This window comes from Ips typographus, unplaced genomic scaffold (genome assembly GCF_016097725.1).
Source record: "Ips typographus isolate SLU unplaced genomic scaffold, UJ_Ityp_2.0 IpsContig171, whole genome shotgun sequence".
Classification (NCBI taxonomy): Eukaryota; Metazoa; Arthropoda; class Insecta; order Coleoptera; family Curculionidae; genus Ips; species Ips typographus.
The window spans coordinates 2,777-74,865 of NW_028098549.1; the positions used below are offsets into that span (position 1 = coordinate 2,777).

Consider the following 72,089-nt stretch of genomic DNA (forward strand, 5'->3'; position numbering starts at 1 on the left):
GATCATTGAGTTGCTTCTTACGCAGGTCTTCAAGTGGCATTTTAGGCAGGTCGATGGTAACTGAGCAAATACCACAAAATTCAGCTTCCTCGGTGCATGGCGGCCTAGATAATGTATCAGCAACCACATTACATCGTCCTGGTGTATATTCAATATCTAAGTCAAATCCTTGTAGCAATAAGGCCCATCGTGCTAAACGTCCACTTGGAGATTTAAGTGTCATCAACCAACGTAGTGGCTGATGATCTGTGAGTATGCGGATTTTACATCCTTCGATGTATCCTCGAAACTTTTGAACAGCAAACACGACTGCTAGGGCTTCACGCTCCGTTGTAGAGTAATTCCTTTCGGCTTGCGTGAGAAGGCGGCTTGCATATTCAACAGGGCGTTCGTTAGGTCCCTCCCCCTGGAGCAGACATGCTCCGATTGCGTATGAACTTGCATCCGTTCGTAGCACATAAGGTTGAGTTGGATCGGCCTGACGCAGTATTGGGGCACTAGTAAGTAGTCGTTTCAAAGTGTCAAACGAGTTTTGTTGAGTCTGTCCCCATCTCCACACAGCGTTCTTCTTAGTCAATTCCGTAAGTGGCTTTGCTGTTCCAGCAAACTCTGGAATAAAGCGTCGAAACCAGGAGGCAGTTTGTATGAAGCTAAGTAAGTGCTTTACATTTCTTGGCGGTGGTAGGTCAGCTATGGCAGTAACTTTATCTGGATCCGCTGCAATGCCTTCACGTGTAAGTCTGTGTCCAAGGTACTTTACATTTGCACATAAAAACGAACACTTCTCGCGATTAGCAGTAAGTTTAAATTGCCTCAGTCTTGCAAACACTTTGTTTAGGTCCTCAATATGCTTCTGAAAAGATGGCGATAATATAATAATATCGTCGAGATAAGCAAGTATTGTAATATCAGGTAATCCTGTTCGAAATTTGTCAATTAACCTCTGAAAGATCGCTGGTGCTGTCTTAAGCCCGAAAGGCATGCGCTTGAAACGAAAAGTGCCAAATGGAGAGACAAAAGCAGTTTTGTCTCTATCGGAGGGTTTCACTGACACTTGCCAATATCCTGACCGCAGGTCTATAGTAGACATAAACGGAGTAGATCCGGTGGCATGAAGAAGATCGTCCATTCGTGGTATTGGATAACAGTCAGAAATAGTAATGCGATTTAAAGCACGGTAGTCCACGCAAACGCGCAGTTTGCCGTTCTTTTTGGGTACTAAAACCACTGGCGCTGAATATGGAGACTCACACTCTTCGATTACTCCTTCCTGAATCATTTTATCGAGCTCCTCTTTCAGGTATTCCTTCTTCATAGGTGACATGCGATAGGGCGGCGATGACGTTGGTTCAGTCGAAGTTAGATTTATGGAGTGCTCTGCGTACGGAGTCGGTTCTGAAAAAACTTCAAAAACATCATTGTTGAGTAATATTAAATTTTCTAGCTGCAGGCGTTGTTCATCCTCGATTATGTCTCCACTAGCTTCATCATCTCGAAGGTGTAGGTGTTGATTTAAAATATTAATTTCACAATCGTGATTCGACTGAGATGGTGGTGTACAAAATTTGTGAAAATTTCCAGGTTCTTCTGCAAAGGCCCATCTCATTCGAGGTATATCCAAAATAATATTTGACATTTGTATGAAGTCACATCCTAGTAATGTTTTTGAGTTTGTATACTCAGGCATTGCAATAAAGAACATTCTCAAAAGTTTGCTCTGCACTTGTACTTGACATTCGAAGCGAACAGCATGTACATTACGAGGTTCCCCATCTGCAAAAGAAACTGTCAAACTTATTTTCGTAGAGGGACAGCTAACTTGTTTTAGATGTTGATACAGCTTTTCACCGGCAATACTGTACTTTGCTCCAGTATCGACAGTAGCAAGGCCTCGCAATCCTGCAATTTCAATCTCAAGAAGGGGTTTTTCATTTGAATATGAACTTGAGCAAATTTCAAGGTTTAAAACATCCACAGAATTGGTCTCAGATGGACTGGGTCTTTGAGTTCTTCGGCACTGTGGACAGTTACTGCGAAGGTAACCAGCAAGTCCACATCCATAGCAAGAAAAACTGGGTTTCGCTGTGGAACTCGAGGTGGAAGTATTGACAACTTCCGTAGGTTTTGTAGACGCATATTTACGACATGCTTCAATAGTGTGACCAAAATTATGGCAAAATGTGCATTTCGGACGTGAAAGTTTAAATTTCTCCTCATCTTTCACTTTGGGCGAAGAGTTACTGAGATTACTGTCAAAGTTTTCTGAGAAGTTAGCTTCAACAGCTCTAGCTTTTGTAATTAACGTTTCAAAAGAATTAATGGAATCACGTGGGACATTTCGTCTAATACGACTATGTAATAGGCCATATATCATGTCAATTTGACTCTTTAAAGGTATAGGCTCATCAGCTGATGGTAATTTGGACAAAAGGGCTCTTGCTTTATTCACAAATATATCTGTAGGCTCCTTACCTTGTTCTGTGGAGAACAGTTCACGGTAAATTTGATATGGAGGCTGGTTTCTTCCAAAAGCATGTTGCAAAGCTTCCATGGCATCTTTCCATGTTGTCACAGTTGTTTTTGCACCTTGCCACCAGGTTGCAGCATCACTGTCTAATAGCATGGATAAACCGAGAAGTGCATTTGCATCAGATACATTTGCACACTGTTTGTACACTGAAATGCCATCGATAAAGGCATCAACACTGTCTGTACGTTTGCCCGAAAAGCGCGATTTGCAGTCCACAAAGTTTCCTTCTGGTATGAGTGCAGGCACCGGTTCCACGTTACGGGGAACGTTTGTCATTACTCCAGCAAGCAGTTGTTGTAACAATTCCTGTGTCATTACGATGTTGGTTGCCATGGTGGATAATTCAACGTTGGGTTGTTGGCTTTTTGCAGATTCACGTCTGAGGTATCGCTGAGTTCGGGAACTGTCTTTTTCCATTAACAGGGCACCAAAACGTTGGTGATTGGCGGCAAACTAAGCCGAAAAGCAGACGCAGAGAATCAACAAGATTGCTCCGAAAAGTCTGAGAAAAAACACTAATACACGAAAAAGGATTTACCGGCACCACGTTGGGCAGCCACTTTGTAGCCGGTTTACGTTTTAAATCCTTTATTTCTAATTTTAAAGTATTAAAAACTAACTACAACAACATTCGTCCACCACAACCTTCTTAATCCTCTCTTGTCACACGTCAGTTCTGTCAATTCTTCCGAAAAGGCACTGTCAAACGTCAGTCTGTCACTTTAAAGTCCCTGCAACCCGCCTTACACCGGCTTGTACGGTGGGCTGCATACCTGGTCGCTACACAGTGTTATTTCGAAAGCTTTTTTTAGGAACAACTACGTATTTTCATAAATGGACAGGAACCGTCCCTTGAGTGAAAAGGAGCTGCATGCGCTTCTTATGAACGACGATTAACCGAACATTTCTGAATATAATATGCAAACAGCTGAAGAAACCGATCAGCAAGAAAGTGATTCGGAAACATCAGACGTTGAACCCTATCAGGATTCGGGAAGCGAGTATGAGCCGTCAGAGTCTTCAAGCGAAGAGGAAGCGATGAAGCTGCAAACAACGTAGATTAAAGTAGTGCTACCAACAGAAATTCGGGAAATGAGAACGACGGTGACTGGACGGACACGGAGGATGACCCTTTCATTTTTCCTTTTGCTGGAGTAGCAGGTTTGAAAAAGAATTTTCCATCGGGTGAATTTCTTGATGTATTTTTGCAAATATTTGACGAAAATCTGATCGCAAAAATTGTGAATTGGACAAACGAAAGGGCCAATAAATTCAAACAAGCATGTCAACGTAGAAAATCTTCTCTGAGTAAATGAGAAGACACTGATATAGGAGAAATGAAGTGTTTTTTAGCTTTATGTATTTTGATGGGTAACGTCCATATGCCTAGTATAAAGTCTTACTGGCGACAGAATCCGCTTTATCTTCATCCCATATTTGGTAAACAAATGAGTAGGAATCGATTTGAGCTACTCATGAGGTGTGTCTGCTTTTATAGCGATGTTGACGATCAATCAAGCAAACTACATAAAATTGATCAGGTTCTTGACCACTTATTGAAAAATATAAAAAATATATACGCTCCATCAGAAAACTTATCTCTGGATGAAGCTCTTTTGCTTTGGCGTGGCAGATTGTCTTTTCGCCAATATATCCCCAATAAAGGTACGCGTCCACTAATCGGTATCGGAACGGACGGTACGCATCGTCGGGATCGGATTTTGATTTCGTCTTTGGAATCCCGATCAGAAATGCCAAAGTGCGATGACGATAGGTGAACGCAGTCGTATTTGATTCTATTTAGTTGATTGGAAATGCGATTCGTGCGATGCGTACCGTCCGTGCCGATACCGATTAGTGGACGCGTACCTTAAAGCTGCAAAGTACGGGATAAAATTTTATGACCTGTGTACTACAGACGGTTTTGTATTGAATACAATGATATATTGTGGAAAACTCACAGTAGACAATTCAGTTGGCCATGCAAATGCAGTTGGCCATGCAAATGCAGTTGTCAGTAAATTCATGGAAGACTACTTGGGAAAAGGCCATACACTTTTTGTTGATAATTTTTATACCAGCATTCAATTATGCTCCTATTTATTAGATAGAAAAACTCATCTAGTAGGGACGCTGAGAGCTAACAGGAAAAAGCTACCTACTAAAGTTATCAAAACAAAACTACAACGTGGAGGGTATATTTGGCAAAGACGTGGCAATATCTTAGTCTTGAAATGCAAGGATAAGAGGGATGTTTTAGCAATATCCACAAAACACAAAGCAAATATAAAGAAAATAACAAATAAACGCGGGGTCGAGAAGGAAAAGCCTGAGCTACTTCATGATTATAACCAGAATATGTCCGGAATTGACAGAACCGACCAAATGGTCTCCTATTATGTAACTGCCAGGAAATCTATTCGGTGGTATATGAAGGTGTTTTTTCATCTTCTTGATGTTTCAATATGGAACTCATGTTGGCTTTATAATAATTATGTAAAATCTCGCAACACAAGAAAATTAACGTATTTGGAGGCTAGAGAAAAAATAATTGAATCATTCTTGGTAAATAGGACTCCGAAAAAGAAGAAAACTGGACCAGAACAATTGCATTTTACGAAAAGGGTTTCGAAAAGAAAGCGCTGCAGAGAATCTTATAAAAACAATAAGAAACGGCAAATGACTTGGTATGTATGTTCCATTTGTATGGATGATAACCAAAATGAAGTTGGCCTTTGCGCTGATCAATGTTTCAAGAAATTCCACTGCAATTAGGTAGTAGTTAGTAAGTTTTATTTTTATTTTTGATTTTCCTTGTAGATACTTTTCCGTGTTTGCTTACTAATTTACTGACTGGAATAAAGCTCGTTTGTTTCGTATTTGAATTTAGATACTACATTGACACATTCAGAAGAAAATCAAACAAAAAAATCATGTCACAGTTGTGTGACATGCATTGTGGACATGTCACACCAGTGTGACTCTCCGACATGTGAATCAAAATCGTACTGTGGGCCCAGTGTCACAGGTGTAACACAGTGTTTTCTCGGTATTATCACAGTATAGCCAGTATACAGTAGGGACACTCGCGTCGGCATCGAAACGTGACCATTCCTTGCCCCGCGCCCATGTCAGGCCAGTTTCAGGCTGAGCCAAGTACACGGTGAATCGGCGACGTGCCGCTGCGTTTCGTAGCGTATATTTAACCTATTGATATCGGGTGGCTTGGTTTTGTGTTTGTCATAACTTTTAACAAATACCACTAATACTAAGATTTTTATTATAAATAATAATGCCTGGTGACTACTGTTCAGTACCAATTTGTCATTCCCATTGTGGAAAAGAAAAAAAGAAAAAGAATTTATAACACAGTGGTTATTATATTATATATTTAATATACCTATTATTTATTTATTGGCTTGTACTTACTATTTTAATCATTCAACTGAACATTTTTTTAACACGCATATTAATTCAACAACAACAGCCGAACAAAAACCGTAAAATGTGCATTAAGCAAAATAGTTTTTGAACCGGCCTTGTATACACAGTTCAAGTGTGCGCTTCAGCGACTCGCAGCGCGCGACAAATTTTGACCCTCGTAAACCAAGAGATAATTGGTAGGCGGAGCAAACGGCGGCAAGCTATTGAGGGCCCGACTTCAAAGGAAAATCCGAGAGTGTCTTTACTGTATACTGGCTATACTGTGGTATTATCGTGTTCACCATGTGTGACTTGGTATACAGATTTTTAAAAAAATTTTTTGTTAAGAAATTAAGTGAGATACTGCATTGGGCTGTCAGTAACTCTTCTCGAAAATACAGTGGTAGTGAACGTGTTAAGAATAAAGGAAGTGAATGATTTCTATGAAGCTCCAGTTGACAAGCGAGTCCAAAATATTACTCGAGTTGTTAATCAACGCGATAAGGATTGGTGGTTATGGAATCGTGCTGTACGACACCATGAATCAATAGTGTTTTGTAATTTCCATTATGTTCTTCAGATAAGATCTATAAATTTAATTTTGAATATTTGCATTGAATGTCATGAAGGTTTTGTTGATGAGTTTTACAAAAAAGTTGCTTATCACTACAAGGGAGTGTCTTTTTTTCTAGTGCATGAACATGACTTTTTTCATATGAATTGCGATGTGTTGTAAAGGTACAAACGCTTATAATTTAAATTTTTCTTGTTATAGGGAGAAGAAAACCAAAATAATAACGACGGCGCCTTAGAAGACGAAATAGGAGAAGATGTCGTAAGTGAGACGTATAGCTGTTGCACTTATAATCCAAATATTGACGTGACATTAAGAATAAAGGAAGTGAATGATTTCTATGAAGCTCCAGTTGACAAGCGTGTCCAAAATATTACTGGAGTTGTTAATCAACGCGATAAGGATTGGTGGTTATGGAATCGTGCTGTACGACACCATGAATCAATAGTGTTTTGTAATCTTCATTATGTTCTTCAGATAAGATCTATAAATTTAATTATGAATATTTGCATTGAATGTCTTGAAGGTTTTGTTGATGAGTTTTACAAAAAAGTTGCTTATCACTACAAGGGAGTGTTATTTTTGCTAGTGCATGAACATGACTTTTTCATATGAATTGCGATGTGTGTTGTAAAGCTACAAACGCTTATAATTTAAATTTTTCTTGTTATTGGGAGAAGAAAACCAAAATAATAACGACAACGCCTTAGAAGACGAAGTAGGAGAAGATGTCGTAAGTGAGACGTATAGCTGTTGCACTTATAATCCAAATATTGACGTGACATTAAGAATAAAGGAAGTGAATGATTTCTATGAAGCTCCAGTTGACAAGCGTGTCCAAAATATTACTGGAGTTGTTAATCAACGCGATAAGGATTGGTGGTTATGGAATCGTGCTGTACGACACCATGAATCAATAGTGTTTTGTAATTTCCATTATGTTCTTCAGATAAGATCTATAAATTTAATTATGAATATTTGCATTGAATGTCATGAAGGTTTTGTTGATGAGTTTTACAAAAAAGTTGCTTATCACTACAAGGGAGTGTGTTGTAAAGCTACAAACGCTTATAATTTAAATTTTTCTTGTTATTGGGAGAAGAAAACCAAAATAATAACGAACAGTGCCTTAGGCCTCTTTCACACGGTCAGGGTGTTTGTCCGTCCGAGTTTTCCTCCGTCAGCCGGACAAGTAGCAGTACACAGTTTAGCATAGGTTCTTTCACATCTTCCGGACACGGGTAAATCGCCGTCCGAGCATACAAAATGCCCGGATGTACCCGCTAGAACTCACGGAGCTCGGACGGGCGATTGCCCGAACAGCGCTCTAGCCGACCACAGAGTACAATGAATACGTTTACATGATCCGGGTGTTTAATCGTTCCATTGGTCTATATTGTGTTGTTTGCAAGTAGTAGCGTGTAGTCTGTTGACGAGCGACGACGGTGTGTATACTCTGCAGTGTAGCTACGAGAATTTGAATATGTCAAAAGAAATAGAAGAAATAGATTCTGAAATTCTGATTAGTTTAGTTCAAGATAAACCAGAAATCTGGGACAAAGCTATCGAGGATTATAGAAATCGCAATAAAAAAACAGAAGCGTGGAGGAGTATTTGTGCCCAGTTGAAGGAAAATTTTGAAAATTTGAGTGACGAGGAAAGAAAAGAATTCGGTAAGTTTAAAATTATTTTATCATTTGCCTCTTTTATTTATTTTCAGACATAGTGTATGTAGTAAATGTATAACTTATAAATACTGAACTAAACATAATGTTACGATTTTCCCGTGGGTTCACACAAAGTCAGTTTAACTTAACAATTAATAAATTTATTTACACTTCAAAACACTCCGTACAATAATTAAACACAGCTACTAAAAACACTACTACAATTCCACAATTACTCCGCTATTTAAACTTAACCGCGTTCCCAAATTCACTAATCCCGCGGTTTACACCGCGTCTTTTATATTCGCAAACCACGTTCTAGAATGACCGCGAAACGCTTCGCGATTTGCGTCGAATATTAACGATTGTTCCAGGTCCGGCGCTTCCTAACTGTGGCCTACTTTAATACGCGCCCGGCCAGATATTACGGCGCATCGGTTTCATCCCGAAGCGAGCGCTTGTTAAGAAGTATCGAGCATAGTAGGCCCAGACCGTAACACTGCCCCCCTCTTAAAGCTGATCGTCCCGATCCGCTTCATCTAATCCGTGGTATTTCTTGAGTCTGTCCAGATGGACAATTTTCATCTTGGCTTTGGGGCTGCGTTGGACTCTGTACACGACGTCGTTTAACCTTTTTACCACATTGTAAGGTCCCTCCCAAACAGGTGTTAATTTCGGTGATTTGCCTTTCTTTCTCTGAGGGTTAAACAACCAAACTTTATCATCCTTCTGGAACCCTCCCGAATTGGCCCTCAGATCATAACGAGCTTTCATCTTATCGCTAGCTAGATTCAAACTTTCCCTGACCAGATCATGGATGTTCAGTAATCTGTCTTGCAACTTGTCAACGTAGTTCTCAATGTTCGTGCTTTGGCCTGTTGGAGATCCGAACACCACATCACATGGAAGTCGCAGTTCTCGACCAAACAGAACTTTAGATGGTGACTGTCCCGTTGAGTTGTGGACTGCTGCTCTATAAGCCATCAAGAAGAGCGGAATATGCTGGTCCCAATCTTTCTCATGCTGATCAACCACCTTTGAGGGATGTTGCTCTATGGTCTTATTAAATCTCTCGACCATTCCATCCGACTGAGGATGAAGCGGCGTTGTTCGGGTCTTCCTAATGCCTAGCAGGTCACAGAGCCTCTGAAAGAGCTTGGACTCAAAGTTTCGCCCCTGATCAGAGTGTAACTCCAACGGCACACCAAATCTACTGAAGACATTTTCGACGAGAATATCAGCGACTGTGCTGGCTTCCTGATTTGGAATCGCAAACACCTCAGGCCATTTGCTAAAGTAATCCATGGCAACAAGAATGTACTTGTTGCCTCTGTTGGTCTCAGGAAAAGGCCCAGCGACGTCTATGGCTAAACGTTCGAACGGCAATCCTACCTTGTACTGCTTCATAGGTCCCCGGGATCTCGTCTGTGGTCCGTGGCTAGCTGCACAAATGGAACATTGTCGACACCATGATTTCACGTCTTGGCAGTAGTTCACCCAGTAAAAGCGTTGCCGGATTTTGTCCAAAGTCTTATTTACTCCCAAATGAGCACCAGTCTTTCCATTATGCATTTCCTCCAGTACGTGGTCGACCCTTCCTCTGGGAACTACCAGCTGCTTCCTTATCTCTTTTCCATCGGCACTCTCCCAAGCTCTTTTTAGCAAGCTGCCTTCAACCACAAGCGAGTCCCACTGAGCCCAAAGTGCTTTGAACGTCAGGCCTTTGCTAGAGATTTCTTGCCATGTTGGTCTTGGCTCGCTTTGTTCCTTTCTCAACAACAATGGGCCTATGTCGCTGTCTTCTAGTTGATCCTTCCTAATCTCATCGGGACTCCATTCGTCATCGGTCTTCAGCTGAACCATTCTGATGGACACAACGCCTTCACGTTGTTCCGCTTTCTGGCAATGTTTGCATCCTTCGGCGCAAGGTCTTCTTGATAGAGCATCTGCGTTATTATGCAGCTTTCCGGGTCGATGCTTGATGTTGAAATTATACTGCTGGAGTTTTTCAAGCCATCTTGCTACTTGTCCTTCCGGTTGTTTCATTCCGAGGAGCCACTTGAGTGCCGCATGGTCAGTCCTTATCAAAAATTCCTGTCCGTACAAGTACTTGTGAAAGTGATCGACTGATTTTACTATTGTCACGACTAGCGTGACGTGTTGAATTTAATTCAACTTATTTGCCTGGGATCTCGTTTCAGCGTGAAAATAAAACACAGTTAACTTTACCATCAAGTTCTATTGAATACGTACTTAAACCTAACAACTCCTAACTTACTAACTAGTAAAATAACAGGTTTCCTAACCCAACGAAAACGTTACTAACTCCCAATAAAATCATAATAAACCAGGCGTAAATTAATACACAACATAGAAGTACAATAAACATACTTACATCTCTATAGAAGACAGAATCTTGGAGAGAGGCTTGTCACTTGGAGCGCGGTTCGCGATTAACTTTACTTGAGCGTTACGGACATTGCGACTAATTGACATTTGCGGTTCGATCACCAACGTGGTGCACAGCAAAACTGGACTGACTGGACAGAACTGGACTGAACTGACTGAACCCCTCTCTAGGGTGCAACCTCTTTTTATAGTATTCCAGACACTGGTTCCACCAATCAAAACTCCCAGACCTGGCCTCGTCTAGCCGACAACTCGTGACGACCTTCGACCATCGGTACTTGGAAAACATTCCACATTATTTCGCAAATTCAGCAAATGCATCTTAATTGCAGTTGCACTCCGACCGCATTCCACAATTTTAATGTTTCCGCTCAAGTAATATAAACATTCCACATTTTTTAATGTTTCCTTTCAAGTGAAATAAATTTGATTTATTATCCTTCGTGACATTTGCTCCTTCTCCATGAAACTGGCCCTCCAGTTTAAACCAAGAGAGGTAATTCCTATACTTGACAATTCTAATTACTAACCTAAGTTACCGCTATCCTTATATAAAATTCATCTTATTATAATATCATTTGAAAAATGGAGTAAGCGAAAATTTTTAATTTTACTTTTTATCATATATTTTCTAAAATGCTTACTTTCTCCATTTTCCGTCATCGCTTCGTCGTACCCAAAAATTATAGTAATCCTAATCATTAAAGTAACCCTTAAATTAACATAACACATTTGAAACCTTGGGTAGCCCTTAAATATGCACCATATATTTCAATATAAGTAGCTCTGATGTTGCGACTTTTATTGCGCCATTGTTCGCACAAAAATGTTTGTCACAATCATACATTGCCCTGACTATGACTTAACATATCGTCTTCCACTGGTCACCAAATAGTCCAGTAGCTGAAGTCTAGCAATGTCCATTCCATACTCCATAGTCTCTTCTGCTTAGGCTTCATTTTCATCATGTGGTTGACTCTGGTGATACTGTTAAATGTCATCTTCAATGGTCGTCCAATACTGGCTTTGCACAGCGCCATTTAGTACATTGGCTTCTTATGGCTCCCTCAAGCGGTTTTTACATGAAATGAAAATAAGAACAAAGGTTAATATGCGTTACTTAAGGCTTAATAATAACATATAATAATATATAATATTACACGCATATTTCTTTTATATTTCAATCAAATTAATAACCTTCAACCGAGTGAATTTTATTCACACGCCCACCGATTGCAATAACTTCTGCATATGTTTAACTAATGTCCCAATTTCCATATCAACTAAGTTGTTTTAAAAACTGGAACATTGACCGTTCTAATTTCATTTCAAATCCGTGCGGAGAAATATTTTATTTATCCAAAACAAAAAATAAATTGACGATAACGTTTGATTGCTTCTTCCCTAGATTATCTGTAAACAAAAATAAGAAAGTAAATTATCAAAACGTAAACACAAAACAAAAATAAACAAAAATAAACAAAACAAAATTTACGGTTGTCTAATGACCCTATGGTTTGAAATGCACTCTACCTAAGTAGTGTAAACAACCTATACTCGGTTTATTTTGTCTTGTCAGCGGTTTTGAGGTAGGTCAGGGTAACGCTTGTGTCATCATTATCATATTAATAACAGTGACGTACTTGACGCCTTTTAAAACTTATTACGCCTGTATTAACTTTACCCATCTTACCTTTAATTAAACAAGAAAAATGGTTAAATATCATTTATTTTCTTCGTGCTACAATAGTCATTATTATATAGATAAACTTTAAATATATAGTATATAATATTGATATAAAATATTGAACAATAACTGTTTCACTTGTCTTGTTCGGTTTGGGTCTCTCCGGGTTTCGCCTGATCAGTGTTTAACTGGTCCTCATTTCTTTCCTCACGTATAGGCACTTGATATGGTGCCGTACCACGTACACGTGTACGATTTATTTGTCTTCTAAGAGGAGTGGCAATCACCTGCCGAGTCCAATTTGTCATGTTTGCTGTATTTAGTGGTGGCTCAACGGGGTTCCAATTCTGTCGCAAAGTCACCCTCGGCACTTCAACTAATGTAGGTTCACTTCTTGATGGCACCCTAAATGCATGTCCCATCATTCTTGGTGGCAAATGGGGTCGGGGAGGTTCATGTAGTTCACGCCGCCTGAATTGTGAATTCCTTCTGAACGAACGAACATTGCATGCGCAACCATCCACAAACAGACTTCCCCAAATTTCCCAAAATTGTCTTGGTTGATAGAACGGCACCCTCGGAGGTGCGCAGATTGCACAACCACATCTTTCCGTAGGGTTTCTTCCTTGTCTCACCAATAAATCAATATGAATCATCTGGTATTCCATGTGAATTATTTGGGTCCACAGTGCTAGTAACGCCTTTGTGACTCCCAAATACACTATTCCTGGTCGCTGTATTTCTTGATGTAACTCCCATAAATGGTATAAAGCCATGTCATATAAATGTAACTTGACATTTATGTCCGAAATACATCGGGCATAATATAAAAACATCACAATCCACTCCATTTTTTATAAACTCTCGATCAGTATTTTTTTCAAGGAAATGCACTCGCGGTACTATCACGGTACTTCGCTAACTAAAATGCAAATCACAGCGATGTAATTATTTATATTCTCTTAATTTCATGTCAGCACTTTTACGGGACAAGTGCGGTCGCATATTATTCATTTGATACATTTTTTTCCCGACCGAATACATTATGCTGATATTCAAAAATATCCAACACTAAAATAAAACGAAAACTCGTTATTTTAATCTGTCTATCCCCCCATTATCACATACCCCTGACATTTATATTTATTCAAGTATTTACTTGTTCGGCACCTACGGCATTTTCCGATATATTTAACGTCCCTCGTATTTTTTTGTTTAAGTATGCCATTTTAATTATATCATTTTTTCCATTGTAGTCAAATAACTTGTAACACGCGCGCTTAGATAGTCATTTTACACACTTTTGGTGTAACTGCGGAAAATTAGACTAATATCCGTTCGTGAATCTTTCAATTGGCCATTAAATTCAGACGCGGATAAGAGAATAAAAATCCCTGAGCTCAGTAACTTCAAATTTAGGTACCACTCGGTATGTGAAGTTTGTACCCAACAAACGTAATATTTCCACTTCAACAAAATTATTACTTTGTATACAAAGTGTTACAATCTTTATGTCAGTTAGGGATAGACGGTGCCTTATTATCGTTTATTTATTTTACTTATACAGCACTGCATTCACAGCAGTTTTGTCATTTTATGGACGAAACGGTCCTTCACTTTTTTCCTCTCCAGTCACTTTCTTGTGTGCCTTTGCGAGTGCAGTTGTTTTTTCCTTCAACTCCATTTGAGTGTAGTAGCTTGTGTTTTTTTTTTAACTTGTTTAGTGTTTTTACCATGAACCGTAAGTAAATTTGTTGGCTTTGTTATTCACATTATAAAGTAATCCAATTTGTTGTTCTTTTGAAAACTAAAGATCCACAATCTTGCCCCCCAAGTGACAACCAAACTGGGTTTGGAAGGGGTTGCCGTCTCCGGCACTTCCGGAGACTTTTAACGATGCGCCGCCCTGGTGAAAGGCTCGCCGACGTTTGGTCTGGTAATGACAGGGACATCGGTGCCAGGTCCGCTTCACCGTCCATTGGGCGCCACCAGGGTGTTACCTATCCTACACCCTCATCCAACACTTCTGCGTGGGGGTCACCAGTACCATCGAGGCCATCGACGCCCCCGGTCCGCAAAGAGCGGCTCCCGAACGGGATTCCTGCTCCGACGGCGGACAACAATATTGAGGAGACAACCTCAGGAGACAGCAATTCTCCAACTTGGTGGTCTGGTGACCAGGTAACCATAAATGGTACTGGTCACCGCATCTACTTCCACCACCACCATTACTGAGTTTTTTTTTTTTTTTTTTTCACATTACTTTTTTTTTATCAATTTTATTGTATTTTTTGTAAATGTGTAATTTTAATTGTATTTTTTTTTCTCTTATTATTGTTATTATTTTATTTTTTTTTTTATTATTATTATTTTATCTTATTTCGTTTGTTTGTTTCTTTTTTTTTTCTTTAGTAGTAATATACTCTTTAGTTATTCAAAGTTGTCTTTTTTGTGTGTTTTTCCCATCTTGTCCTCTTATAAAGGCGTGCATTCTGGGGTCCAGGGATCATAAAATAGGGAATAGGGAATTTTTTATTACAAAAATTCTACGATGACCGACATTTTTAAGCTTAATATAAAAATGTCCATTCTGCAAAAACGGTAATCCTACGCAAATAAGACTTCTCGGTCGTAAAAAACTGTCTTTCTCAATAAAACAATATTCCGCCAAGTCAGACGGTCGTAGGTTCAAGTTCAATCGGGTAATTATATCATTCCCGGGCTTCAACACGTAATCGTTAGCGACGGTAATTTTCAGGTAATTTACTGTTGGCTCGTTTGTTATGTTTACAAACAAGTCTTGCTGTGGCTCGCATTCTTCAGTTGAATCATAATCTCCAAAATTTAGGATTAATTTGTCCGAACCATGCTGCAATGTTACTTTATTGTTATTATAGTCAATGACTGACTTTGTCGTCGTCAAAAAGTAATGTCCCAAAATTAAAGCTTTGGACAAATTTTTTACCACTAATGCTTCAACGCGTATCTCTTTATTATTAACTTCAATCGTCACTTGTGAATTTCCAATAGGTGTAAGAGGGTAACTGCCTGCAGTAATTAATTCAACATCATTTTCCAAAGGATACATGTTATTAATATAATTTAAATCCACAATATTTTTACACGCTCCGGTGTCCAGAACGACATTTACATTTTCTTGATTATTTACTTTTAAATGCACATACAATAACCCTCCTTTGACGCCCTTTGATGACAGGTGGACAATCTCGTTAGGGCTTCCTATTGACGAAATTGTCCTCTTTCGTTTGGGTTTTGATATACCCGATCATTTCGACGGTTATCTGAATTATTTCTGGAACTGTTTGCATTCCAGTTGCACGATGCATGCCCAATTCTTTTGCAATTAATGCATCTAATGCGTCCATCGTGTGTTCTTGTATTCGGTAAATAGCTATTACCTTGATTTCGGTAAGGTGCTCTGTTTCCATAGTTTGGACCTCTATACTCATTATTTCTATTCCTTTGCATATTCTGATTTTGGTAATAAGGCCGTTGACCGCCATTATTTGAATCATTATTAATGGCATTGTTCCTTGGTGGTATATTTCTTGTAAAATTTCCACGATAATTGACAAAATTCCTGTTCGGACCGTTACTGGCGACATTCCTGTTATCTCTGAAATTTCTTCTTGTGCTATTACTATTATAATAGACTCGATTTCTATTTGGATTGCCATCTCTGCGTGGAAAATTTGTTGTATTTCCCGGTCCGCTCCTGACTATTTGATTCTCGTTATTTAACGCATCGGACACGGAAAGCAGTGCCGTATCACGTGTCATCTGATTCACCAGGGTTCTCTCTTTAATGTCACTCAGCTTTAACACTAGCTGTTTTAAGTCATTAAAATTTTGATTACCTGAACTCAGCAAGTAATACATCTCATAGTAGGATGGGTGTAAACCATTTTCAAAATGGTCCCTAAACGTGTCAAAAGACATTGTCGGGTCAATTTCCGTTGCCAACGCAAGTAAATCAAAATAATATTTTTTAACATCCTCATTGTCTTGATGTTTTCGTGTATTTAATCGAAACTTTAGTTTTCTTAATGGCTGTTCACCAGAAAATTCTTTTAAAAAGTCCGTTTTTATATTTGTCCATGTTGTTGCCTGGTTTGCCGGTTCGTTAATATAACCATCAAACCAAGTCTGAGCCGGGCCTTCCAAGAAATTTGCTAAGTAGGAAATTTTGTGGTTTTCCGACCAGCTGTTTGCAATCGCTGCTTTTTCATATTTATTCACAAAAATAATGGGAGAGTCTATAGATGGGTTAAATGTAGGTGGGCATGTAAACTTTGGTGTGGCTGGAGTTTTTGGCTCAGCCAAAGCTACCTGTAACGTCATGTTAGCCATTGCTGCAGGATTGTTAGGACGTATATCACTGTTTCTCTCTCGAATTACAGGGGGTGGGCAAGGATTATTACAACCTTGTAATAAATCTGCGGGGCGGGATAAGGTAGGCTCTGGCACTACCACTTCTAAGGGACTTTCTTGCCAGAACTCTTCTGATTCTCGCGGTTTAGGCGGAGTCCTACTCAATGAAGCTCTTGGCTTAAAAAACTGTTCTGGGGATCGTGATCCTGCTTTGGAATCTTTAGCTTTCTGAACTCGGGAAGTCGAAGCTTTTGTTGTTTGAATTCGCGGGGTCTCAATTTGAGCACTTACGATAGTTTTTTCGAAAGGGCTATTCTCGTCCTCACTACTTGTTAAACTGACACTAGAAGTTGTTTTGTCAACTTCTGGGGCACCTGCAGAAGCAGAAGAACCGACAGTTGAGCTATGATGTGCGGGTTTAAACTCTCTCAACTCTTTTAGGACTTTTTCGGGGTTTTTCCCTTGGGCTAGTGCTTGTTGCAAAACAAATTTTTCTTTGTCTGATACACTTTGAGCTCTACTGCGAGTTCGTACTCGTGATTTGTCACTTGGTTCACTCATGTAAAATTAATACGAAATGTTTGGCAGTATTTTTAATTATTTCGATTTTTCAAGCTTTTGGACAAAATTTAAACGATTTGATTATTCCTAGCAATTTCTTTGCGAATTTGTTTATTCATCAAACTAATAATCTTTCTAATGCTAAAATACACCAGCATTAATACCCCCATGCACAAAAAAATAATAATCAAAATTTCCTTAGCCGACCATGAATTATCTTTTTCTTGAGACGCTGTATTAGAAATACCTCCGCTATTACCCGCTTGAGAAATAATAACTTCTTCTTCTTTTGATGAAGAGCTTTAGTTAAATGAAGGCAAAGTTGCGCATTTTAATGCTAAACAATTTGGTTAAAAAAAATTTTCATTACTTCCGGAGATATCCGACAAAAAGCGAAAGTCAAATTCCTATTTTATTTTTTTACTACTTTATTATTGATTATTTTGGAAAATCAATGGCACCTTCAGGAGGCACTTTTTTAGGCTCTTTAAGAAAATAGTTAGTTTTCAGCTCCGACGTTTCGATTTTTAGATACCATCATCAACTTAAATTTTTCAATACGGACCTGAACTTTTTATTTCGTTTTTTAGTAGCTACAGACCTCTTGAAACTAATGATGTGCCACACTTGTCAAAAAATTATATCTGCTGTACTTAAGAAAACCCCTTGTGTCTTGTAAGTAAATACCTGATACTCCTAAACCTGAAGTCAGATTTTTTTTAGAGATTATATAGCCACACATATCAATAACTTAAAACATTAACAAAAATATCAAACATCTAACATGCATCTAACCTAACCTCAAACTTGGAATTAATCATACAAAAATCGGGTTTATTTCACAGATATTGAAGAAACAATACTTTAAAGAAAATATTTGCCACAATAAGTCGATCAAATCTGCTATTATAAAGTCAAAAATTTAAATTTAAAAAAAGTCATTTTACATTACTTCTTATGGGAAAAAAATTCCCGCGCAAAATTTTAGCACAAACATGGCCCCCAAAGCCAAGTCATGTGTCGCCACTGTTTCTGTATAGAGTCAGTGTAATGTGTTCATTCATAAACGTTTCTACGAGAAATAGTAAAAATCGACAAAGAAAAATAATACACAAAACATGTGATTTAGACAAAGACGGATTTTAATGGTCTCCTAAGAAAAAGTTGGTCCCGCCCCTTCGTTCATTTTAAAGTTGAAGCTGATCGGACTGCCACCTTGAGTGCAGATAACTGCTTGCCACGTGATTGTCACATTGTAAATTGCGACTGGTACCACCTGTTATCTGTCATATACAAAATTGACATTTGAGAGTGCATTTGTCATATTTGTAAACGGTACCCGAGCTGCTTTCTTTCGACATGTGATTTCGGATCAAAACGCGTTATAATCACAACACACATAACCTCAAATTTTATTTTTATTTGTAAATACAGACAACAGAGTTTAGTTTATATTCATAAAATTCATCAATCATTCATCAATGGCTTCCACAAAAAACATTTTAGAGGTTCAGGATCCTGAAACCAACTCATTGATAACGTTTGAGTTAAATGAGGAGGATTATCATCGAGCTACTAATGGTAAGTTTATTCTTATGGATTTTGTATTTAGTATTAATATTTTACGGAAATTTTAGATATGCATTTTGTTCAAATGTTACTTAATAAATTCATGTTGTTGCTTTTTGGCAACATATAGCTAGTTATCATACTGGAACCCAGGGGACGGCAAATATTGAACTGATTGCATGGTGTGTCCGCCTGTCTACATACCTCCTAATTACATGCCGCGATCAAATCGCTGCAAGTGGAGTGCGTAGGAAGGACAAGCGACCATTTTGCTCACTAGGCACGCCTGATTCAATCCGTTTGTGTTATTCAATTTCAACACGTGGTATATTTGAACAGAGTTTTACTGAGTGATGTAAAAATTGTGGTTTGAGTTTTGAAAGGTATGTATTATGCATATATTATGTTGCGTGGCAAAAATTTAGTACACTTATTCCACATTTTAGGAAAAAACACTATACCGGGTGGTCAAAAGAAAATATCAAGAGCTACAAATTGGTATATTGAACCACCCTGTAACTGTCAAAATAACAGAGTTATGGGCGCTGACAAAGTGAAAACTATCATACTGAAACTTTACAGCAAACAACTCAGTTTTAACAGTCACTGACTCGGTTATTCGACATTTTAGGAAAAAATGCTATACAGGGTGGTCAAAAGAGAATATCAAGAGCTACACATTGGTATATTGAACCACCCTGTAACAGTCAAAATAACAGAGTTATGGGCGCTGACAGTCAAATTCAAACAACTGGGATTTAACAGTAAATTACTTGGTTATTTGACATTTGAAGAAAAAAACACTATACAGGGTGGTCAAAATGACCAGTAAGTAGATTTAACCGAAAATGTCTAATTTGCAAAACATGACCAATTTTTACAACTTTGACAGGTTGTGACTTACGAATCAAAATGTTTCTCTGTTTGACTCTTGGAAAAAGAATGCAATTTTCATGCCAACATTAAGATATTTGACAGGTGTCAGTCGTTTTGTTGGTTTAAATGCGATATTTTGTTTGCAGCCGAGCACTCCGAAGACTCCGAAGACTCCGATCAAACCCAGGATCCACAGTCAGCATAAACCCAGCGATTTAGATGGTGTCAGAAAATCGCTGTTTCAGTCATCCAGCAAATGTTCTTCCAAAGGTCGCAACGCCGATTCTTCCGCCCATCATTATAGATAGTTAGTAATTTTTCGACAAAAAAAAAATACTTATTCAGATGTTTTTTTTTACCCATTTGTCAAGAAGAAAGTTTTTCCATCAATACATACAAAAGAATGTAAAAGTTTCTTGACAATTGGTGGATGCGCGAAAAAAAAGACTTTTTAAAAAAAAAAAACACATAAAATTGCAAATATTTCTAATTGGAAAATTTGTGACGTCACTACAATCTAGTTTAATTTAAAACTAATAATCCACCAGGAGAGATCTGGTGTTGGCGTCAAAGTTCCTTCACCATATTATAATAACATATTTTGTGACACTCGTTGCTTTGACACTAAATTACTCCCTTACTTGACAAGTTACGTCAAAATGTCATAGAAAACAAGAAATAGAGCAGATTTCAGGCTTTCATAACGTTACCTTTGTTTTGTTACCAAACGGCAACACTATGCATTTTTTCTATTTCATGTTTTTTTCTAGAAGTTGCCGATCGGTAACATTATGCATTTATAATAAGTTTTCTAAAGATATTTCTGTTTTTTATCCTCTAGTATGAGCAAAAATAAGCTACTCACAGACCAGGACCTTGCGGCCTATTGGGAGAATTTTACCGGTCTGAGTGATGACGGATGCGATGTAAGCGATGCAGACAGTTTGGAGGACTGTTCTTTTATACCAGAAAGTGATTTTGATGATGAAAACCATGATCAAAGTGAGGTAACACTGGAAGTTGAAGAAGTCAACCAGCAGTCCGATGATGATGACGATTTGCCATTGTCGACTTTTTTGTCTTCCAAACAGAAAAAGGCACTAAAAAAAGACATTGACTGAAAATCAAAATCTTTGGAGTTGAATGAGGATCAGTTACGGTTTTATGGGGATACTGAGTTGTCTGCTGAAATAATGTCATTAGAAACTCCTTCTCAGTTTTTCTCATTCTTTTTCTCAGAAGAACTAATAGCTAAGACTTGTAAGGTAAAAAAAGATTGTCGGTTAAAAGTGGTTCGTGCAGGTCTGTTGGAATCGAGATTTCGTAGTAGTAGGCGAAATTATCTGGTGTTTAAGAAATTTAAACAATATTATAAATCACAATAGTATTTATATTAATTAAGACTGTATAAGATAAAATAGCTGGATAACACAGGGCATGTCGGCCAAATCTTCCAGGTAAATAATTATGTTGTTAGGTGAATAAGATGGGGAATTTACAACCTTTTACAGCTTTTGATTGCTCCAAGTTTAACATTGACGAGGAAAAGTTACTACTGGACACTGTAAACGGACTCCTGCGTATAAGAGTGTATTTGGTACAGCACGAAATTCCTGGATGGACAAGTGTGTCACCCTGACTAATGGACGATCACCCGTGGCACGTTTTTGAATTACCTCGCCACTAATAAGACTTAGTGTGTAAGTTGCGTTGACAGGCCTGTCTGATGTAAGTTTAGTTTTGTTTGTTTCTATTTAATTGTAAGTGTTGTGTGATTATAGTTTACAGGCTTTTGTATTATCGTGCAATGCGTTCTATGTAGATACTAGTATACATATACTGAATATTTATTTAAGATTTACGGGTTTAATTTAAAATCTGGCGTTGATGTCAGGAGTAACCCGTTACAGACTACTGAAGAAACCAACTTATATTCAGTGCAAACTAAGCCTGAAAGACCAACCGTTTTTACAGAGAACGGCATGAAGAATTACTTTGGCATAATTATTCATACATCTCTGGTACACATGCCCAACATCAGATCATTCTGGAGTGAAGAGTTGAGATTTGCACCTATTGCAGATGTGATGTCAGTGAACAAATTTGAAAAAATACGCCAGTTTATTCATTTCAACAACAATTCCACCTTCATTTCTCGTGACCAACCAGGACACGATAGGCTTTATAAGATTAGACCTCTCGTTGAATACTTGAACAAAAGATTTTCTTCGGTGGCTTTAGAACAATATCTTAGCATTGATGAACAAATGTGTTCAACGAAGGTTAGACATTATATTGTCACGAATGGAAAATCCGTTAATTGGAAAGATGGACTGATTAACTTAAAAAACATAAAAGTATTCGAGGATTGCGAAATAATAAGCGCACGAGGCAAGGTCGCATCACGATGCACCGAATGTGTCATGCACCGAGTGCACCGTATCGGTGATGAGTCACCACCACCTGCTTTGCAGAAATGTGAAAAACAAGCGACAATAACAAACTGCGTCAGCCGATCAATCGGGTATAAAATACGCCGATTTTAGCAGTATAGGATAAGTGTGAACCGATCAACGGTAGTGCGACCAGCTGACCCGAGAAGTCGAAATGTCGACTCTCCTCGGGAAAAGATCAAGTTAATTAGTCCGTTCTCCAAAGTTATTCAAACGCGAAGTGACCAAGCCATCGCCAGGAAAAGCTAAGTCCTTAGCTTATGACTATGTAAGTACAATTGTTAATTGTCAACTTTTTGTATGTTTACAACCGTATTGTGCATCCATTTGTGTATACTATATTTAATAGATTTAAGTGTTGTATGAGAAAAACTCAGCGTTTGATTTCATCCCTAAAACTGAGATCCCGGCGCGACGTTTAACGTCGTGAGTCAGTTTAATTGGTGAACCCAGAAGGGCTCATAAATTAAACGTGACATTTCGTGGAGGCGCCGGTCTGTTTTGGGATGGATAAAAAACAATAGTTGAGTTTTTTATTTATTTTTATTTTTTGGGGTATGATAAAGAATCAGGAAAATAATGTGTGGGCTATAAAAGAAATTTTAGGTATTATTTTCTTTTGGCTAGGGATAGTAACGTTGATTTATTTAGTGATTTTTTGGGGATTACCTGTGCTATTGAAGCGCTCATTTGATAAAATTTTGGTTTAATATGGGTGGTACATCTTCAAAAGAGGAGGAAATTATTATTTCCCAAGCGGGAAACAGTGGAGGTGTATCAAATAGTTCAGGAAAAGATAATTCATGGTCGGCAAAGGAAATTTTAATTATTATTTTTCTGTGCATGGGGGTATTAATGCTTGTGTATTTTAGCGTCAAAAAAATTATTAGTTTGATGAACAAGCAAATTCGCAAAGAAATTGCTAGGAATAATCAAATTGTTTAAAAAAAAAATCGTTTAAATTTTGACCGAAAACTTGAAAAATAATGCCAAACATTTCATATTAAATTTTACATGAGTGAACCAAGTGACAAATCACGAGTACGAACTCGCAGTAGAGCTCAAAGTATATCAGACAAAGAAAAATTTGTTTTGCAACAAGCACTAGCCCAAGGAAAAAACCCCGAAAAAGTCTTAAAAGAGTTGAAAGAGTTTAAACCCGCGCATCATAGCTCAACTGTCGGTTCCTCTGCTTCTGTGCAGGCATCGATATCTGCAGGGGCCCCAGAAGTTGACAGAACAACTTTTATTCACAGTTTAACAAGTAGTGAGGACGAGAACAGCCCTTTCGAAAAAACTGTCGTAAGTGCTCAAGTTGAAACCCCGCGAATTCAAACAACCAAAGCTTCGACTTCCCGAGTTCAGAAAGCTAAAGATTCTAAAGCAAGGTCACGATCCCCAGAACAGTTTTTTAAGCCAAGAGCTTCATTGAGTAGGACTCCGCCTAAACCGCGAGAATCAGAAGAGTTCTGGCAAGAAAGTCCCTTAGAAGTGGTAGTGCCAGAGCCTACCTCATCCCGCCCCACGGATTTATTACAAGGTTGTAATAATCCTTGCCCACCCCCTGTAATTCGAGAAAGAAACCGTGCCATACGTCCTAACAATACTCCAGTAATGGCTAACATGACTTTACAAGCAGCTTTGGCTGAGCCAAAAACTCCTGCCACCCCAAAGTTTACATGCCCATCTACATTTAACCCTTCTATTGACTCTCCCAGTATTTTTATAAATAAATACGAAAAAGCAGCGATTGTGAATAGCTGGTCAGAAAATCATAAAATATCTTATTTGGCTAATTTTGTGGAAGGTCCAGCCCATACGTGGTTTAGTAATTATATTAGTGAGCCAGAGAATCAGATGAAAACATGGCTGAATATTAAATCAGGTTTTTTGAAAGAGTTTTCAGGAGAACAGCCACTCCGAAAGTTAAAATTTAGATTAAACACCCGCAAACAGCAGGACGTCGAGGATATTAAAAAGTACTATTATGATCTATTGGCAATCGCAAACGAGATTGACCCAGAAATGACTTTTGACGCATTTAGGGATCATTTTGAAAATGGTTTACATCCGTCTTACTATGAGATGTATTATTTGCTTAGTTCTAGCAATAGAAATTTTAACGATTTAAAGCAATTGGTCATTAAAATAAGCGATATAAAAGAAAGGACACTAGTGAATCAAATGACACAAAGTACAGCTTTATTGTCAGTATCTGCGGCAGTAAACAGTAACAATGGTAATAACCCAACAAACCGACAAAGGACCTGGAATGACACCAGGCCACGGACATTTTTTAATAGAAATTTTTCAAATACGGTTCAAAATCAGACACGAAGTACCTATGTTCCAAGGGTGAATAATTTTAGACCAAATCAAAATAGTCCGAGGAACAACTCATTCAATAGGGGGCGACAATTTGTAAGAAACAATTCGCAACAACCCCGGAACCAGGATACTTTTAATGGGAACAGAAATCAGTTTTCTAATCAGAACTGGAGAAATAATAATAACAATAATTGTTTGCCTCGTACGAGAACGCACGACGGCCGGGTTATTTGCATTGATTGCCGTAGGCCCGGTCACGTGTCTTGTAATTTCAATAACAGGCCTTTCCAAAGGAATGCACCTCAAGGCCGAAGAAACCCAAACGACAGAGGACAGTTTCAAAATTAAGAAGCCCGAACGAAATTGTCCAATTATCATCTACGGGCACCACTAAGACATTAATAGTACATATCACGGTTAACGATAAAGATAACGTCCCTGTTATACTTGATACAGGAGCTTGTAAAAATGTAGTCGACATAGATTATATCAGTAACATGAGACGGTTACAAGACAATATACAACTGATAACCGCAGGAGGTTATCCAGTTCAACCTCTCGGCAATTCTGAGGTAATTATAAAAATTAAGGGCACAATTATTTCCGTTGAGGCACTAGTGGTGCAAAATTTATCAAAAGCCTTAATTTTGGGACATAACTTTTTGGCTAGTAAAAAATCATTGATTGACTATAATACCAATACTGTGACATTATACCATGAACTTGACCCATTGATTTTACATTTTGGCAACAATGTCAACAGCAACATAGGGAAAATAGAACAAATGGAAGATACTAATAAGGTATTTGCGAACGTCGAGATTGAGTCAACCGCGCGAAATTTGAAGGTTGCACTTGAAACCGACTACATGGTCGAGGTTGGTCGCGAGATAACGGTACGACTGAACTGTGCCTTATCTCCGCACGAGTTCACGAAGTACTGCTTTATCGAGAACAATAAATACCTACGACCAAGAGGGTTGATTTGTTCAAATATTTTTGTGAAAAATGGCAAATGGTACATCAAAATTAATAATATGAGGTTTGGAAAAATGTTCATATTGAAAAATTCCACAATTGGTTATTTAGAGAAAAATATAGAAATGAATATAGCAGAAATTCCAGTTCATTGTATTTATGAAACTGAGGATGATAAAGAGATGATTACCATGAATGACCATAACCTAAGCAATATAACGAACCCAGAATTGTGTAACAAATTGCAGACATTACTGTCAGAATATAGTGACGTTTTTTCTAAGACACCAAAATATATGGGAAAAACCGATGTCATTGAACATGAAATCGATGTAGGGAATGCTAAACCGATAAAACAGAAACCTTACAGAGTGGCACAAAAAGAAAGAGAGATAATAGATGAGCAGATAAGAGAAATGGAACAATACGACATAATAAGGCAAAGTAACTCGCCCTGGGCAAGTCCCGTCGTATTAGTAAAGAAAAAGTCTGGAGAGACACGATTTTGCGTGGATTATCGCAAGTTAAACAATGTGACAGTAAAAAATTCATGGTCAGGATCTAATATTGAGGATATTTTGACGTACTTAGGAAACGCCAAATATTTCTCATCGTTGGACATGTATTCAGGTTATCGGCAAGTCAAAGTAAAAGAAGAAAGTAAGCCACTTACTGCCTTTACAGCGCCAGGTCACGGATTATGGGAATTTAATGTGATGCCTTTTGGATTGTGCAATGCTCCGGCAAGAAAACAGTTAGGAGATGTAGTGTTTAGAGATTTAAAATGGAAAGAAGTTTTAATTTACATGGACGACATTATAATTTTTTCTAAAACGATAGATGAACATGTGGAAAAATTACGTAAAGTTTTCAATAGACTCCGAAGTGCAGGCTTAACACTAAAACCTAAAAAATGTGAATATTTAAAAGAAAAAATTAATATTCTTGGTTATACAATTTCGAAAGATGGAATTTTTCCAGATAAATCGAAATTAGTTTCAATCGAAAATTTTCCAAGGCCAAAAAATGTAAAGGGTGTACAAAGTTTTTTGGGACTTTGTAACTACTACCGGAAATTTATAGAAAATTTTGCAAAAATTGCACGTCCCTTACATGATCTAACAAAGAAACAAAATAAATTTGATTGGCAGGATATACATGACAAAGCATTTGAAACACTAAAACAAAAATTGATTAGTGAACCAGTTTTGGCACATTTTCAACCAAATAAAGGATGTGAATTGAGGGTAGATGCATGTAAAGATGGAATCGGAGCAATATTATTGCAGGAAGATCATGAAAATGCGTTACACCCAATAGCATATGCAAGTAGAAGCCTTAGTAAAGCTGAGAAGAATTATTCGATAACAGAACTTGAAGGGTTAGCAGCTATATGGGCGCTATCCTATTTTAGACATTTTATTTATGGAAAACCTATAAAAATAGTGACTGATCATCATGCGCTATGTTGGTTAAAAACCTTGAAAGAGACTACTGGACGTTTAGCGCGTTGGGCGTTAAAGTTATCAGAATTTGACTACACAGTACATCATAAATCAGGAATTGCTCACAGAGATGCAGACTGCGTAAGCAGATATCCTGTTTTGCCAGCAAATACGAAAGTACAAGAAATTGACGAAATACCAACCTTTCTATTGGATATGCGTAACATTGCGGAATTGCAAGCAAAAGATAAAAACATTTTGGAAATAATTCAGGCTATAAAACATCCTGAAGAAGCTACAATTGGTATACGTAAGCAAGCGAAAAATTTTAGACTTGAGTCAGAAGTTTTGTACCGTATAAACCCGCATGAAGTGGGCCGGACTAAACTTTTAGTGATACCGCAACAGTTAATAGGGGAAATTTTGTACTCCCACCACTCAGAACCGCTGAGTGGCCATTTGGGATTGTCAAAAACCCTAGCAAAGATAAAACAAAGATACTATTGGCAAGGGTTGCAAAAGGACGTGGAACGTTTTGTAAAAGGATGCCCGGATTGTCAGGCCAGGAAAGGCCAACAAAATCAAAAGCCTATCGGTCTGTTACATCCTATTCCAGTTGGCACCCCATTTGAAAAAGTTGGGATAGATTTGTTAGGTCCGTTTCGCAGAAGTAGCAGCGGAAAAACCATGATAGTGGTAGCGACAGATTACGCCACAAGGTGGGCGGAGACTGACGCATTACCGAGCGGCAAAGCCGGACCTGTAGCGAAATTTATACTGGAGAGAATTATTACAAAACACGGTGCACCCAAGGAATTGTTAAGCGATAGAGGGAAAGTTTTTCAATCAGAATTGGTTACGGAATTGCTAAAAAAGATGGGGACAACGAGTCAGTTTACTACTGCATATCATCCCGCAACTAATGGCTTAACAGAAAGATTTAATAAAACTTTAGCCAATATGTTATCTATGTATACTAATACTGATCAATCAAATTGGGATGAATATCTTCCACATGTGACTTTTGCGTACAATTCTGCAAAACAAGATAGTACTAAATTCTCACCATTCATGCTGGTGTACGGTCGTGAACCTATTTTACCAACAGAAGCAAACTTGTTGCCACCCTTAGAAAGTAGTAATAGCGACCAAATTAGAGACATTGGTTTGGCAGTCAGAAATTTGGCAGTTGAAAATATAAAACGGCGTCAAGACATAGATAAATTACGTTATGATTGTAAACACCGCCATGTTGAATTTGAAGTGGGGGACCAAGTAAAAGTTTTCACCCCTATCAGGAAAGTAGGAAAAAGTGAAAAATTACTGCTTAGATGGTTTGGTCCTTATTACATAAATCGGAAAATGTCTGATGTGGACTATGAAATACGAAAGGGCATTTCGCCAAAATCTAAAACTGAAGTGGTCCATGAAAGTTGCATTGCTGCCTATGGCTTCGACAGCCAAACGCGGCGCCACCGCTGTTGAGGCGTCGTTGACGCCGCCTTCCTCTTCTATTTTTTCTTCTTCTGGGGATGCTGGAACCCCAGGAGGAGCCTCCACCTCACCTGCCACCTGAGGGGGAGCCTCCACCTCGCTGGTCGCAGAAGGACCAGCTTCCACTCCAGGCCCCAGTTTTAGGCTGGACGCACCCACGGTTCGTCGGGCCCGCTGGGCAGCCAATAGGGCCATCAGACGGGCACCGCGGCCCCGGCCCTTTTCGGTGTCGACTTCATTTCCAGGTTCCATCTGAAAGGGAGGATATTGTTAACATTGGATAGCGAAACAAAGAGAATTTTTCTTTGGAAGGAAAAATATATGGAAATGATGAATAAAAGGAAAAAAAAAAAAACCACTTATACTTACTTTTAAAAATGACACAATGCACTACAAAAGACTATAAATGCACTACGAAACACACGACAAAAATGCACGGTAAAGTTTCGTGTGGGTCAGAGGACGAACTGTGGAGAATGTGATAAGAAAACCGTATAAATACAATTCAGATCCCTCTCCACCGGAAAGCCAGGATGCTGAAATTAGCAAAATGCTTCCAGACGATGAACTTGTCAAATGTTAAGGTTATCAGAGAAATGTTTTCCCAACAGTTACATGGTGCACCATGCTTAAACCCATGGGATTCGCTGATTTGGCCAGTTCGGAATAATATCTTAATGAGACCAGACATTGTTCATTGCAGACCGATTAATGCATAAAATGCAAAAATGCAATTAAGCATAATGTTTAAAACAAAGTAACAATTATAATGTACGGCTCCACATATTGAGCTATGTACCTATTTTTACAGGGCCCAAGGATTTTATTCTGTTATCTGCGTCTGAATTTTTATTGCGCAAATTCTTAAAATTCAAGAATAGATATCAGTTTAATTTTCCCTATGAGATAAAAAATGGTTACATGTAATGGAAATAAAAACATTGAATATTGTTATTGTGATGTAGGTACCTACAAACGAATAAAGATAAATAATGATGTTGTCGGTGTAATAATCACCTTGACCATATAGTTGTTTATGCATTTGGTAAAGAAAGCAACTAATTCGCGAGCGATAAGACAAATTTGATTCATCGCTACGCGCAGTTATGAATAATGACTAATTACTAGATTGGTTTAAATAAACCCGAATGGGACAACAATTTACAGTGTCATTTTAGAAATCGGTCGTGAAGTAACATTTGGGTGAAGTTAACCTATAATTTTCGCGAAAGTGCCAAAAATGGAATGGATAGTGAATTTCTTGTTTTATATTAGGTGTGTTACCGAAATAAACACCAAACTGTATTTATACAAATTGGCACTGTACCAGTTGTGGGAACTGCAAGGAGAGTTTGATCAAGTGGTACCAATACAATTATTGGGGATTACAAAATCTCTACTTGGCCTGTGGACTCAAATCATTCATACGGAGTATACCATACTTCTACTAAGCGAGAAAGTACGTCAAGGGGGTATTCCGTTTTCGGCATGTGATTGTGCAATTTGCATATCACCCCAACAACCTCAATATCGACCTGAGGATTTTTGGCGAGCATGGGAAAATGTATTTGTGCAAGGATGTCCTTGTGCTACATGTGTGTACGGGAGAACTCAATTTTTGAGTCAACCAGGTCATCCGCCATATCCGCATGCTTATGTAAATGATATGACATATCAGTTTCGGGTACCAGTAGTGCCCCAAACACAAGAAAGGGATGAAACATCAGAAATCAGTTCTGCTGGCACATCTTCTGGAGGTGCATTTGGACCTCCTGAATCACACACAAGTCAGGTCGACCGCAATCCGGCACTATGCCCGAATCCGGAAAACCTGGCGCAGGTGCAAGAAGGGGGACCCATTATTCAGCAACAAACTGAAGAAGTTCTTAGACACGCGGTAACACAGCCGTTTATCGCGCAATTAGAATCGTTTAACGACATGGGGCCATATGCTACTTATCAGCAGCTATGAGGTCTACAATTTAATTTATGTTACCTTATTATTGTTTTGTATTTTAATGGCTATATATACAGGGTGTCTAAAAAGTCTGGAATATTGCAAATATCTCGAAAACTGCTGATTTTATTTTTCTCAAAATTTGCGTCTTGTTAAAGTAAATAACAGCGCATGACGTGAGGGTGAAATGAGGTTCGCAAGTATACAGGGTCAGTCACAAAGTATATCAACTTTCTTAATTCAAACCTAACACACTGTATATTACTTCAGATTTTAAGAGTACTCATAAAGGCCAATTCAACGATATACGATTTTTTTTTTTTTTAATTTTTTTTTTTTTTTTTTTTGATTTTTTTTTTTTTTTGATTTTTTTTTTTGTACCTACCTATAACAATGATAGGTGTAACAATGACAGCTAACGTCAATATAATGTTAAATTAATTGGCAAATTTTCCTATTACTTAAAATGGTGTTTTAGAGTGAGAAGGAAAAGACTGACATCTTAAGTATCCTTCTCACTCAAAAACACCATTTTCAGTAATAGGAAAATTTGCCAATTAATTTAACATTATATTGACGTTAGCTGTCATTGTTACACCTATCATTGTTATAGGTAGGTACAAAAAAAAAAATCAAAAAAAAAAAAAAAAAAAATCAAAAAAAAAAAAATCGTATATCGTTGAATTGGTCTTTATGAGTACTCTTAAAATCTGAAGTAATATATAGTGTGTTAGGTTTGAATTAAGAAAGTTGGTATACTTTGTGACTGACCCTGTATACTTGCGAACCTCATTTCACCCTCACGTCATGCGCTGTTATTTACTTTAACAAGACGCAAATTTTGAGAAAAATAAAATCAGCACTTTTCGAGATATTTGCAATATTCCAGACTTTTTAGACACCCTGTATATGCATATGTTGATACAGACGTGATATACACAAGTGGATGATATATAAAAAAAAAGTATATAATAAAAAAAAATTTGGAATGTATGATGTCATATTATCCCCAAATAGCGAGTATAATCTAGTCATGAAATTAATCCAATTATTTTTTTAGCGCCATGAACTAATAGGTGTGATAAAAAATGTTTCGCTGAAGAGGCGAATATTCCTGACACGACGCTCCGACAATCTTGTTGGTTGATAACGAGCTACTAACATAAAAGTTCGACTAATTTTGATTACGCGATACATACACGGGATTCCTTGCTTTACAGCATTTGGAAAATGAATTTCACACGTTCCATTTTTTATTTTTTAATGAAAAATGGATCGTACATACTAACAAATAAATAAAGGTTACGAATGATGCTCAAATTAATTTTGTTATAAGACATAATATTGTATATTAAGCCTTAAGTAACACATACTAACCTTTTGTCTTATATTTCATGTAACACTGAGGGCTATGTAAGAAAGAGGCGAACTATGATGAGCCATTATTGTTGTTGGAACTCCCGATGGGCCTGTACGTTCATACGGAGAAAAATAATAATAATGCGAAGCAATATATGCCAATGAACCCTCATAAATGGGGCTTCAAATTTTTTGTGATGTCAGGCCATTCGGGGTTTGCTTATAAAATCGAAATTTATACTGGTGAGCAAAAATTTGATCAACCTGATGATGAACCCAATTTTGGTGTTACTTCCAATTTGGTTCTACGCTTAGCCAGAATTATTCCTCGCCAAAAGAATTACAGACTGTATCACGACAATTACTACACATCTTTGCAGCTGATGGTACATTTGGCCAAAGAAGGAATTCTTTCTCTCGGCACAATACGGCGAAACAGAATACCAAATTGCAAATTGCCACTGGAAGCTGCTATGAAGAAAGCGGAACGTGGGACAAGCCACGAGTTGGTTGCATTAGTGGACGGTGATGACATTTCTACTGTTGTGTGGAAAGATAATAAATATGTAACTTTAGCGTCATCTTTCGCAGGAAAAAAACCTACCTCCAAAGTGAAACGATTCGATCGCAAAGAGAAAAAATCTGTGGAAGTTGAGTGCCCATTCATTGTTTCCGAGTATAACCGACATATGGGGGGCGTTGATTTACTAGACAGCTTCATGGGAAGATATAAGATAAAACTGAAAAGCCGCAAATGGTACATGCGTATTTTCTATCATCTCCTGGATTTGAGTTTGGTAAATGCCTGGCTACTCTACAAACGAGTGCTTTCGAAAACGCAGCCTGGTTTCAAGCCAAAAATCCAAGCTCAATTTAGAGCAGAAGTTGCTTATAATTTGTGTAATGTCAGAGCTCTCTCTAGCAAACGCGGTCGTCCGAGTACTAGCCTGGAAAACGAATTGAAAGAAAAAAGAACAAGGGGTCCAATGAAGCACCTGCCGCCCATGGAAGTTCGTACTGACCAAACGGGGCACTGGCCAGTCCTTCAAGAAGCCAAGATGAGGTGCAAGTTTCCAAAATGTAAAGGTTTTACGCATACCAAATGCGAAAAATGCGGTGTTCAGATCTTTGTTTAAATCGGAAGAACAACTGTTTTAAAAATGTTCACATGTGAGTCTCTTGGCTTGTAATACATGATGTTGCCATTTGGCAACAAACAGTTTTTTCTAAAAATAAAGTAAAAAAACATAATGTAGATTTTTTCCTTATTTTTCCCATATTAAGACCAATGCAAAGTACAGTATTTATGATAATCGGAATTAAAAAAAAAAGTCATGCATTTAAGGGTTTTAATGAAAACCAGGTGGAGAGCTTGACAAATTTTGTCTGCTCGAAAAAGGCATCTGCGTCTTTCATAAACGATGATATTTCTGCCGCAGACAAGTGGTGCACTTTGCCAAAAATGTGGAAGATCTAACTTTGAAACAAATAGTTCAGATAGTGATATCAGTTCCTTGTAGCAATGCTTATGGGAAAGATTTTCAACTTAATGAACCGGTTATATAACTGAAATGGTGACAGCAGAACTTTGCATACGTTCTAGCATTATGCCCTCCTGTCCGGAATTGTATTCACCGTTAAGTGATAAACCAGAACTTTTAAAGTCTGCAAAATTCAATACAAAATACTATTGTAAATGTTGACATAATATGCAATTAGTTAAGTTTTAGAGTTCGTTCTTTAATAAAGTTTTAATTTGGATTTATAAATGTTTTGTGTGTTTTTAATTATCTTGCATAAAAAAGCGATTGAAAAAATCACCTAAGTACCTATTAACCTCTCGACAAATTTTCGTTTACTGTGTTTTTGCTCCCCTATTTTCCAAGAGACGATTTTCTTTTATAAAAAAGGTGGCAATCGTATTTATTCCTCGAATGATTTTGCTGCAGAATGTCAATCAGTTGAAAAGTAAATCGTACGTTTGATAGATATAAATGGCTGATTGCTGGTCTATGTTCACTCCCAATGTCAACTTCTGCACAGTTACTCAGTTCGCCATGCGTAGATTGACATTAAAAAGAATGACACTTTTCCTAATACTTCGCCTTTTATTCAGACATTAAATAAAAATTCTTGAGCCAAATATTGTGAAGATGTCGAATCAATAAATTACGTAACAGTAGTAATACGTTTTCATTAATGTGGAACTAAAATATATGTTCTCGGTAATTGCTCAATGCTGCATATGGCAGAACAATAAAGCAAATAAAACTACCCACAACCCCCGCCTCCATCTTCAATTTATTAATAAAAAAAACAGGAATTCCACTCTTCACCTGGACGACTAGTTTTGCTTCTCACCACCGGGACAATATCTGGAACAAAAAAATATATTAATTTTAGTATGTATTTGAAACCAATCTCTAAGCTTGCAAAACAAACACTTGCTTCTGCGATTTTTAAAAGGTGATTATTTTATAAATAAAAAATATCTGTATAAAAATCTGCGTTTGACAGTCCTACGCCTAACTCACAACGTATCACAAAAATGGTAAGATTTTATTTTTTGTTTATTAATCCCAATCCTCTGATGCGTTTCGCCGTACTACGGCTCATCAGGCCATAGAGGCTTGGTAACCAAAGAACAAAACCCATGCAATATTTGGTTCCATCTGTACTCAAGTCTATGAGTTGGAACGTATTAATAGCGTCCCAAAAAAAAACAAAACATTACTATACCACATCATATCAGTTCCTAGATTCCGTTAAAGCGTCAGTTCAACAATGGAATTTTTAATAGTGACAAAAAATATTCGCGGTTTTAAATCATTAAGTGTTTCCATTAAAAAAAAATCAAATGTTTGTACCATAGTTCAAAAACCGACGACGCTAGAAATTTACTACGTCACTGGATTCTACAGAAAATGTCTTTAAAAATCCGTTTTAACTTCTTCAAAAAGTTTAAATTATATCTGAGATACCTCAAAAGTGATATTTTTCAATTTTTCCCTAACAAAAAAATGTTATGAGAATTCTGCTGTAGCCATGTGTAATTTCAAACAAAAGTAGCAAACTGTCGCAAAAAACACAACTTTATATCTATGAAAATAAGCGAGATAGTTGAGATTTTTTTATATTTAATTTTAAATAAGAAATTTTGTTAATTGTAATTTTTGTTTAGAATGCAGGATAAAAATTTTATGGTTTTGAAACAATTATTTTAAAAAAGAGTAATAAATCTCCCGAAATCAAATATAAGAATATATTACAAAATACTTTAACTTTAGTTACTTTCAAATTATAATACATACAAAACAACATGAACGATGGAATCATTACCACAGTATAGCAAGAGTACAATAAATACACTCGGGTCGACATTTTTTTTTAAGTCTGGTTTTTATTCCCTCGTTTTTAAAGAAGTATAATGAAAAATATCGTTCATAATTCGTCCAAAAATAGGTTTTCCGTGTTTGCATGTCTTCCGGTGTTCGGCTTTGCCTCACACCTGAATTAGTTATACGCGAACGGAAAAACCTTTATTTTTGTACTAATAAAATATACTATTACCGCACTACAGCGGAAAAGTGCTACTTCCGCTTTGAAAAATCGTACGGCAAAGTACACTTTTCCACACGATCGTAGGAAACATTATTTTAATCATCCAACTGAACATTGCCTTAACCCCTATAATAATTCAACAACAGCCGACCAAAAAGTGTAAAGTGTGCATTAAGCAAAGTAGTTTTTGAATATACTATTACCGCACCTTCACAAAAAAGGTGGTACCTACAAATAAGCGGAACAACCAACAAACATTTTCAAAAACTAATTCCGACTTTGTTTAAAAAAATTATTACACAGGGTGTTACGAATTCGATGCATTAGCATTGCTATCTCAGAAACTATAGTTGATAGAGAGAGATGGAGGCAAAGATGCGCATTTTATTGCTAAATAATTATGGTGCAAAGACATACTTTAAAACAACTAATTATTACTAAAAGACCTTAAAAAACCTATTATACAGGCTGCTTAAATTTGGATAAACAAATCTGAATTTATTTTTCTTCAAAACCGCTGCAGATATTTTCATAAATCTTTGAAGGTAACTGTCAACAATACGAGTAAAGCACGTTTCGCAATAAAAAGAGAGATGCAAGTCATGACGTTGTATGTACCGCTATGCAATTATATGAAACGTAGAGTTGAGCAATTGCTAGCAATTTATTTTTCATTATTCTACTCCGAATACTATCTTTTTCTCGAATTAATAATAGAGAAAATGTAACTTTGCCGTGAAAACGCCGGAAATGCTTATTTTTAAGGCGCTGTAAAACTCAATACAAACAAATTTCAACAGCTACGCAACTTCAACAACGAAAGGTAAATTTGGTATTGTGATGGTGGCTTAAGGACATAGTGAGGTCGCTGGATGGAATCAGACCAATGTACTCAAACCTGAAGTAGCATTAGCTTTAAAACGATGCAGCTTCAAAAAACTAAAACTCACTTTAGTATTTCGTAAAAAATGAGATCGAACAAATGCTCCCCGTTCTGGACGGTAAAGCTAAGAAGCTTTTTTAAGAGAAATTCGGATCACCTGGGTGTCCAAATTTATCTTGAAAAGAATTTCGACCATAGGAAACAGCAGTTCAAAACTCTGACCCTTACAGCGTTTTGCCTTTAGACTATTTTTTAACTAGCCATTGTTTATCGATCTTTTACGTTATGTCTGTATTATATTGTCACGATAGAAATAAATGAAATTTATTTCACTTGAACGGAAACATAAAAAATGTGGAATGCGGTTAAAATGCACCTGCACTTATGATGCAATAGCTAAACTATGCACCGGAGTATAACCTACCGTGGAACCAGTGTTTGGCATGAAGTTATATCCTAGAGAGGGGATAATTTCAGTCAGTCCTGCTTTGCCTAGCAGAAACTCGGAAAATGGCGCTACAAGTGACAAGCCTCTCTCCAAGATTCTATCTTCATTAGAAGTGTAAGTACTATTGTACTTTATTTTTGTGTATTGATCTTACACCTATTTAATTATGATTTTATTGGAAGTTAGTAACGTTTTTATAAGATTAGTAAACCGCTTATTTTATTAGTTAGTAAGTTATGAGTTGTTTAGGTTAAGGAACTTATTTAATAAAATTTAATGGTGTGTAACTATGTGTTTTATTTCACACTGAAACGAGATCCCAGGCAGTAAACTTGCATTCAATTCAACACGTCACGTTAGTCCTGGCAATATAATACCTTTAAACGTATTAAACATATTTCATTAAAAAATATATTTTTTACCTACTGAAAATTTTATAATTTGTCACTCGCAACGTTACGGAAATGGCCGCCTCACTTAATATACTAATTAAGCAAATCCTCTAGTTTAGACACCTTTTATTGTCCGTATGTCAAGGTGCTAGAAATTAAATGGCGATTATGTGGAAAAGTTAACAAAGGTCTAATAAAAAAATAATCTTAAAAAAAAATTGATTTATAGGGCAAATTTTTTGTATGTCAAAACGGCCCTTGCTTAGTAGTTGCCTGAAATAATCATGTAAGTAACCAGACAATAGTGTGGTTTAAACTTCAGATCATGCAAACATTACTTTACACTTCAACTCATTAAAGAGGAAAACGGTGTTCCATATCTATGCAATGTTATTGTCATGTTGTGTAAATTTGGTTGGCAATACAATCACCTCTGTTATGATATGCAACTAAAGTTATAATAATCAGACTATACCTCATTATTACTATTACTTTAAACATGTCTTTAGACAACAGTACATACATGGTGTTTTTTAACAATTGCAAAAAATCTTAATCATCGATTATACATCAAGAAATAATGCCAGTTTGCTATACAGGTAATTCAAATTCGACCCTCACCATTGGGAGAAAGTTTAAATTGGGACAAAGTTGCGTCATTTAAAGCTCAACCAAATGCAGTAGTAAACATTTTGATTTTCCGAGTACTTCCGAAGATATTTAAAAAAACTGAAAATTTCAATTTTTAATTTTATTTATTTCTAACCTTATTTGAAGAGATATTCCAAAACTAATAGCATCTTTTCATTGCCACTTTTTCCCAGCTATTCGATAATAGATTCATATTTGCCGGCCGACGTTTTTTGGCAGCCATCATCAACTTTCTTTTTTCTTATGGGGGCCATATTGGATTTTTAACCCACCAAATAGTACGTTTTATGCTGATTTTAGTGATGTATAATCAGTTATGATTTGCTCCATAAATAACAAAACAATTGAATAAAAACTAATTTTACCTTTGTTGGCTTTGAGGTTATGAGAGGTTTTATGAAGATTACTTGGTAGTACTTGTCACACGCAATTGGCCTGAACATACTTAGACACAATGAGGAAAAACGAGGCAATATTATTTTAAGCTTCAACACAAATTTGGTACTAAGTTAATAATATAAGTGCAAACAAACTGTAATCAGTAAGCCAACAGCACCACATAACTTTATTTAGTTAAAACTTAACCAAAACATAGCTTGATTTGATGTTTTTCAAAATCCCATATTAAATCATTTAAACTTGCAATTAACATTACAAAAAAAATCAATTTGGCAAAAAATGAAGTTCCTAAAATAATGATCTTTCTCTTGGAAACATAAATGACCGGTTTAAGTTAGAGATGCTACCAAATCTCTTCTGATTAACCTAAATTTTGCAGCAATCCTTGTATAATAATAACATTTTGTGCGCCGGTTTCTTTTCTAGATACATTTTTAACTTGACTTGCTCTAATAATCGTCCGAATTATCGTGTTTGACAAGTACTGTCAAATAATGACATTTCATAAAACGTCTCATTAACTCAAAGCCAACTAAAGTAGAATTAGTTTTTATTGAATTTTATTTTGTCATTTATGAAGCAAATCATAAGTCATTATACATCACTAAAATCAGAATAAAACGTACTATTTGGTGGGCTAAAAATCCAATATGGTGCCCATAAAAAAAAAGAAAATTGATGATGACTGCCAAAAAACGAAACGTCGTGTGGCAAATTGGAATCTATCATCGAATAGCTGGGGAAAATGACAAAGAAAAGATGCTTTTAGATTTGGGATATCTCTTCAAATAAGGCTAGAAATAAATAAAAACAAAAAATCAATTTTACAGATTTTTTCGGATATCTTCGGAAGCACTCGGAAAATCGAAATTTTTAAAACGGTATTTGGTTGAGCTTTAAATTGCGCAACTTTACCCAAATTTAAACTTTCTCGTATCTCTTATGGTTTCTGAGATCCCAATGGTGAGGGCCGAATTTGAATTACCCTGTATATATCATATTTCAAAAATGCTTTGTTAAAGAAATACAGGGTGTTTGGAAGAAAATTATTTATTTCTTCAGTATCGGTAACTGTTTTCAAGCAGATTTAATTTTTATTTTCAGAAAAAACATACCAATTTCTCTATCAATGTGCATTATGAAATTGAGATTTTTAAAATTGTAAATTTGTTATTTTCTCGAAAACTGTGACAGGTACAGAAAAAACTAAAGAAGCAAAAAAGTTTCTAAATTAACAGAAATATTTCATAAAAAAATCATTGTGGCACCATTAAAAAGTTTGTGGAAGGAGAAAGAAGGCCTGAAACCCCAAACAATAACACAGAACTAACACTCAAGTATTTCATTAATTTCATAACAAAGCATTTTTGAAATATGGTTTGTACAGTTACAAATTTGATGCAAAAACATTGCTATCTCAGGAACTATAGTTGATAGAGCTTTAGTTAAATGAAGGCAAAGTTGCGCATTTTAATGCTAAACAATTTGGTTAAAAAAAATTTTCATTACTTCCGGAGATATTCGACAAAAAGCGAAAGTCAAATTCCTATTTTATTTTTTTACTACTTTATTATTGATTATTTTGGAAAATCAATGGCACCTTCAGGAGGCACTTTTTTAGGCTCTTTAAGAAAATAGTTAGTTTTCAGCTCCGACGTTTCGATTTTTAGATACCATCATCAACTTAAATTTTTCAATACGGACCTGAACTTTTTATTTCGTTTTTTAGTAGCTACAGACCTCTTGAAACTAATGATGTGCCACACTTGTCAAAAAATTATATCTGCTGTACTTAAGTACCTATTTTTTTTTTAAATATGCCTTTGGAATTCATATGTTGTCATAATGAGTAGATAATTTAGTTTGACATGATTTAAGAATTAGGTTTTGCTCTAACACTAAAAATAAAGTTTAAGCTGTTTCATCAAAACTCAACCTCGAAATCAAACACGTGAGTGTCTGAAAAATACATAATTAACCAAAAACATATTTTTTTAAATTAATGAATTGAAAAGTACTATAAGAAACTCTCTTTTTTTCAAAGGAGCAATGAACCTAATTTTGAATTTTATCAAAGTAAATTATTTACTCATTATGACAACATATCAATTTCAATTGCTTAATTTATTTAAAATACTTAAAGTACCAAGTACGTAATACATTAGATATATTTTTTTGACGTGATATATCATTGGTTTCGGAAGGTCTGTAGCTACTAAAAAACAAAATAAAAAGTTTAGGTCCGTATTTGAAAAATTAAATTAATTTAATTAAAATAAGTTGATGATGGTATCTAAAAAACGAAACGTCGGAGCTGAAAACTAAAACTATTTTCTTGAGGAGCATAAAAAAGTGCCTCCAGAAGGTGCATTGATTTCCCAAAACTTTTTCGATTTTTGTCGGATATCTCCCAAAGTAATAAAAAATTTTTAAATTTTTTCACCAAATTATTTAGCAATAAAATGCGCAACTTTGCCTCAATTTAATTAAAGCTCTATCAACTATAGTTTCTGAGATAACAATGCTAATGCATCAAATTTGTAACACCCTGTATAAATAAACTGTCATTATTTTTCGATGTAGAATAGATTTTTAAATAATTTTTTGCAATCATTAAAAAACACCCTGTATAATACATATTAATTCAATGTTGAGCAATTCGGTTTACTAAAGTGTATAATGACGATTACTGTGTTAAATGTAAAACAATAATGAAAACAGCAATGCTGTAAAAGGTGAATTTATGCAGGACATTAAAATAGAATTAAGCTAAACTAATTTAGTACTAAGAAACATCAACATGTGTAATTGCAACATGCATTTATGCAACTGAATTTTCTATTAAGTTTAGATAAGTTAAATTAAGAAGTTGGTCAACTTTTAACTTTCTTAACTTAATATTACTTATTATTATTATTTGCTTATAGCACATAGCCTGAATAGGATTTGGACAAATGACAAATGTCAATTACATCTTATCTTGATTAATGTTTTCTTCCTTTGTCAGATTTTTCCGACAAAGGGCTCTGTGGGCCTAATGCCTGTTTCCCCCACACTTCCAAGACAAATTTAAGTATGTACCGGTTGACCCAATAAGACTGTTTCTCGGCCATATCTCGGGAGCCATTCGTCGTAGGACTTTCGTGTAAAAAAAATTATTGGGCCATGAAGAATCGCTGGAAAATATTTTCTAGTTCTAAAAACAACCACCAGAGGGCGTAACTGCCATCTTAAATTTTAAAATCGCATTTTCTCTAAATTTCCCATAATGAACTAAAAAGTTTTTTTCACATTTTGAAAGAGAACCAGTTTATCTATAATTTTCGTTAAATAAAATTTTCAGTTATTTGAAAAACAAAGATGGTGTGGGGTGTTCAATTGATTTTGCAATAACCTGCTTTAACTTTTTAACGGTTTGACCGATTTTAACAAATTTCGTATCGTTGAAAAGAGCATTTGTTACGATTTTCCCGTGGGTTCACACAAAGTCAATTTAACTCAACAATTAATAAATTTATTACACTTCAAAACACTCCGTACAATAATTAACACAGCTACTAAAAACACTACTACAATTCCACAATTATTCCACTATTTAAACTTAACCGCGTTCCCAAATTCACTACTATTGCGGTTGACACCGCGTCTTTTATATTCGCAAACCACGTTCTAGAATGACCGCGAAACGCTTCGCGGGTTGCCTTGACCATTCAAGAATCTTCCAGGTAGCGCTTCCTAACTGTGGCCTACTTTAATACGCGCCCGGCCAGATATTGCGGCGCATCGGTTTCATCCCGAAGCGAGCGCTCGTTAAAAAGTATCGAGCATAGTAGGCCCAGACCGTAACAATCCTTTGGGCAATAAGTCAACCAAAATATAGTTATTTTAGTTGAACCTTTCTCCGCCAGAGGGCTAGTTTTGACACCATGACCCATATACTAAACAAAATCAGAACAATCAAATGAAATGATATGTCCAAATATAGATATAGCCTAATAACATCCAAATATGCCAGGGAAAACCGTTTTTCAAAATCTCGATCCTAACATCAAATATTGGAAAAATTAGATTAATGAATCTTTGAAAGCCAAGGATCGCGTGGTAAATGTTTTAAACTATTAAATATTTAGCTACAAAATGAATAAGATGTTAAAGAGGCAGTTGTGAGTCTAAATAGAATTTATTTAGGCATTATTTAAAAAAATATATATCATCAGAACATTCATGTTGCTCCAAAGGGACTAAACGCATCCTGAACTTATTAAGTCACTTTAATATTACTCTTGGAATTCTTACTTACTTTTAGTTTAAAAAAGAAGCCTAAAAACCCAAATAAATAACTATATCCAAATTTCACATACTTTGGAATCATTAACAAAGTCTTTTTGTCAAATTTGATGCCCAAATCATTTTGCGTAAAATTTTAAACTGTTTTTTTTTTTCGTTTTTTAATAAAACCCATGAGACGGAAAAAGAAAGAGATCTAATGGCGACTCAGGTGTTCAAAATGGCCTCCGTTATTTTGAATGCACATCTGAAGACGCCTCAAGGAAGTTTTATAATTCCTGTTAACGAATGGAATTTAATATGTAAAAACAACAAACTAGATTCCAAAAATTACCCATTTTATTTAAGAAAGAAAATGTCTCAAAAACTGTGAATAATACTTGCCTTATTGCATTTAAAAGCAAAAAACAATGTATAGACGGTAGTTTAACATTATTTGGGGTATTTCGGCATAATAAATCGAATAATTGCAAAGCATTTGTCATTCATATTGATAAATTGCGCAAAGTTACCGTTTATAGTACCTCCAAAGATTTTTGCCATATAAGAGTCCTTACCGGCTACGTCAAGTGAATCGAGAGATCTGCTATGCAAAAAAAGTTACTGAGTAGAAAACCTTCTGATGTTAAAAAAAGTATACTTCTGAAAGCTGATGCCAACTTTGTAATATTAAATCTAACGCAACATTTCGAAAAATTAGATCAGAAGCTCTTTCTTCGTTTGACAGAAATAATGATGACCTAATTGATATGTTTCTTATGCAGCGTGATCATCCTGAATACGTTCAAGAAGTTTCTTCTCCTTTTTCAATTAAATTATTTAGCAAAGAACAAATTAGTCTTTGCGAAAAACAAATAATTGGGGATGAATTACCAATTCTGTACTTTGATGCTACAGGCAGCATAGTGCGAGCCCCAAAAGTATTGAAAAATTGCAAGCGTATATATTTATACTCCGGGGTTGTTCACATAGCAGAAACAAATAGAATAATTTATGTCTTGGATATGATTTCTGCGGCATTTCACAACTGCAATTTTTAAATTTTTGTATGATTTTAAATGTTTTTGCTTAACTTTGCGGAAGTGGCCGTTATTTGGTGCCGTAGTCACAGATTTTAGTTTCTCTAGTATGCATGCTGTGACCCGAGCATTTAATGATATGAGTTTGCAACATTATCTGAGCGAATGTTACAATAAATTGACTCAACACGATGACGAGAAAGGTGTGGGTTCTTCTTTCGTTTTGTTACATTTATGTTGTGCCCATTTTATGAAAATGGTTTCTAAATATTTGAAAAAAATTGTAAATAATGATCATATAGAAAAAATTTATTTGCAAAATGTATTATGTTAACAACACTTAATGATTTTACTGTGTGGTTCGAATGTATTTGCATTCTGGTTTTATCCCAATACGAAAATCAACATGTACAAACTGCTTACGAAAAGCTATGCAAACTCGAAAGTTGTTCTACGGAAAATGACGTCATAAGTAATGAGGAATCGGTAAGTAATGTAATTAAAAAATTGTCGTCTTCTGATAACGCATTACACAAAGGTAGGTAGCCCATTTTATGTACTGTTTCATTCTAAATTAGAAGAAGCTGTCATACCGTCAGAGAGTGAAGGTAAGAAAAATGAGTTCTATTTTCCAGAGTGGGCAAATGTAATTACTTTAAAATATATGCCTTTTTTTCCTTTATGGTCAGGAATAATGATTTCCAAAAATTACTCATTAAATAGATTGAGTAATTGTTATGTTGAAACACATTTTGGCAATTTAAAAACGAATGTTCTCGCAGGTAACCGTAATCTAAAATGTAGTAGGTTTGTGAGAAAGTCTAGAGAACTAACTTTGGCCGCTTATAAAGAAATGATATGCGGAATATCTAAATCGAAGCTCGCTCGGCCACCTCTTATCAAAGACTTTTTAATCAACGAGTTAGTCAAGAAAGTTGGAAGCGAAAAAAGAGTACCGTTTTGACGCATTTTTTGGTAATTATTTAAAACACTTTCAAAACCACTCACTATCCAATGACAAAATAAAACGTCAATCAAATGGTCCAATTAATAGCGAAAATTGCCTATATTGTGGTCTTGGTGGATTGGATGGGTGCACGATCTATGTATAACAGAATACAAAAATATTTCAAATACCGAAAACTATTTTTGCAAACAGTGTTTTTCGTATGATGTGCGCTAGCTGACGTAATGTTATCTTTCAAAGATATGTCATGTCGACTCAGTTAGGCATGGCATCAAAGAAGAAGAAAATGCCCTTCGAGAGTATAGTATGAGGTCTGGCAATGTGGTGTTGAAAAGTGGTTTAATCATTCACAACAAATATCCATATCTAGCTGGTTCTCCAGATGGTTTGGTGGGCAATGACGGAATAGTTAAGGTAAAATGTCCCTACAGTATTCGAAATGAGAAAATTACTTTTACAAAATTGAAATACCTCAATTCGACTAATGGTCAACTAAATAAAACCAATTTATACTATTATCAGGTACAAGGATTAATTCAAGGTTTCGAATAGCAATTGGTGTGATTTTGTTATATTTACAAAATGCGACATGATAATAGAACGAATAAACCGAGATAAACGGTTTTTTGATACGCAAGTACTTATGGTACATCGAGATTTTTATTTCAAATATTATTTACCCGCCATGCTTACACCAAACGAACCGTATTCGGAAGATGAAAGCAACTGACTTCGTTCCTTATCATCAGATATTAGCGATGTTAGCGCCGCTAAAAAACATAATTTAGATCAAGATGATCTAACTAAAACTGAATCCCAAAGCTTCCAAATTTTGGAAAATGAATTAATAAATGATCCCAATTATTACAAGAAAATCGGAAAAAACGACATATTACCATTGTTTTAGATTTACTAGTTGTTCAAAGAACGATTAGTTCCGTTTCCCTTCGCCAGGGGGAGTCCTAACAAAATGTGTTCTACAGTGACTCTATACAGCAACAGTGGCGACAATTGTTGTCTCACTTTTGATTGGTCGTGTTGACATTAGCACAAACATGGCGGCAAACATCTGAAATAATAAAGGCATATTTTGGCGGCAGTATTAACCTGAGTTTTAAGGTGTAGTAACTTATATCACTATAAGAAGTTATTTCAATCTCTGCTCTTTGTAGGTACATATAATTTAACTTGATTGGCTCCCAATACTGCATATACGTCCTGATGTTTATATAGTTTCAATAAAATATTGTCATTGTTAACCAACCTTCTATATGAGTCAAGCTCATTGAAATTAATATTATGTATCTGATAGTTTTTAAAGTAAAAAATCATAATATTTTTGTTTTAGATAATATTCTTGGTTTGGTTAAAGCCAGGTCTGAAATAGTAGTACCCTCAACATCAAATGAAGAGAACCCAGAACCAAGTTGGCAATCTGAGAGCAGCTCAAGTAAAAGCATTGAAAATATGCAGCAAATAATAGAGGAGGAACATGGGGAAGTTTTATCTTTAAGATTAAAAATAAAAGAGTATCATAAAATTTATAAAAGGGAGAAAAATAGGGCTTTGCATTATAAAAAGCTTTATCAAAATGCAAAACATAAGATACAGCATCTAGAAAATACATCTAGTTTTTCTAGTGAAAATTTGTTATGCAAAGTGTTTAATCAGGACCAACTTTTAGCATTGAAAAAGAAGCAAGTTAGGAAGTCTAACTGAACTGATGAAATGGTCAAATAGCACATTAACCAAGTCATTAAAGTTAAAGTTTAGTTGTGGTATCAGTGGTTACAACGAATTGTTAAGGCAAGGGTATCCTTTTCCATCAATACGAACATTGCAGAGAAGACTTGAAAATTTGAAATTTGATTCTGGAATCTTGCATGAAATATTTTTATTTTTAGAACTAAAAGTAGCATCCTTTGGACCACATGAGAAAGACTGTGTGTTGGTTATGGATGAAATGGCAATCACGCCAGGTACATCCTATGACACATCTCTTAAGAAATATTTTGGCAATGTAACTTTGCCTGATCACTCTGGCCTGGCTACTCATGTATTAGTATTTATGCTGGGTGGTATTACAAGCCGCTGGAAACAAGTTGTAGCATATTATTTTACCAGGGACTCTGTAAATGGGGACATATTTAAAAATATCATACATCAAATTTTTGAAAAAACTAAAGATCTTGGTTTAAATATTCTAAGTATTACATCTGACATGGGCCCTTGTAACCAAGCCCTATGGAGATCTTGGAATATACATGCTGGCAGATATTCCCAAGTTAAAAGTTCAATTCAACACCCACTAAAACCAAATCAAAAAGTGTATACAGGGTGTCCGGAAAATACGTGTACAACGTTTGACGACAGACTCCTGACGTCAAAATATGTCGATCTAAGCCGACTTAGTTATATCCAAAATTGTCTCGTTTAGCCGGTAGAGGGCGTCAAAAATTTGTAAAAATAATACAACACCTGTAACAATAATTTTTTAAGTGACCTAGTTGCTATGGCATTTAATAATTTGACAATTATTGACAAATTGTCACCAGTCTATGAAATTTACTCAAGTATACGATCAACATTCTTGAATTACAAGTTCATTTTACCATTAAAAATGGACAATTATACAAACTCTGAGAAGGTTGACATGCTCCTGGTATACGGGTTTTGTCAAGGAAATGGGCGTCAGAGTGTTAGGGTTTACATGGAGAGGTTTCCTAACCGTCGAATACCAAACCACCAAACATTTGCCAATATCGAGCGTCATCTTCGAGAAACGGGCAGGTTTGAGAAAAACTTTGAAGGCAGGGGTCGTATGCGAACAACTCGAACTGTGGAAACAGAAGAGAACATTCTGGAAAGAGTCGAAGAAGAACCAAGTACCAGTACCCGTCGCTTAGAACGTGAGTTACATGTTTCTAAAACGATTATCAATGAGGTTTTAAAAGAACAGTTATTACATCCTTATCACGTGCAAAAAGTCCAGGAACTTTTACCGACTGATCCCCCCATGCGGCTTACATTTTGTCAAATTATTAGAAACAAAAGAATCCGTGATCCAAATTTTTGTAGAACAATTATGCTTACTGACGAGGCGTGCTTTACAAGATCTGGAGTAACCAATCTGCACAACGAACATATTTATTCCGATGAAAATCCACATGCCATTAAAGTTGCACATCATCAGCATCAATTTAAATTAAATATTTGGGCAGATATTATTGATCGCTACCTTATTGGTCCCATTGTTATTCCAGACAGGTTAGATGGAAATATTTATTTAAATTTTTTGCAAGACACATTACCAATTCTTTTGGAAAATTTGCCAATTTTACTTCGGAGGCAAATGTGGTATATGCATGATGGTGCCCCGCCCCATTTTTCCGTTGCCGTTCGGCAATTCTTACATCATCAATATCCCAACCGATGGATTGGAAGGGGCAATGATGCACCAGTAAAATGGCCACCACGTTCTCCTGAGTTAAATATGTGTGACTTCTTTTTGTGGGGAGCTATTAAAACAGAAGTTTACAATACTCCTGTAAACACACGTGATGATTTATTGCAGCGGATTTTAAATGCAGGAAACCATTTTAATAACCCCGAGACATTAGATAGGGTACAATTTCATTTCTTAAAGAGTATTGATAAGTGTATTCAGCAAGATGGCGGTCATTTTACACATTTGCTTAAGTAATGTTTTTGGTTTACTTAGTTTCTTACAATAAATAATTTCAACTTTATTATACCTACTTTGATGTATGCAGGTAATTGTAAATTTTTTTTTTCTGGCGAAACAGCTCATCCACCGGGAAATATTAAACAGGTAAAATAGCTTCAAAATACTTCCGGTCACTCGACAAAAATATCTGGGCTGTTCATATAAAAAATGAGGAGAAATGTTGACGTATTATATCACTTTTATAACACTTCCACTTATTTACAGCCGGTGACTATACTACTAGAAAACGTCATTTTATAGTATTAGTCTACATACTAAAATTCATTAAAATCCATTAGCAGGTTTTCACGTAATTTAGTAAAAAAACAATATTTTTACAAATTTTTGACGCCCTCTACCGGCTAAACGAGACAATTTTGGATATAACTAAGTCGGCTTAGATCGACATATTTTGACGTCAGGAGTCTGTCGTCAAACGTTGTATACGTATTTTCCGGACACCCTGTATATTTGCAGATGTTCCTCATTTATTTAAAAATATAAAATCCATGTTAATAACAAATAAAGTTATTGAATTGCCTGTTGATATTGTCACAAGTAGATTTTCGTTAATTACTTAGTCAGCAAATAATCGGCCACTGACCGAAACAAGTCGTCGACCACTTGAATTGCAAAATAAGCAATCGAACCTTTTAGAACCGAAGCTAGCAAGGTATTGCAATCGCCAGTCAGCAATAAGTCATCAATTGTTCGGACAATGATCCAAGTGCTTAGACAAGCAATTAAGAAATTGAACTGACTAAGGGATCGCAATACCTTACAATAAATAGCCGACAAATTTGGAAAGAAGAGGTTAGTCAGAAATTATCCGCGAAACTAAACGGTTCGGTCGCGAAAGTGAAGGGAACTCTGCCCTGACACTTACCCTCGTCCAAAATGGTTTGTGAACTAATTATCATGTAAGTACGAACTTGTAATTTATAAATAAGCCAACTTGTGTCTGACAATGTGTATAACTTTACTAGTTTCTCTCTACGAATAAACGTTGTTGTTTTTGTTATCCAATCTTTGAGTTTAACTTGACTACGACCCCAGCCTACACGTCCCCGTGTTACGACTGAAAATTAGATCGTGACAATATTGTAGAACAATATCACTTACCAACTAACAAAGTTCTGGCAAGCCATTTATCTGATCTGTCACAGCACCAGAGTAAAAATATTTTTAAACTTGCCCCTAAATTATCTGAAGAAGATTTACTGCCAACTCACTTCTCTAAGATGAAAGTGTCAACCTCTACCAATGTAGTTAGTCACTCAGTGAGTAGTGCACTTAAATTTCTAGCAGAAGAACTCAATAAACCAGAATTTTTAACAACAGCATGGTTTTTAGATCAGGTAGAGAACGTCCAGGCATCCGTCATGTTCATTAAGCAAATTTAATATTGAAGTTTATAATGATACAATTAAATTTTTAGAAGATTTTATAATTTTGTTTACTAAGTTAGAGGTAGGACCTAAAAAAGTTTGGAAGCCTTCTCAAACAGGCGCTATAATTTCCACCAGTTCTATATAAAAAGTTGCTTCTCACTACAAGGGAGTGTCTTTTTTGCTAGTGCATGAACATGACTCCTTGTTGTAAAGCTACAAACGCTTATAATTTAATTTTTTCTTGTTATTGGGAGAAGAAAACCAAAATAATAACGACGGCGCCTTAGAAGACGAAATAGGAGAAGATGTCGTAAGTGAGACGTATAGCTGTTGCACTTATAATCCAAATATTGACGTGACATTAAGAATAAAGGAAGTGAATGATTTCTATGAAGCTCCAGTTGACAAGCGTGTCCAAAATATTACTGGAGTTGTTAATCAACACGATAAGGATTCGTGGTTATGGAATCGTGCTGTACGACACCATGAATCAATAGTGTTTTGTAATTTCCATTATGTTCTTCAGATAAGATCTATAAATTTAATTATGATAATTTGCATTGAATGTCATGAAGGTTTTGTTGATGAGTTTTACAAAAAAGTTGCTTATCACTACAAGGGAGTGTCTTTTTTGCTAGTGCATGAACATGACTTTTTTCATATGAATTGCGATGTGTGTTGTAAAGCTACAAACGCTTATAATTTAAATTTTTCTTGTTATTGGGAGAAGAAAACCAAAATAATAACGAGAGCGCCTTAGAAGACGAAATAGGAGAAGATGTCGTAAGTGAGACGAATAGCTGTTGCACTTATAATCCAAATATTGACGTGACATTAAGAATAAAGGAAGTGAATGATTTCTATGAAGCTCCAGTTGACAAGCGTGTCCAAAATATTACTGGAGTTGTTAATCAACACGATAAGGATTCGTGGTTATGGAATCGTGCTGTACGACACCATGAATCAATAGTGTTTTGTAATTTCCATTATGTTCTTCAGATAAGATCTATAAATTTAATTATGATAATTTGCATTGAATGTCATGAAGGTTTTGTTGATGAGTTTTACAAAAAAGTTGCTTATCACTACAAGGGAGTGTCTTTTTTGCTAGTGCATGAACATGACTTTTTTCATATGAATTGCGATGTGTGTTGTAAAGCTACAAACGCTTATAATTTAAATTTTTCTTGTTATTGGGAGAAGAAAACCAAAATAATAACGACAGCGCCTTAGAAGACGAAATAGGAGAAGATGTCGTAAGTGAGACGAATAGCTGTTGCACTTATAATCCAAATATTGACGTGACATTAAGAATAAAGGAAGTGAATGATTTCTATGAAGCTCCAGTTGACAAGCGTGTCCAAAATATTACTGGAGTTGTTAATCAACGCGATAAGGATTGGTGGTTATAGAATCGTGCTGTACGACACCATAAATCGATAGTGTTTTGTAATTTCCATTATGTTCTTCAGATAAGATCTATAAATTTAATTATGAATATTTGCATTGAATGTCATGAAGGTTTTGTTGATGAGTTTTACAAAAAAGTTGCTTATCACTACAAGGGAGTGTCTTTTTTGCTAGTGCATGAACATGACTTTTTTCATATGAATTGCGATGTGTGTTGTAAAACTACAAACGCTTATAGTTTAAATTTTTCTTGTTATTGGGAGAAGAAAACCAAAATAATAACGACAGCGCCTTAGAAGACGAAATAGAAGAATATGTCGTAAGTGAGACGTATAGCTGTTGCACTTATAATCCAAATATTGACGTGATATTGTCACAAGTAGATTTTCGTTAATTACTTATTCAGCAAATAATCGGCCACTGACCGAAACAAGTCGTCGACCACTTGAGTTGCAAAATAAGCAATCGAACCTTTTTAGAACGGAAGCTAGCTAAGGTGTTGCAATCGCGAGTCAGCAATAAGTCATCAATTGTTCGGACAATGATCCAAGTGCTTAGACAAGCAATTAAGAAATTGAACTGACTAAGGGATCGCAATACCTTACAATAAATAGCCAAGAAATTGGGAAAGGAAGGTTAGTTAGAAATTATCCGCGAAACTAAACGGTTCGGTCGCGAAAGTTAAGGGAACTCTACCCTGACACTTACCCTCGTCCAAAATGGTTTGTGCATTTATTATCATGTAAGTACGAACTTGTAATTTATAAATAAGCCAACTTGTGTCTGACAATGTGTATAAAATCAGTCTTCAACTTAGTTTCTCTCTATGAATAAACGTTGTTGTTTTTGTTATCCAATCTTTGAGTTTAACTTGACTACGACCCCAGCCTACACGTCCCCGCGTTACGACTAAAAATTAGATCGTGACAACTTGGTGGAGTTCCATATTACTAGCAGAAACAGGTACAATTAGTTGAAAAGATTTTTGAAAGAGAAAAAGATGAACCTATTAGCAACAATAGTAGCTGTGTTATTTGCCACAAAAACCTTAGCATTGACTTTGAAACACAACAATGAATGCCTGCTAGATTCAATAGAGTGTGACATAACTAAAACAACAGGCTTCAAAGTGATACATCCTGATCTAAGAGAGGAATCAAATCATAAAAGCCTGTGTGAAAAGTTAGAAGACCATGGAGATCCAAACACGTGGGAGTGTAGAATAAATGGAAGTATGGCTCCTTGCACACGATGTGTTTCGAGATATTTCATGTCTAGTTTTGCAGTTAAAAACAGAGAGAGAATTTGTGCAACAAGATTAATAAGTAAGGTAATGACTCCATTAAAGATAATTTCCGTTGCGACAATATTATTAATGATATTTATAAACATTTTCATGCTTCTCAGAGCCAAAATAATGAAGAAGAACCACATAAATTCCATTCCGATATGCACCATACATTTGGTTATTGGATTCATTTTATTAGGTGATCTGATAAAAATATGTTATGACTTGTCCCTGAGTTTCAAACAGATCTGATCTCTAAACACTAAATAGTGTCAGTAACAACCCTATTTTGTTTGTGTCAATTAAACAAACAGTGATCAGTCATTAAACATTAATACTGGGAAGGACCACTATAGTTATCATTTTCTCTAAACCAAATTGTTTATGTAATGTGCAATATGTGTTATACATCTAGATTAGTTTCATTTTCTTAAAAAAAAAAAAAAAAAAAAAAAAAATACACTACGAGCATATGCGGTAATTAAGTACCGTAGTCAAAATATGGGGCGTTAAATTCCACGGGTTTACAAATTCAAAAATTATATGAGTTGCTAAATGTAATAAATAAACGATTGCATGTAACTACTTGCAAATGTAACTTGAAGACTTTATAAAAGTCAAACGGGGCACGTAGTAAGATTACAAAGTTTCAATATTAGGACGTTAACTGTTTTCACATGAAATGATATGAGCAAGCAGAGCTTGATCAGCATATTGCAAGTTTTCGAAGAATTACAGTAAGGCTTTACAATGTATCAAAATAAAACCAGTGGTAGGCAAATGGACAATTTATAATATAGGTTTATATCATATTTAAGAAAAACAAAGGGATTTATATTTTTTTTTTAGTGCATAACTTAACTAAGGCTATTATCAATATGCCTATATATTTTACGAGGGATTTTATGATTATAACGGGAATGTTAGACATTAAGATTTTAATTAGCAGTAGGTAGTAATACGTTTTTTTTTATTGCGTTTAACACTGACGGGAGTTACTACGCGAAGAAGCCAGAAGGAAACCACTACAAAATGAAGAGCGATCAAGGCTTTGGATCAGACTCGGTAAAAACTAATACACGCCACTGGAAATGGAAACGGAAATCAGCAAAAGCTAAAAGCAACGGGCACAGGAGACTGGAAACGCTGACGATGAAAAACCAACCAGGGAACGTCAGACCGCGACCACAGTTGAGTCGGTTTGTGATCGTGGCCGCGGTAGGAATAGACACACTAGGCCGTGGTGACCTGCCGCGGGGGATGATCCCAAATCGGCTCCCGTCAAGTTATATTGACGCATTGTGTCAATTAAGTTCGTTTCGATTGGTCCGTCCGCGCACCCCGCGACTACGAGGACCACCAGCAGATACCTCTTCACCAGGTCTTGGTCGCCTACCATGCCCTACCGACAGCGAAGAAGTTGGAGTAGCCCGACTCGCCCAAACTTGTGGGTTACCGCCCGCTCTTCCTCGCGATGCTCTTCCGCTACCATGGTCACCCATCTTTTCCTTCCAGAAAGGATACGGCTTCAGAGGCACTCAGGCATGATAAATAAATAAATAAATAATATAATGAAATAATATACAAATAATAATATAATGAAATAATATACAAATATAATTCCTGAGGTGTATCCATGCGGTCACCTCAGCCCCATATAACTAGCAAATGGATACCCGCGGTGTACCCTTGTGGTCACCCCGATATAATTCAGTACCGTTCCGGCTCGTCACTAATTAGATCACGGACCACACACCATGGCAATCGTGAAAATACAGTTCTGGGAATTGTTCCACTTGCACGTCCAGAGCAGTAAACAGATATGTAGTTCCAGACTCCAGACACCGTCCAAATTGTCTTCAGAAGCCGTGTTTAGTGCAGTGAAGTGCCGCGAAAAGAAGATAGAATCCCCGAACAGACAATAGTGCGCGGAATATTAGTGAATCGCGAGTGAAAAGTCTCCCGCCTCAGTGTTAAAGCATAGAGACATTAAGTTTTTTTTTTACAAACTCTAGAGGTAAGAAAATAACAAAAACATTTATTTTTATTCTAATTGTTATATGTTTTCTTTTATAATTTTTTTTCTTTTTGGGGTATGAAACGGGATATTTTTAATTTTAATTCTGTGAAAAACTAGGGGCTATACTTTGTTGATTAGTTTTTACAGGTAACTATGATAAATCTTGTTTGTGTTGTAATAAGGGGGAAAATCCATTAAGGATATTTTTATATTACCTCTTTGTTCTATATTAAGATTTGAAGAAAGAAACTAGAATTTGTGGTGTCAAATTTCTGTTATATTGCCACCATGATTAAAAATTTAAAAGTATAATTAATTTAATGTTATTTTGTTTAGAAGATTTGCATAGTGAACTTTCTTAATATTGTGAAAAGCTAGGGACTACCTTTTGTCGGCCGGGGGAATGTGTCACAAGTAGATTTTCGTTAATTACTTATTCAGCAAATAATCGGCCACTGACCGAAACAAGTCGTCGACCACTTGAGTTGCAAAATAAGCAATCGAACCTTTTTAGAACGGAAGCTAGCTAAGGTGTTGCAATCGCGAGTCAGCAATAAGTCATCAATTGTTCGGACAATGATCCAAGTGCTTAGACAAGCAATTAAGAAATTGAACTGACTAAGGGATCGCAATACCTTACAATAAATAGCCAAGAAATTGGGAAAGGAACTCTACCCTGACACTTACCCTCGTCCAAAATGGTTTGTGCATTTATTATCATGTAAGTACGAACTTGTAATTTATAAATAAGCCAACTTGTGTCTGACAATGTGTATAAAATCAGTCTTCAACTTAGTTTCTCTCTATGAATAAACGTTGTTGTTTTTGTTATCCAATCTTTGAGTTTAACTTGACTACGACCCCAGCCTACACGTCCCCGCGTTACGACTAAAAATTAGATCGTGACAATATTAAGAATAAAGGAAGTGAATGATTTCTATGAAGCTCCAGTTGACAAGCGTGTCCAAAATAATACTGGAGATGTTAATCAACGCGATAAGGATTGGTGGTTATGGAATCGTGCTGTACGACACCATGTATCAATAGTGTTTCGTAATTTCCATTATGTTCTTCAGATAAGATCTATAAATGGTACAATAAAGAAATTATATCTGCATTGAAGAATAAACTTCACTATAAAAATCTATTTAAGAAATATGGCAAACTTAAGTACAAGATTAAATTTGACTCCATCAGAGATACAGTTGCAACCTTGGTTAAATCATCCTACGCTCAGTATATTTGTGAATGTGAAAAGAATATCAAAAGTAATCCCAAACTTTTTTGGAGTTTTATAAATTCCAAAAAAGGCAATTCATCAGTACCTAACATGATGTTTCTAGATAATCAGCCACTAAGAAACGGACAATCAATTTCTGACGCATTTGCCAGATACTTTGAGTCAGTATACTCTAATACAGATGTAGTCACTACCGAGTTTGATGATTTTTATCAGAATAAGTATTTTGTCAACCAAACCCTCAATATTACATCTTTTAATGAGAGTGATATTTTGGGAGTTGCTCGGAAGATTAGGTCAAACTCGAAGGGTCCTGATTATATTCCCGGATTTATATTTAGGGGTTGTATCTCTGAGTTGGTGAAGCCACTATTGGTTATCTTCAATCTTAGTTTGCAGTCTGGAATATTTCCTGCCATTTGGAAAAGATCAAGAGTGTGTCCAGTATTTAAGTCTGGTGATAGGGGTCTACTCAATAATTATAGGGCAATTTCAATTCTATGTTTTCCAGCAAAGATTTTTGAATCTCTACTATATGATTGTATTTTGAAACATGTAGAGGGCGCATTGTCTGTAAAACAACATGGTTTTCTTCCTAAACGATCAACTGTGACTAACTTGTGCTGTATGACTCAATATATATCTGATTGTATTTCTAATAGGTCCCAAGTTGATAGCATATACACAGATCTGACCAAGGCGTTTGATAGACTTAATCAGCACAAGTTATCAAGAAAACTTCAAATGTATGGCCTGTCAGATGGTTTGGTCAACCTGTTATCTAGTTATTTGTTAAATAGGGAATTGTCTGTTAGTGTAAATAATTTTCAATCTAAACCTTTTTTTAGTACATCCGGCGTACCTCAGGGTAGTAATTTGGGTCCTTTATTGTTTTTAATTTATTTTAATGACATTATTGCATCTGTACAAAACTCGGAAATCTTATTATACGCTGATGACCTTAAAATATATAGGAGGGTTGATTCTCTTTATGATTGCACTCTCTTGCAGAAGGACTTGGATTTGTTGTCGGATTGGTGTAGAATAAATGATTTAAACTTTAATATATCCAAGTGTGCTGTGCTTTCGTTCTCGAATGCTCGCTCTCCTATGGTATTTGACTACAGAATTGTAACCAACGATTTGAATAGAGTAACTGAAATTTGTGATCTGGGAGTTACGTTTGATTGTAAATTATCATTTTCTGTACACATTTTTAATGTAATTAATAGAGCTTCAAAACTGTTAGGTTTTGTTGTCAGAAATTCAAAAATGTTCGATACAACAGATGTTTTAGACTTTCTTTATATGACACTTGTTAGAAGCAAATTAGAATACGCTTGTGTTATTTGGAATCCCATATATGAAAAATACGTATACTCTCTTGAGTCGGTTCAAAGCAGGTATTTAAAATGTAAACACTTTAGAATTACGGGAGATTACATATGGCACCAACGGGAATTTCTGCAGAATGTTTATATGACTATAAGTTTACAAAATAGACGTTGGATTTCAACTACAATGCATTTATACGGTTTACTGAATAATGAAATTGATAATATTGAATTTTTAAAGTTAATTAGTATTCGAGTTCCCAGGTCAGTAAATATTCGAAATAAAGAGTTGTTTTATACGGTTTACGCTAGAACTAGTGTGGCTGTTCAATCTCCGCTATATAGTATGTGTAATGTTTACAATAGTTTTATCTTGGAAATTGATATTTTCAGTTTGTCAAAATCTGTTTTTCGCACGCTTTTGGAAAAAGCTATGCAACCTACGCATCTGTCTTTTTCCTTGTAGTGCACGTTATCACACGTGTACTATGATTGTTCTTTAATTGTGTATCGTTGAACAATAAAGCTATTATTATTATTATTATTAAATTTAATTATGAATATTTGCATTGAATGTCATGAAGGTTTTGTTGATGAGTTTTACAAAAAATTTGCTTATCACTACAAGGGAGTGTCTTTTTTGCTAGTGCATGAACATGACTTTTTTCATATGAATTGCGATGTGTGTTGTAAAACTACAAACGCTTATAATTTAAATTTTTTTTGTTAATGGGAGAAGAAAACCAAAATAATAACGACAGCGCCTTAGAAGACGAAATAGGAGAAGATGTCGTAAGTGAGACGTATAGCTGTTGCACTTATAATCCAAAGATTGACGTGATATTAACACGTTAACTCCCGCGCGACACATATGTGTGACATGTATGTTCTACGCAAAATTGAGTCATGTCACACATATATGTGACATGTAAGTTTAGTGGTCGGAGGCTCGTAAAAGTTTCAGGGCACTATTTATCGACTTCGTTCATAGATGGCGTGAGTGTTCTTACATGTTTTTATTACCAGATCGCGTGGTCTGCACCGATTCGATTGTTTTCGATTGTTTTATAGGTATTCTGTTTTGGCATCACTTTGCAGCGGCACCTTTATTAATTTTCAATGAAAATAAGTGTATATACATTACGGGTGTATAGTGCTTTTTGGTATGTATAAGTTGATAAATGCAATATGAGCTTTACAAATAACGAAGGTTAACTTTTCCAAGAAAAATTTTTACTTTTCTTTTTGATGCCTATCAGACAAACGTTTAGTTTCTAGTTTAACCAGTCTTTTCGAGTATGTATTTATAAGCAAAAATAAAAACAGTTGTAGCCGGTTTACGTTTTAAATCCTTTATTTCTAATTTTAAAGTATTAAAAACTAACTACAACAACATTCGTCCACCACAACCTTCTTAATCCTCTCTTGTCACACGTCAGTTCTGTCAATTCTTCCGAAAAGGCACTGTCAAACGTCAGTCTGTCACTTTAAAGTCCCTGCAACCCGCCTTACACCGGCTTGTACGGTGGGCTGCATACCTGGTCGCTACATCCTCCCCCTTTGGATTCTGCAACGTCCCGGGAAGAATCCAACAACTTAAATGGTGTTCTTCCTAGGTCGTCCCCTTTTGCGGATAGGGACTACGGGCTGTGGATCTGGATCGTCATTCCCGACAAATCTTCGTATTGCCGATACGTGATAGGTTCCCAAAGGCGTATCAGTTTTACCTACTTCAGCTATCTGATAGGTGGTTGCTGATATCTTCTTCAGGATAACGTAAGGTCCGTCCCGACGAGGCGCAAATTTGGCGCTGAAACCCAGGGACGCCTTACTTAAGGCATGAACATCTATTAAAACTTTTTCGCCTGGCTGATAGTTCTCGCCTTCACGACGATGTCGGTCCTGGAGTGCTTTAGAGGCATCTTGGCGACGTTCGCAATTTTCACGAGCACGCGACAGATTGTTTGCAATCACTCGAAGATATGAACCGATTTGATGGTTAAAGTTTTCGTTCTCGATAACCCCACGAAAGTCTCGGTACACTTCGCCCGGTGTGCGCAATTCCCGACCGAAGCACAACTGTGCAGCACTAAATCCAGTTGCGTCGTTCCGGGCACTGTTTATCGCGAATCGGATAGATGGTAAATGTTCATTCCACTTACGATGATTCTGCTGCGTTAATATCGCCAGTTGCGTTTTGAGATCACGATTTCGTCTCTCGACCGGATTGGCTTCCGGATGATACAGCGGCACAAGATTTTGTACGAATCCTAGGGTGTATGCGACGTACTGCATTACTTCTGCAACGAATTGGGTGCCATTATCGCTTATGACGCGCCGTGGTGTTCCATAGCGAAGTATAATTTCATCTATAAGCACTCGTGCACAGGCTTCGGCGGTGGCTACCTTTAGTGCAAAAAGTTCAACCCATTTGGTGGTAGGGTCTTCAATGATAAACACCCACTTCTCTCCAGTTTCAGCTTCCGGAAGCGGACCAAACAAGTCCACGGACAACACCTCGAATCGTTGAGCTAGCACAGGAGTCTGCAGAAAGCCAGCTGGTTTTCTGTTGTCTGGTTTGAACCGTTGGCATTGGATGCACTTCTTAATGTGGTTCGTGACGTCGCGTCTCATAGTCGCCCAATAGTACTTGGATGAAACTCGATGCAATGTCTTGTCAAGGCCATAATGACCGGCAACTGGGGAGTCATGACATTCGAAGAGAATTTCTGAAATATACTCTTTTGGTACTACAAGTTGAGCGTCCTCCGAGTCAGTATCAGACGAGTAACGATAAAGCACGCCATTCATCATAATGAATCCCCGCTCTGTCCATCGTTTTAGGTCAACTTGATTTTCAGGATTTTCGAAACAGTTAATGATTTTAACAACATCAGGATCATTGAGTTGCTTCTTACGCAGGTCTTCAAGTGGCATTTTAGGCAGGTCGATGGTAACTGAGCAAATACCACAAAATTCAGCTTCCTCGGTGCATGGCGGCCTAGATAATGTATCAGCAACCACATTACATCGTCCTGGTGTATATTCAATATCTAAGTCAAATCCTTGTAGCAATAAGGCCCATCGTGCTAAACGTCCACTTGGAGATTTAAGTGTCATCAACCAACGTAGTGGCTGATGATCTGTGAGTATGCGGATTTTACATCCTTCGATGTATCCTCGAAACTTTTGAACAGCAAACACGACTGCTAGGGCTTCACGCTCCGTTGTAGAGTAATTCCTTTCGGCTTGCGTGAGAAGGCGGCTTGCATATTCAACAGGGCGTTCGTTAGGTCCCTCCCCCTGGAGCAGACATGCTCCGATTGCGTATGAACTTGCATCCGTTCGTAGCACATAAGGTTGAGTTGGATCGGCCTGACGCAGTATTGGGGCACTAGTAAGTAGTCGTTTCAAAGTGTCAAACGAGTTTTGTTGAGTCTGTCCCCATCTCCACACAGCGTTCTTCTTAGTCAATTCCGTAAGTGGCTTTGCTGTTCCAGCAAACTCTGGAATAAAGCGTCGAAACCAGGAGGCAGTTTGTATGAAGCTAAGTAAGTGCTTTACATTTCTTGGCGGTGGTAGGTCAGCTATGGCAGTAACTTTATCTGGATCCGCTGCAATGCCTTCACGTGTAAGTCTGTGTCCAAGGTACTTTACATTTGCACATAAAAACGAACACTTCTCGCGATTAGCAGTAAGTTTAAATTGCCTCAGTCTTGCAAACACTTTGTTTAGGTCCTCAATATGCTTCTGAAAAGATGGCGATAATATAATAATATCGTCGAGATAAGCAAGTATTGTAATATCAGGTAATCCTGTTCGAAATTTGTCAATTAACCTCTGAAAGATCGCTGGTGCTGTCTTAAGCCCGAAAGGCATGCGCTTGAAACGAAAAGTGCCAAATGGAGAGACAAAAGCAGTTTTGTCTCTATCGGAGGGTTTCACTGACACTTGCCAATATCCTGACCGCAGGTCTATAGTAGACATAAACGGAGTAGATCCGGTGGCATGAAGAAGATCGTCCATTCGTGGTATTGGATAACAGTCAGAAATAGTAATGCGATTTAAAGCACGGTAGTCCACGCAAACGCGCAGTTTGCCGTTCTTTTTGGGTACTAAAACCACTGGCGCTGAATATGGAGACTCACACTCTTCGATTACTCCTTCCTGAATCATTTTATCGAGCTCCTCTTTCAGGTATTCCTTCTTCATAGGTGACATGCGATAGGGCGGCGATGACGTTGGTTCAGTCGAAGTTAGATTTATGGAGTGCTCTGCGTACGGAGTCGGTTCTGAAAAAACTTCAAAAACATCATTGTTGAGTAATATTAAATTTTCTAGCTGCAGGCGTTGTTCATCCTCGATTATGTCTCCACTAGCTTCATCATCTCGAAGGTGTAGGTGTTGATTTAAAATATTAATTTCACAATCGTGATTCGACTGAGATGGTGGTGTACAAAATTTGTGAAAATTTCCAGGTTCTTCTGCAAAGGCCCATCTCATTCGAGGTATATCCAAAATAATATTTGACATTTGTATGAAGTCACATCCTAGTAATGTTTTTGAGTTTGTATACTCAGGCATTGCAATAAAGAACATTCTCAAAAGTTTGCTCTGCACTTGTACTTGACATTCGAAGCGAACAGCATGTACATTACGAGGTTCCCCATCTGCAAAAGAAACTGTCAAACTTATTTTCGTAGAGGGACAGCTAACTTGTTTTAGATGTTGATACAGCTTTTCACCGGCAATACTGTACTTTGCTCCAGTATCGACAGTAGCAAGGCCTCGCAATCCTGCAATTTCAATCTCAAGAAGGGGTTTTTCATTTGAATATGAACTTGAGCAAATTTCAAGGTTTAAAACATCCACAGAATTGGTCTCAGATGGACTGGGTCTTTGAGTTCTTCGGCACTGTGGACAGTTACTGCGAAGGTAACCAGCAAGTCCACATCCATAGCAAGAAAAACTGGGTTTCGCTGTGGAACTCGAGGTGGAAGTATTGACAACTTCCGTAGGTTTTGTAGACGCATATTTACGACATGCTTCAATAGTGTGACCAAAATTATGGCAAAATGTGCATTTCGGACGTGAAAGTTTAAATTTCTCCTCATCTTTCACTTTGGGCGAAGAGTTACTGAGATTACTGTCAAAGTTTTCTGAGAAGTTAGCTTCAACAGCTCTAGCTTTTGTAATTAACGTTTCAAAAGAATTAATGGAATCACGTGGGACATTTCGTCTAATACGACTATGTAATAGGCCATATATCATGTCAATTTGACTCTTTAAAGGTATAGGCTCATCAGCTGATGGTAATTTGGACAAAAGGGCTCTTGCTTTATTCACAAATATATCTGTAGGCTCCTTACCTTGTTCTGTGGAGAACAGTTCACGGTAAATTTGATATGGAGGCTGGTTTCTTCCAAAAGCATGTTGCAAAGCTTCCATGGCATCTTTCCATGTTGTCACAGTTGTTTTTGCACCTTGCCACCAGGTTGCAGCATCACTGTCTAATAGCATGGATAAACCGAGAAGTGCATTTGCATCAGATACATTTGCACACTGTTTGTACACTGAAATGCCATCGATAAAGGCATCAACACTGTCTGTACGTTTGCCCGAAAAGCGCGATTTGCAGTCCACAAAGTTTCCTTCTGGTATGAGTGCAGGCACCGGTTCCACGTTACGGGGAACGTTTGTCATTACTCCAGCAAGCAGTTGTTGTAACAATTCCTGTGTCATTACGATGTTGGTTGCCATGGTGGATAATTCAACGTTGGGTTGTTGGCTTTTTGCAGATTCACGTCTGAGGTATCGCTGAGTTCGGGAACTGTCTTTTTCCATTAACAGGGCACCAAAACGTTGGTGATTGGCGGCAAACTAAGCCGAAAAGCAGACGCAGAGAATCAACAAGATTGCTCCGAAAAGTCTGAGAAAAAACACTAATACACGAAAAAGGATTTACCGGCACCACGTTGGGCAGCCACTTTGTAGCCGGTTTACGTTTTAAATCCTTTATTTCTAATTTTAAAGTATTAAAAACTAACTACAACAACATTCGTCCACCACAACCTTCTTAATCCTCTCTTGTCACACGTCAGTTCTGTCAATTCTTCCGAAAAGGCACTGTCAAACGTCAGTCTGTCACTTTAAAGTCCCTGCAACCCGCCTTACACCGGCTTGTACGGTGGGCTGCATACCTGGTCGCTACACAGTGTTATTTCGAAAGCTTTTTTTAGGAACAACTACGTATTTTCATAAATGGACAGGAACCGTCCCTTGAGTGAAAAGGAGCTGCATGCGCTTCTTATGAACGACGATTAACCGAACATTTCTGAATATAATATGCAAACAGCTGAAGAAACCGATCAGCAAGAAAGTGATTCGGAAACATCAGACGTTGAACCCTATCAGGATTCGGGAAGCGAGTATGAGCCGTCAGAGTCTTCAAGCGAAGAGGAAGCGATGAAGCTGCAAACAACGTAGATTAAAGTAGTGCTACCAACAGAAATTCGGGAAATGAGAACGACGGTGACTGGACGGACACGGAGGATGACCCTTTCATTTTTCCTTTTGCTGGAGTAGCAGGTTTGAAAAAGAATTTTCCATCGGGTGAATTTCTTGATGTATTTTTGCAAATATTTGACGAAAATCTGATCGCAAAAATTGTGAATTGGACAAACGAAAGGGCCAATAAATTCAAACAAGCATGTCAACGTAGAAAATCTTCTCTGAGTAAATGAGAAGACACTGATATAGGAGAAATGAAGTGTTTTTTAGCTTTATGTATTTTGATGGGTAACGTCCATATGCCTAGTATAAAGTCTTACTGGCGACAGAATCCGCTTTATCTTCATCCCATATTTGGTAAACAAATGAGTAGGAATCGATTTGAGCTACTCATGAGGTGTGTCTGCTTTTATAGCGATGTTGACGATCAATCAAGCAAACTACATAAAATTGATCAGGTTCTTGACCACTTATTGAAAAATATAAAAAATATATACGCTCCATCAGAAAACTTATCTCTGGATGAAGCTCTTTTGCTTTGGCGTGGCAGATTGTCTTTTCGCCAATATATCCCCAATAAAGGTACGCGTCCACTAATCGGTATCGGAACGGACGGTACGCATCGTCGGGATCGGATTTTGATTTCGTCTTTGGAATCCCGATCAGAAATGCCAAAGTGCGATGACGATAGGTGAACGCAGTCGTATTTGATTCTATTTAGTTGATTGGAAATGCGATTCGTGCGATGCGTACCGTCCGTGCCGATACCGATTAGTGGACGCGTACCTTAAAGCTGCAAAGTACGGGATAAAATTTTATGACCTGTGTACTACAGACGGTTTTGTATTGAATACAATGATATATTGTGGAAAACTCACAGTAGACAATTCAGTTGGCCATGCAAATGCAGTTGGCCATGCAAATGCAGTTGTCAGTAAATTCATGGAAGACTACTTGGGAAAAGGCCATACACTTTTTGTTGATAATTTTTATACCAGCATTCAATTATGCTCCTATTTATTAGATAGAAAAACTCATCTAGTAGGGACGCTGAGAGCTAACAGGAAAAAGCTACCTACTAAAGTTATCAAAACAAAACTACAACGTGGAGGGTATATTTGGCAAAGACGTGGCAATATCTTAGTCTTGAAATGCAAGGATAAGAGGGATGTTTTAGCAATATCCACAAAACACAAAGCAAATATAAAGAAAATAACAAATAAACGCGGGGTCGAGAAGGAAAAGCCTGAGCTACTTCATGATTATAACCAGAATATGTCCGGAATTGACAGAACCGACCAAATGGTCTCCTATTATGTAACTGCCAGGAAATCTATTCGGTGGTATATGAAGGTGTTTTTTCATCTTCTTGATGTTTCAATATGGAACTCATGTTGGCTTATAATAATTATGTAAAATCTCGCAACACAAGAAAATTAACGTATTTGGAGGCTAGAGAAAAAATAATTGAATCATTCTTGGTAAATAGGACTCCGAAAAAGAAGAAAACTGGACCAGAACAATTGCATTTTACGAAAAGGGTTTCGAAAAGAAAGCGCTGCAGAGAATCTTATAAAAACAATAAGAAACGGCAAATGACTTGGTATGTATGTTCCATTTGTATGGATGATAACCAAAATGAAGTTGGCCTTTGCGCTGATCAATGTTTCAAGAAATTCCACTGCAATTAGGTAGTAGTTAGTAAGTTTTATTTTTATTTTTGATTTTCCTTGTAGATACTTTTCCGTGTTTGCTTACTAATTTACTGACTGGAATAAAGCTCGTTTGTTTCGTATTTGAATTTAGATACTACATTGACACATTCAGAAGAAAATCAAACAAAAAAATCATGTCACAGTTGTGTGACATGCATTGTGGACATGTCACACCAGTGTGACTCTCCGACATGTGAATCAAAATCGTACTGTGGGCCCAGTGTCACAGGTGTAACACAGTGTTTTCTCGGTATTATCACAGTATAGCCAGTATACAGTAGGGACACTCGCGTCGGCATCGAAACGTGACCATTCCTTGCCCCGCGCCCATGTCAGGCCAGTTTCAGGCTGAGCCAAGTACACGGTGAATCGGCGACGTGCCGCTGCGTTTCGTAGCGTATATTTAACCTATTGATATCGGGTGGCTTGGTTTTGTGTTTGTCATAACTTTTAACAAATACCACTAATACTAAGATTTTTATTATAAATAATAATGCCTGGTGACTACTGTTCAGTACCAATTTGTCATTCCCATTGTGGAAAAGAAAAAAAGAAAAAGAATTTATAACACAGTGGTTATTATATTATATATTTAATATACCTATTATTTATTTATTGGCTTGTACTTACTATTTTAATCATTCAACTGAACATTTTTTTAACACGCATATTAATTCAACAACAACAGCCGAACAAAAACCGTAAAATGTGCATTAAGCAAAATAGTTTTTGAACCGGCCTTGTATACACAGTTCAAGTGTGCGCTTCAGCGACTCGCAGCGCGCGACAAATTTTGACCCTCGTAAACCAAGAGATAATTGGTAGGCGGAGCAAACGGCGGCAAGCTATTGAGGGCCCGACTTCAAAGGAAAATCCGAGAGTGTCTTTACTGTATACTGGCTATACTGTGGTATTATCGTGTTCACCATGTGTGACTTGGTATACAGATTTTTAAAAAAATTTTTTGTTAAGAAATTAAGTGAGATACTGCATTGGGCTGTCAGTAACTCTTCTCGAAAATACAGTGGTAGTGAACGTGTTAAGAATAAAGGAAGTGAATGATTTCTATGAAGCTCCAGTTGACAAGCGAGTCCAAAATATTACTCGAGTTGTTAATCAACGCGATAAGGATTGGTGGTTATGGAATCGTGCTGTACGACACCATGAATCAATAGTGTTTTGTAATTTCCATTATGTTCTTCAGATAAGATCTATAAATTTAATTTTGAATATTTGCATTGAATGTCATGAAGGTTTTGTTGATGAGTTTTACAAAAAAGTTGCTTATCACTACAAGGGAGTGTCTTTTTTTCTAGTGCATGAACATGACTTTTTTCATATGAATTGCGATGTGTTGTAAAGGTACAAACGCTTATAATTTAAATTTTTCTTGTTATAGGGAGAAGAAAACCAAAATAATAACGACGGCGCCTTAGAAGACGAAATAGGAGAAGATGTCGTAAGTGAGACGTATAGCTGTTGCACTTATAATCCAAATATTGACGTGACATTAAGAATAAAGGAAGTGAATGATTTCTATGAAGCTCCAGTTGACAAGCGTGTCCAAAATATTACTGGAGTTGTTAATCAACGCGATAAGGATTGGTGGTTATGGAATCGTGCTGTACGACACCATGAATCAATAGTGTTTTGTAATCTTCATTATGTTCTTCAGATAAGATCTATAAATTTAATTATGAATATTTGCATTGAATGTCTTGAAGGTTTTGTTGATGAGTTTTACAAAAAAGTTGCTTATCACTACAAGGGAGTGTTATTTTTGCTAGTGCATGAACATGACTTTTTCATATGAATTGCGATGTGTGTTGTAAAGCTACAAACGCTTATAATTTAAATTTTTCTTGTTATTGGGAGAAGAAAACCAAAATAATAACGACAACGCCTTAGAAGACGAAGTAGGAGAAGATGTCGTAAGTGAGACGTATAGCTGTTGCACTTATAATCCAAATATTGACGTGACATTAAGAATAAAGGAAGTGAATGATTTCTATGAAGCTCCAGTTGACAAGCGTGTCCAAAATATTACTGGAGTTGTTAATCAACGCGATAAGGATTGGTGGTTATGGAATCGTGCTGTACGACACCATGAATCAATAGTGTTTTGTAATTTCCATTATGTTCTTCAGATAAGATCTATAAATTTAATTATGAATATTTGCATTGAATGTCATGAAGGTTTTGTTGATGAGTTTTACAAAAAAGTTGCTTATCACTACAAGGGAGTGTGTTGTAAAGCTACAAACGCTTATAATTTAAATTTTTCTTGTTATTGGGAGAAGAAAACCAAAATAATAACGAACAGTGCCTTAGGCCTCTTTCACACGGTCAGGGTGTTTGTCCGTCCGAGTTTTCCTCCGTCAGCCGGACAAGTAGCAGTACACAGTTTAGCATAGGTTCTTTCACATCTTCCGGACACGGGTAAATCGCCGTCCGAGCATACAAAATGCCCGGATGTACCCGCTAGAACTCACGGAGCTCGGACGGGCGATTGCCCGAACAGCGCTCTAGCCGACCACAGAGTACAATGAATACGTTTACATGATCCGGGTGTTTAATCGTTCCATTGGTCTATATTGTGTTGTTTGCAAGTAGTAGCGTGTAGTCTGTTGACGAGCGACGACGGTGTGTATACTCTGCAGTGTAGCTACGAGAATTTGAATATGTCAAAAGAAATAGAAGAAATAGATTCTGAAATTCTGATTAGTTTAGTTCAAGATAAACCAGAAATCTGGGACAAAGCTATCGAGGATTATAGAAATCGCAATAAAAAAACAGAAGCGTGGAGGAGTATTTGTGCCCAGTTGAAGGAAAATTTTGAAAATTTGAGTGACGAGGAAAGAAAAGAATTCGGTAAGTTTAAAATTATTTTATCATTTGCCTCTTTTATTTATTTTCAGACATAGTGTATGTAGTAAATGTATAACTTATAAATACTGAACTAAACATAATGTTACGATTTTCCCGTGGGTTCACACAAAGTCAGTTTAACTTAACAATTAATAAATTTATTTACACTTCAAAACACTCCGTACAATAATTAAACACAGCTACTAAAAACACTACTACAATTCCACAATTACTCCGCTATTTAAACTTAACCGCGTTCCCAAATTCACTAATCCCGCGGTTTACACCGCGTCTTTTATATTCGCAAACCACGTTCTAGAATGACCGCGAAACGCTTCGCGATTTGCGTCGAATATTAACGATTGTTCCAGGTCCGGCGCTTCCTAACTGTGGCCTACTTTAATACGCGCCCGGCCAGATATTACGGCGCATCGGTTTCATCCCGAAGCGAGCGCTTGTTAAGAAGTATCGAGCATAGTAGGCCCAGACCGTAACACTGCCCCCCTCTTAAAGCTGATCGTCCCGATCCGCTTCATCTAATCCGTGGTATTTCTTGAGTCTGTCCAGATGGACAATTTTCATCTTGGCTTTGGGGCTGCGTTGGACTCTGTACACGACGTCGTTTAACCTTTTTACCACATTGTAAGGTCCCTCCCAAACAGGTGTTAATTTCGGTGATTTGCCTTTCTTTCTCTGAGGGTTAAACAACCAAACTTTATCATCCTTCTGGAACCCTCCCGAATTGGCCCTCAGATCATAACGAGCTTTCATCTTATCGCTAGCTAGATTCAAACTTTCCCTGACCAGATCATGGATGTTCAGTAATCTGTCTTGCAACTTGTCAACGTAGTTCTCAATGTTCGTGCTTTGGCCTGTTGGAGATCCGAACACCACATCACATGGAAGTCGCAGTTCTCGACCAAACAGAACTTTAGATGGTGACTGTCCCGTTGAGTTGTGGACTGCTGCTCTATAAGCCATCAAGAAGAGCGGAATATGCTGGTCCCAATCTTTCTCATGCTGATCAACCACCTTTGAGGGATGTTGCTCTATGGTCTTATTAAATCTCTCGACCATTCCATCCGACTGAGGATGAAGCGGCGTTGTTCGGGTCTTCCTAATGCCTAGCAGGTCACAGAGCCTCTGAAAGAGCTTGGACTCAAAGTTTCGCCCCTGATCAGAGTGTAACTCCAACGGCACACCAAATCTACTGAAGACATTTTCGACGAGAATATCAGCGACTGTGCTGGCTTCCTGATTTGGAATCGCAAACACCTCAGGCCATTTGCTAAAGTAATCCATGGCAACAAGAATGTACTTGTTGCCTCTGTTGGTCTCAGGAAAAGGCCCAGCGACGTCTATGGCTAAACGTTCGAACGGCAATCCTACCTTGTACTGCTTCATAGGTCCCCGGGATCTCGTCTGTGGTCCGTGGCTAGCTGCACAAATGGAACATTGTCGACACCATGATTTCACGTCTTGGCAGTAGTTCACCCAGTAAAAGCGTTGCCGGATTTTGTCCAAAGTCTTATTTACTCCCAAATGAGCACCAGTCTTTCCATTATGCATTTCCTCCAGTACGTGGTCGACCCTTCCTCTGGGAACTACCAGCTGCTTCCTTATCTCTTTTCCATCGGCACTCTCCCAAGCTCTTTTTAGCAAGCTGCCTTCAACCACAAGCGAGTCCCACTGAGCCCAAAGTGCTTTGAACGTCAGGCCTTTGCTAGAGATTTCTTGCCATGTTGGTCTTGGCTCGCTTTGTTCCTTTCTCAACAACAATGGGCCTATGTCGCTGTCTTCTAGTTGATCCTTCCTAATCTCATCGGGACTCCATTCGTCATCGGTCTTCAGCTGAACCATTCTGATGGACACAACGCCTTCACGTTGTTCCGCTTTCTGGCAATGTTTGCATCCTTCGGCGCAAGGTCTTCTTGATAGAGCATCTGCGTTATTATGCAGCTTTCCGGGTCGATGCTTGATGTTGAAATTATACTGCTGGAGTTTTTCAAGCCATCTTGCTACTTGTCCTTCCGGTTGTTTCATTCCGAGGAGCCACTTGAGTGCCGCATGGTCAGTCCTTATCAAAAATTCCTGTCCGTACAAGTACTTGTGAAAGTGATCGACTGATTTTACTATTGTCACGACTAGCGTGACGTGTTGAATTTAATTCAACTTATTTGCCTGGGATCTCGTTTCAGCGTGAAAATAAAACACAGTTAACTTTACCATCAAGTTCTATTGAATACGTACTTAAACCTAACAACTCCTAACTTACTAACTAGTAAAATAACAGGTTTCCTAACCCAACGAAAACGTTACTAACTCCCAATAAAATCATAATAAACCAGGCGTAAATTAATACACAACATAGAAGTACAATAAACATACTTACATCTCTATAGAAGACAGAATCTTGGAGAGAGGCTTGTCACTTGGAGCGCGGTTCGCGATTAACTTTACTTGAGCGTTACGGACATTGCGACTAATTGACATTTGCGGTTCGATCACCAACGTGGTGCACAGCAAAACTGGACTGACTGGACAGAACTGGACTGAACTGACTGAACCCCTCTCTAGGGTGCAACCTCTTTTTATAGTATTCCAGACACTGGTTCCACCAATCAAAACTCCCAGACCTGGCCTCGTCTAGCCGACAACTCGTGACGACCTTCGACCATCGGTACTTGGAAAACATTCCACATTATTTCGCAAATTCAGCAAATGCATCTTAATTGCAGTTGCACTCCGACCGCATTCCACAATTTTAATGTTTCCGCTCAAGTAATATAAACATTCCACATTTTTTAATGTTTCCTTTCAAGTGAAATAAATTTGATTTATTATCCTTCGTGACATTTGCTCCTTCTCCATGAAACTGGCCCTCCAGTTTAAACCAAGAGAGGTAATTCCTATACTTGACAATTCTAATTACTAACCTAAGTTACCGCTATCCTTATATAAAATTCATCTTATTATAATATCATTTGAAAAATGGAGTAAGCGAAAATTTTTAATTTTACTTTTTATCATATATTTTCTAAAATGCTTACTTTCTCCATTTTCCGTCATCGCTTCGTCGTACCCAAAAATTATAGTAATCCTAATCATTAAAGTAACCCTTAAATTAACATAACACATTTGAAACCTTGGGTAGCCCTTAAATATGCACCATATATTTCAATATAAGTAGCTCTGATGTTGCGACTTTTATTGCGCCATTGTTCGCACAAAAATGTTTGTCACAATCATACATTGCCCTGACTATGACTTAACATATCGTCTTCCACTGGTCACCAAATAGTCCAGTAGCTGAAGTCTAGCAATGTCCATTCCATACTCCATAGTCTCTTCTGCTTAGGCTTCATTTTCATCATGTGGTTGACTCTGGTGATACTGTTAAATGTCATCTTCAATGGTCGTCCAATACTGGCTTTGCACAGCGCCATTTAGTACATTGGCTTCTTATGGCTCCCTCAAGCGGTTTTTACATGAAATGAAAATAAGAACAAAGGTTAATATGCGTTACTTAAGGCTTAATAATAACATATAATAATATATAATATTACACGCATATTTCTTTTATATTTCAATCAAATTAATAACCTTCAACCGAGTGAATTTTATTCACACGCCCACCGATTGCAATAACTTCTGCATATGTTTAACTAATGTCCCAATTTCCATATCAACTAAGTTGTTTTAAAAACTGGAACATTGACCGTTCTAATTTCATTTCAAATCCGTGCGGAGAAATATTTTATTTATCCAAAACAAAAAATAAATTGACGATAACGTTTGATTGCTTCTTCCCTAGATTATCTGTAAACAAAAATAAGAAAGTAAATTATCAAAACGTAAACACAAAACAAAAATAAACAAAAATAAACAAAACAAAATTTACGGTTGTCTAATGACCCTATGGTTTGAAATGCACTCTACCTAAGTAGTGTAAACAACCTATACTCGGTTTATTTTGTCTTGTCAGCGGTTTTGAGGTAGGTCAGGGTAACGCTTGTGTCATCATTATCATATTAATAACAGTGACGTACTTGACGCCTTTTAAAACTTATTACGCCTGTATTAACTTTACCCATCTTACCTTTAATTAAACAAGAAAAATGGTTAAATATCATTTATTTTCTTCGTGCTACAATAGTCATTATTATATAGATAAACTTTAAATATATAGTATATAATATTGATATAAAATATTGAACAATAACTGTTTCACTTGTCTTGTTCGGTTTGGGTCTCTCCGGGTTTCGCCTGATCAGTGT

The 72,089-nt window shown here is 36.9% G+C and overlaps 1 protein-coding gene and 1 long non-coding RNA gene across 2 annotated transcripts; both read right to left on the bottom strand.

Annotated features, from left to right (window-relative positions):
• Window positions 1–20,157: 20,157 nt before the first annotated feature.
• Window positions 20,158–28,895, bottom strand: LOC145739439 (uncharacterized). The gene is made up of 2 exons (XM_081994860.1): window positions 28,756–28,895; window positions 20,158–28,638 (listed from the first exon to the last, which is right to left on the bottom strand). Exon 2 carries the CDS (start codon window positions 28,636–28,638, stop codon window positions 28,213–28,215), a length of 426 nt encoding a protein of 141 aa, XP_081850986.1. The 5' UTR covers window positions 28,756–28,895; the 3' UTR covers window positions 20,158–28,212.
• A 2,695-nt stretch (window positions 28,896–31,590) lies between these two features.
• LOC145739440 (uncharacterized) lies at window positions 31,591–32,449 on the bottom strand. Its single transcript, XR_014181036.1, has 2 exons — window positions 32,307–32,449; window positions 31,591–32,242 (listed from the first exon to the last, which is right to left on the bottom strand). It is a non-coding gene; the product is annotated as an uncharacterized LOC145739440 (long non-coding RNA).
• Window positions 32,450–72,089: the final 39,640 nt, after the last annotated feature.

Coding starts and splice junctions, on each gene's coding strand:
- LOC145739439 (XM_081994860.1), bottom strand. CDS start 28,638: ATGGAACCTGGAAATGAAGTCGACACCGAAAAGGGCCGGGGCCGCGGT.